Below are 67,545 nucleotides of genomic sequence, written 5' to 3'. Positions count from 1 at the left end.
ACCGAACAGAATCGAGTACATGAAAGTCCAAGAGTTTATTCACTTGAAGCAGGGGACTAGTACGGTGAAGGAATATTCTGTAAGATTCACTCCCTTCTCGTTTTGCACCGGAATAGTGTATACACCGGAGTTAAGGAGAGACAATTTTGTGCAAGGGTTGGATCAGATATTGCTCGAGATGTAATGACAGGAGTCGAGCCCCCTCATACCTACAGTGAAGCTCTAGCACGGCTTTAAGGGCAGAGATCTATGTGAACAGTATATTGCAGAAGGATTGGCTTTGACAGTACCTAGTGAGCCATCCACCACCTTACAGAGGGAAGAGTAGATGTCACAAAGAACAGAGAAGTAGGGCCAAGAAGAATTTCAACCAAGGAAGAATAGGAGAGATCGGCAGTTTAAGCGGCCCAGAACAGAAGGGTTTCCCCCTTGTGCTAAGTGTGGAGGAACCATCCAGGAGAGTGTTTGAGAGATCAGAATGTGGTTACAAGTGCCGACAGCCAGGGCATATGTAGAGATTGTAAAGCTCCCCTTCCACCGACGACCCAGATCCCTAGAGTGTCATGCCAGTGTTTACAGTGGCACAGGGTGAAGCCGAGGCCAGTCCATCACCGTAACTGGTCAGTTGTTATTTCATGCTGTTTCTTTATATGCTTTGATTGACTCTGGAGCCACGCATTCTTTTATTTCTTATGGAATGATAGAGAGATTAAACTTGAAACCTTTTTAAAGTGATTCAGCCCATTAAGATAGAGTTGCCTGATGGAGTTAGTGTGTTGACTCAAGAGATGTTGTTAGGAGAGTCTGTAGTGATCCATGGTCGAGAATTGGTAGTTGACTTATAGTTTTTTCGATATGCCCGATTTTGATGTAATTTTGGGTATGGATTTCCTAGAGGAACGAGTAGAAATTGATTGTCGGAAAAGAAAGCGCGATTTAATCTCGATAATGGAGATAAGTTTAGTTTCGAGAGGGCCATCGATTGAGTATGTTGATTAGTATTGTAAAGGCGAGAAAGATGTTGGAAATGGGTGCTCTGGATACATTGCTCACGTAGTACAGAGTGGTGATGTTCCACAGTTAGAAATTCAGAGGGTGCCATAGTTCGAGAATTTCTGGATGTGTTTCCGGAAGACTTACCGGTTTGCCGCCAGAAAGAAAGGTTGAGTTTAGTATCGAACTTGCACCAGGAATAGCACCTATATCTAAAGCCCCTTATCGAATGGCCCCAGCAGAGCTGCAAGATTAAAGAAACAACTCCAGGAACTTTTAGATAAGGTTTATCCGACCGAGTCATTCTCCCTGGGGAGCCCCAATTTTGTTTGTGAAGAAGAAAGACGGATCACTACGGATGTGTATTGATTATAGAGATTGAATAAGGTGACAGTGAAGAATAGTACCCGCTACCTCGAATAGATGACTTGTTTGATCAGTTGAAGGGAGCACAGTTTCTCCAAGATTGACTTGAGGTCGGGGTACCATCAAGTAATAGTGGCTGAGCAAGATGTGGCTAAGACTGCTTTTCGTACAGGTATGGGCACTATGAGTTCGTAGTGATGCCGTTTGGTTTGACTAATGCCCCAGCCGTCTTATGGACTTGATGAACCGGGTATTTCATGATTGTTTGGATAAATTTATAGTGGTTTTCATAGATGATATCCTGGTTTTATTCTAAGTCGAGGGAAGAGCATGAGGAACATTTGAGAATAGTGTTGCAACGGTTGGAGAAAGGCAGTTGTATGCTAAATTTTCGAAGTGTGAGTTTTGGCTCGATCAAGTGATATTCTGGGCCATACAGTGTCAAGGAAGGGATTTCAGTAGATCCGAGTAAGATTAAAGCAATCCTTGAATGGCAGAGGCCAGGACAGTAAAAGAGGTCCGAATTTCTTAGGCCTGGCCGGTTACTACAGACGATTTGTTGAAGGGTTCGCCCATTGGCTAAACCATTGACACGCTCTTACCAAACAAAGACTCCTTTTATATGGACAGAAACTTGTGAAGACTGTTTTCAAGAGTTAAAGAAGGTTAACAACAGCTCCAATGTTAGTATTGCCTCAGGAGGGTGTAGATTATGACATTTATACGGATGCCTCTTTGCAAGACTTGGTGCTGTGTTGATGCAATTAGGTAGGGTAATAGCATATGCCTCTCGGCAATTGAAAGAGTATGAACGAGTACCTACGCATGACCTAGAGTTGGCGCCGTGGTCTTCGCTTTAAAGATTTGGAGGCATTACTTTATGGTGCCAAGAGTATATCTACACCGATCACAAAGATTTAAAGTACTTCTTTACTCAAAAGGAGTTGAATATGAGACAGAGAAGTGGTTAGAGCTGGTTAAGGATTATGAGTGTGAGATTAAGTATCAACCAGGGAAAGCCAACGTAGTAGCCGATGCCTTGAGCAGGAAAGCTTTTGTCCCTGGCTTACTAGACAGAAAGATTGATAGAAGAGTTGTGTAAGGATAGATTGAAGTGATACCGGGAAGGATTGCCAGATTAGAGGTTCAGTCCACTTTACTGGAGGAAGTCAAGATAAGCAAGTGGCTGTGATGGTGTCAGAGAATAGTTCAACAGGTGCATGGGGCAAGTAACGGAGTTCCATTTGCAGGATGTGTCCTCTATTTCAGGAATCGGTTGTGTATTCTTCAATGATGAGTTGAAGAAGATACTTACGGAGGCTCATGACAACCATACACTGCTCATCCTGGAGCAACCAAGATGTATCAGATGTAAAGAAGGGTTACTGGTGGCCAGGTATGAAGAAAGACATTGCAAGGTTTGTAGCCAAATGTTTGACTTGTCAACAGGTTAAAAGCAGAACACCAACGCCATCAGGGTTGCTTCATCCACTTAGTATTCCAGAATGGAAATGGGAAAGCATTTCGATGGATTTTATCACAGGTCTCCCTAGAGTTCAGAAAGGTATAATGCTATTTGGGTGATTGTGGACAGGTTAACGAAGGCCGCCCATTTCCTTCCGTAAAGGAAAGTACCACCTCAGATCAGTTGGCTCAGATCTACGTGAAAGAGGTAGTCAGATTACACGGTGTGCCCAAGACATATGTCCAGACAGAGATTCGGTGGTTGTTTCAGCTTTTTGGACTAGTCTGCAGAGAAATTTGGGTACCCGTTTGGCATTTAGTACAGCCTATCATCCTCAGACAGATGGTCAAACAGAGACGAATCAGGTGCTTGGACATGTTGAGAGCTTGCTGTATGGATTATAGAATGACATGGCACAATGTTACCTTTAGTGGAGTTTGCCTACAACAACAGTTATCAGTCTACAATAAAGATGGCGCCTTACAGGCTTTGTATGGTAGACGATGTAGGTCTCCACTGCATTGGGATGAGATTGGCGAAAGGATTGAGTTGAGTACAGCTCTTGCGAGATGACGCAGAAAATGATAGAGGATGTAAGACTAATCCGAAATAATGAAGCAAGCCCAGGTAGACAGAAGAGTTATGCCGACTTAAAGAGAAAGAAGTGGAGTCCCAAGTGGGTGATATTTTTTTGAAAGTTTCCCCTTATAACGAGTAATGCGCTTCGGGAACAAAGGGAAGTTAGCACCAGGTATATTGGTCCATTTGAAGTATTGCAACGAATTGGGAAAGTTGCCTACAGGTTAGCACTACCACCTCATATGGACAAGGTGCATGATGTCTTCCATGTCTCAATGCTGCGAAAGTATGTAAGTGATCCCTCCCACATCTTAGTATAGAAGACTCGATCTTGTAGAGAATCTTGTGTATGAGAGCGCCCTGTACAGATTTTAGATCGAAAGATTAAAGAGCTCCGAACAAGAGTATTCCGTTAGTGAAGGTGCTTTGGAGGAATCACAAGTAAGGAAGCCACATGGGGACGAAATAAGACATGCAGGAGAGGTACCGGAATCTGCGTTGAATTTCGGGGACGAAATTTTTTAGGGGGGGAGAATTGTAATATCCCACTTGAGGTACGTATTTAAGATTTGTGTATTAGTTAAAAGTTTATTGTTTCAACTTAAATTGAGTTTGTATGTTGATTTGTTTGATTGTTGCCTTGAAAATGGGTTGAGTTTTGGTGAAGTTGGAAATCCAATCTTCGCCGGGGCGAAAAGAAGCTTCGCCGCGGCGAGGAGGAGAAGTTACACTACGGGTAGGTTCTGCCCTATTTCGCCGAGGCGACGAAAAATGCTTCGCCGCGGCGACGAGCCTAGGACAAAAATTCTTGAGTTTTCTAGAGAATTTTCTTTTGGGACACAATGACCATTCTACCCCTAATTAGTAGGAAAAGTGGGGAGTAAAATGAAGGAAATTTAGTAGAGATTGTGTTTGAATGGGGGTGTAGTTGTAAAGAATCAAGGATATGGATGGAATTTCCAAGGAAGGACAAGGGCAAAATGGGAAATGAAGCTTATATATGAACTAAAAAGAGTAAAGTGTAGAGAAGCCTTTATTCATTTCATTCCACCCGCCTCTTCCATTTGCCCATATTCTCTCAATTTCTCCACCCATTTTTTTCAGAGTTCTAAGGATTTAAGAGGGGTTTTGAGTAGAGATTTCATCAAGCTTTCTAAGGTAAGAATCTCTGCTTTAATGTGAGTTTTCTTTGTATTTATGTGAAGTCTTATTGTGTGTTGCTGTCCTTGTGGTTGTTTTGAGTTGTAGAGAAGAGACAGTCCACAAAAGGAAGGAAAAGTGCTAAAGAAGCCATTTTTGCACAAGGTAAGTAAATCCAACCAACTTGAGTTTTAAACAAGCTTTTTGTGTAGGATGTATGCATCGTCAGTATGTGTATGATAATGAGAAATTGAGTTGAGATGAGTAGTTTTTTTGTAGTTGTTGGTTGATTCCATGTATGAGAAGTGTTTTAATGTGTATTGAGATTGGAATTTGAGATGAAGTTTGAGAGATGTTGTGTGAAGCTTTTGGGAGTGCTTTTCTTGACAGGATTATGAGTATTTGAGGGAGTTTTTCCCCTTTTGGATGGCTAGAAAATGAAGTTTAGTAGTAATTTTCGTAGGGTGTTTATATGCACATGAGATGTTTGAGGAAATGCCTAAGTGAAATCTGCCCTGTCACTGCCGTAACTTTCTAAGTAATTTTTGAGTATTTTACGATTCGAACTGGGCTGAGACCAAAACAGAGAAGATGTAGCCCTGTTTCTAAGCTTTGAAACGAGACCAGAACCGTAGTAATCCGAGGTGTATAGCATAAGTTATGGCCATTTTAGTGTGACTGGTGCAGAATGACTGTTTTGAGGAAATCTTGTAGTTGGCATTCCATTAGTGCATTAGGAGCATGAGATAGCTCTACACCTTTGTTTATACACTTGAGAAGTAGCTTGAGATTTAGTATAGAATGTGAGTATAAGTTCTTTAGAGTTAAGAGAATAGAGTAGGTTGTGCGATGGGAAACCCGTGAGTAATGGGTAGAGTATTCCCGCATGTACGTCGCATTGAGAGCACGGCATGATTATCAGATAGAGAAGTGTGTAGCCCATGAAGTGCATGCGGATGAGGGCTATACCCAGTACCCGAGAGAGAGAGTTATTATACTCACATGGCCAAGGGTTCTGAATCCATGCATACCCGAGTCCGTCGCTAGAGTGAATAGAGGTCACGTACGGGAGTTGAGTCCCGCCGTCCCCCCGGTGAGATGGGGTCGTGATTTATGAAAGTTATGAGAAAAGAGTCTAAGAGGAAGAGAGAGGAAAAGAAAAGACGACCCAAAAGATATTGAACGGGGAGTTGTAAGGAAAACTCAGAGATAGAGTTACGGGGCTAGCATGATTAGAGATTACTTACTGAGCATTGTTTAGTGCTCACCCCGTTGTTTTCCTATGTTTTGCAGGACCTAGGTGAGGACACTGTCGGATGGATGTCGCGTTCGAGAAGGAGTGGCTACACTGTCCCTTATGTTTTTGATGACTTTTGTATATGTCATACATTTGTGTAAAAATGTATATGTTTGAAAGAATATGTATATATGTTTAATAAAAGAAATTTTGGGCCCAATTTCTTTATTTTATTTTTATTTATTTCATTATAATCTTTTGAGTAGTAGTGGCTATTACACACCCTTACAACCGTGATCAGCTCACTCAAGCCATCCCTAGTAATCAGCAAAAAAAAATCAAAATTGACCATCCCATAGTAATGACCCATACTACATCCAAGACCTTTCCAGCTCGGCTTTTCCCCATGGGTCAAGCACTCACCCCTACCAAACAACCGCTCGAAATCAGCTCACCCTCATGGGTCGAGCGGCCCCCAGGTCACACCTTTAACCATCCATGCCGACATAACCACCTGAACCGTTACACTCGGGATGACTCATCCTGAAGGGATGAATGAGGCCCCAAACACAGAAAACATTAGCCACCAAGCTACCCATAGTGACTCGACTTGCGCTACCAGACTGAGTGAGAGAAATACCCATCCCTAAATCGTCAATCCAGACTTGCTATTTATCGCCACTCCCCTTGAACAAATATTAGGAAAAAAGTTGGCCGACGTAGAAGTTATGATAAGATGCATATCCGAAGTCCATACACCAGCCAAGAAAAGCCTTCCTTATAGTTACGCCAACTCACCCTTCGTTGACTCCATAGCCCTAACTGAGTTGCCTCAAAAGATTTCTCAATTCCAAACATGAAACCCTATGACGGTACAATCAACCCAGATGATCACATTGCCTCCTACAAATAGATGACGTTTGCCATTTCCATACCACAGGATCTCAGGGAAGCATGCATGTGCAAGAGCTTTGGTTCTAGCCTATCAAGGCCAATTCTTTAATGGTATACAAATCTCCCTAACAACTACATAGGCTCATTCGTCTAACTCACCGACACGTTCATTGAGCAGTTTGCAAGCAACAAGAAACTTGAGAAGCTGTCAGCCTACCTCTACAGGATCTATCAGAAGAGAGGAAAGTCGTTGCGAGAATAGGTCTGTCGATTCAATAAGGAGAAGATATATATCCCTTCTTACAATCTTAAAACAACAGTGGACTCTTTCAGGAAAAAGTTACTCACATATGGGAAACTTTACAAAGATCTCACCAAATTGGGCTACAATACCATGGAGGACGCTTTGGCCCAAGCAATCATTCAGATAAGATGAGAGGAAGATGAGGCAAATTGTAGAAAGTACATACCCTACGATGATCGCCAACAGAGCTGAAGCGACAGATGCCCAAAAGCTTGCCAATGTGAAACAAACCACCCACCTCCATCACGCAGCCCCAACAGAAGCAATCGGAAATTGTATGACTGCCCTCCAACCTAACCTGCATATAGACCCTCCAGTTCTTCTTCATTAGTGGTCCCTGAGTATAATCTTAATGTTAAGCCGACTTAAGTGGTAGCAATAATGAAAGGGATGGGTCAGATAGTCAAGTGGTCACCCAAGCTTAGACCCAACGTTAAAAGGGACATGACCAAATGGTGCGAGTTCCACCATGATCATAGGCACAATACAACCAACTGTAACGCTTTGAGGTTGGAGGTTACAACCTTATTTAAGAGAGGACATCTTCGGGACCTGTTGATAGACAAGGGCAAGAGCACCATGAAAAACAGGGATGAGAAAAATCGGTCCTCCCCTCCCCCAAATCCAAAGCCAGAAGGTTTTTGCCACATGATATCAAGTGACTCAGAAATCAGTGGAGTAAGTTACTCTTCGGCAAAAAGGCATTGCCCGAGCAAGTCATCACTTTGAAGCCTGCTTTTCCCATCCACCCACACAAAAGCACACCCAACAGGTCATCTAGTTCGAAGATGATGAGCTAGTCACCATGATCGCATCACACCCTAACTGTCACCCTTACGGGGAAGTATGGTACCTTATCGCTTACAACCTCTAACCCATAGTCTTTATAATTTACGCTTCGAAAAATCTGCACAATCGATATAAACTAAATATAAAAAAAAAAAAAAAAAAAAAAAAAAAAAAAAAAAAAACAAAAACAACCAATAGGCTACCAATTTGGGGTTATGGGCTTCGAAGACCGGGGAGAAGGGGTTTTTGGCCTCGAGAGGATTGGGGAAGCAAATGCAAGCCCTACAGAGGCTGTTGTGGTAGGTTCTATGAGGTTGGAGGGTTGAGGATGGCAGGAGGTGGGGAATAGGAGGGCTCGAGGGCTGCCCTGCATATCGAGGGTGGCCATGCACAGCGCGCGCAGCGCCCATCCCAGCCACCACCTCCCACAAAAAGAGAAAAAGACAGAGAAAGAGAGAGAGAGAGAGAGAGAGAGAGAGAATCATGAAGATTAAGGGCTTGATTTGTTTATATACCCCTTTTGTATTCTCTTTGTAAGGCTAGCATTTTTCTTTTCGAATATCAACCATGATTTGTTAAGGAAGCTTTAGGATCGAGTATTTGCTGGAATATGGCAATTCGTCGCTGAAAATGAGAGAGAATCAAAGGTATTCGGCGATCTTTTTTGAGTATTTGGCTCTTAAGCATTTTGAAGGGTGGGGGTCGTTTTTAATTTTTAAAATTTATACAAACTTTATATTATAATATTACATATATATGTTTAAATCTTTCAATGTAATCCATTTTACATATTTATGACTCAGTATGCCAACGTCAGTTTTTTAAATTAAAAATATTTTAAGGTCATTTTTTAATGTAAATTGGGAGGTCGGCGAGTTAAATTTCCTCCGTTTCTCTTTTGTGTCCCCTTTGCAAAACGCACTCGGAGACTCGAAACTGACACGAAGAGACGGGGCAGTGATCAGAAACAAGCCAGGAATGGCTAGCGTGAAAGACATGCCCATCCTCCAAGACGGGCGCCGCCGGGCGGGTTCCCTCCGGTCCGATACGCCCGTCGATCCCCAACACGGGCCCCAGCGCCAGGCCATCTCTTGCTGCTTTCGGCGCTTTTCTTATGGAGGATCATGGTGGGCCAGGCAACAAGATCCGAAGGTAAAGAACTCAGAAATTTTGTTCTACATTGCTTAAAAATCTATTCTTTTGTTATTAGTGCTATATTATTGTTGCTTTTGTTGATCTGTGATATGGGTTTGTTGATTTCTGTTTTTATTAATGGGTCTGCTGCATAGGCTTTGGTTGTTTAGAAATTGGGGCTGGGAGTTAGGATTTTAGGGGTGTTTTTAATTGATGTTGGATAGATTATCTCATCACATGTTTCTCAGTGGCCCACGACCTAATTTAGTGAAGCAGATAATTGACATGAATTATTTTGGAAGACCTCTTCTGGATATTGTAACATTTGAGAAAACAATCAGTATTGAGTTGCTATCAGAATAGAAAGGATAAGCCTGAAATTGAACAACATTGATACCTTCTTATTTTAGCTAAGCAACACTAGGAAAAGAACAAAGTATTGTGCTCCATCCACTAAACCTCAAAAATAGGCCTGAGGCTTCTGGGGAGTAAGGATGTTACATACAGTCTAGAGTATGAGGTTCCTTTAACCAGAATGTCATATTTTATCATGCTTTCATTCACCATGTTTGTCGGAAGTAACTTATCATTCTCATTAGGGTCTATAGTCACACCTGTTATAGTTATAAAGGTATTCAATGTTCAAACTGATAAATTGATTGAACCATGGATTATTTCTCGGTCGAGATTAATGGTGTTGAATTACAGTATCCCCCTTAGGGAAATGCTCTGACGGGTTGAAGTACAGTCCTAGATACTATTCATACCTTGAATAAAAAAGCAAAAGAAAATAAAGGTTTCTTGATGTTGTTTTTGAATCCTCTTTGAACCCATCCTTGCAAGTGCCATGATCCAAGGTGATTTGGCTGAAAAATTGACTGAACTTTTCACATTCTATGCTTTGAACCAAGAATTGGATTTTGAAAATGGTGCCAAATGGTGTTTGATGTTGCTTGGTGGATTGAAGAACTTGCAAATTTTTAATTATGTAATTTTTGAAGTTTGGTTCTAAATTTTGGTTAGAGAGCATTTTAATTTGGTGGAGTTTCTATCTTGTATGTCAAATTAGTTCTTAAGCAAACAGTCAAGGGTGCTGTACAGCTGATTTTCCTGATGAAAATGGCCTTAATTTTCCTATTTTAATTAACAACCTTTTCCTTTTATATATCTTATGGCTTTGCATTCATGTATCCGTTGAGTGTAAGGTGGAGCATTGTTCTGCATTATTGTTGTGACAAGAAAGATGGTGGTTTTACCTTTGAGTCAAGGGCTCTAATGCACCTTCTAGATTTTGTTTCCTTTTCCTACACTCAGAGGGACCAAAAGTAGGAACATGAAGGTTTTGTTTTTCTAGAAATTTTGTGAAACATGTGATAGTGTAGAAACAAAACATGGGACACAGAGTATGTTCAAAACTGTTGGTTTGCCTTTTGGAAATTAAGTGAATACATATCTTTATACATCTGAGAGATGTATATTTGCTGTCAATATTCCAGGGTCATTGACAGCAAATGCACTTTGCTTATACATTTGAGAGATGTGCTCTAATATTATCTCTTCTTAGGTTTCATGTCTTAATATTGCTATATTCGTCAGCTTTTTGTTTTTCTATTCGATTATCCAAGAGTTGTTATGGAGACAGGGATTCGGAATGTTGAAAAGTACTAAGAAATTTGCTGCAATTTTATTCCACTATCAGAACATAGTTGAGTTGGTTAAGCAGCTTGAAAAGTAACCGTACAATATGCTTTTATTTTTGCAGGGCACTTAAGGAAGAAAAGTATGCAGCTCGCAGGGCAATATTGCCCATGCTTCAAGCTGAAGAAGATGAAAGGTAAATTTATGACATTTTCAAATTTCTTGTCTCCCACTTGTGCCTATTACGTTAACTACAAAACGTTTATATATGATTGCTGCTGTGCTTCTTGTTTAGGTTTGTCAAAGAGTGGAAGAAATATCTTGAATATGAAGCTGAAGTAATGAAGGATGTGCCTGGTTGGAAAGTTGGTGAAAGTGTCTACAACTCAGGTAAATGGATGCCCCCAGCAACTGGTGAACTCCGTCCTGAGGTGTGGTAATGATTTTTCAACCAAAGTTTCAGAGCTGGTTTATTATCTCTTCATGCAATTTTCTTGTGTTGCTTGGTGTAGCCCCCTTTTGAACGAAATAAAAATGTGCTGAAAGATTGGTTTACGTGTATTCAAAATAACATTAGTTTCTTCTTTTTACACCCTTGACATGATAATTTCCTCTGTTTCATTTAACTTGAAATCTGATACTCTATAGCAAGACTGTCTGTTCCCATGTTAAATGTTTGGCACGATATAACTGTTTTCAACATCAGCATAGAGGTGAATTCGTGGTTGGGGTATTTGAGTTCTATTCTTGCTGGTGAATTAATAAGATATCAACTTATGGAAGAATTTTTATTGTGACAATATATATTTCCCTTGATAGAACCTATTGGGGTTCATTAAGTTTTGTAAGTGGATAAGGTGACCACCCATTTGTTCCCCACATTCCTATGTGCAAATATTCTTCTTATGGTTTATTTATTTTGAATAGAAAATTTGTTTTTCTTTATGCATTTTTATGTCTCATCCATTGAAGGTTAGATTATTTGTGCAGTATGTTGATAAACATAAAAAGATATGTGATGATACAATTCCTTAATCAGTGAAAGTATATGCTAGATTTGTTAAGAGGCAACTAGAAAATTAGGAGAAATACCTTTTCCTAACCTTGATGATGATAGATTTATTCATGAATGCTAAAAGTACGCAGGGATGGATTGTCATGGTATATGTTTCGAATGATCAACAACTAGTCATATTGTAGAAGAGTTGGAAGTATAGCGAAATCTCCAGAGATATTGTAGAACTTGGGTTCTATCAATATTTTCACACCGACTTAGGGGGAGAAGATGATATTGAAGAGTGATTGCTGTTATTGTTGACCTTTGTAATCTCAGTACTGTTCGTCTGACACAGACTCTAAAACTATTATATAGAGGATGGAGAAGAAAAATGTTATGTTGGTGGGTTATTGTATCTTTTCTTGTGTGGCAATAGAATCCATCCTCATTAACTAGCCCAAGGCAATTTCCAGTATCAAAATACAAGAAACCGACTCTTCATAGGTAAAAACATCCGACTCTTTTTTTCTGAGCCCCATTGCCAGTGGCACCCAACAAAAATGAGTAGTCTCAAGGAAGTGCACACCAAATTAAAAATAAATTAACCTTTCATCCCAAGGGTATACTGTCCAAGATCATCATCGTTCGAATATCAGTGAATTACCAGAGGCTACTTATTGCTCTTAAATCCATATATTGATAATGTGAACCTTCAGTTTTACTCGAGCATTAATTGTTTTATATATATATATATATATATAAACTCATTGGCACTAAGTGTGAGTGAATGCAACACCTTTGGCAATTTCTCCTCTGATCACCCTATTAAAGCGGCCAATCCCACAGATGTGGATATATCTGGTCAAACAAATTACATAATATCATAAATATTGGGGGCAATGTTTTGAAACCCGATCTGGATAGTGACCCAGTCAGGCACCTGGATCCCGAGTCAAGCAGTCGAATCGGTTCGAACAGCTGGGTGAACCGGTTGACGTCATCATGTTGACGTGAGGATGATGACGCCAACATGACAAAACAATCCCTGAAACTTCTATGCTCTTTTCTCCCTTTTGCTTTCTCAGCCTCTCTCTTAACCTTCAAAACTTCATCCACAATCTAAATTTAAATATTCTGCATCTAAGAGTCTAATAATCTACAAAAGCACTTAAAATCTATAGGCCAACGAGATACAAGTGAGAAACAAGTAATCCACTACTAATTAAAAAATTAAAATAATAAGTAACTCACTACTATACCACCAAGTCGAGAGAGGATCGGTGCGGTCTGGGTTTCAAAATAGTAATTAGGGGTATTACTTGGCCCATACATGTTGTATACACATCTGATTGAACAAATTACATAGTATCATAAATAGCTATTGGGGTATTACCCATCCCTCAAGAGAGTTTACAAATAAACAAAGATGGTATCTTTCCCTATACTGAGATATACCCCTGAGATACACCTTGAAACAATGCCGAAGCAAACATAATATCGTTTATAGACAGATTTATATGGCAATAAATTAATTACGATACCCGAGAATCTGGCATGGTTACAAATGAAAGAACATAATTATTAATGTTTTTTTGATTAAAAACAGTAAACGTGTTTAAAGTAAACCCGATAATGGGTGTGATTAAACAGTTTCTTGCTGTGTCAACTTATAATACTAGAGAACAAGTCATTTATAGAGAGATTTATATAGCTATAGAATAATTGTTAGATATCCAAAAATTACATACTTACAAGTGAAAAAAAAAAAAAAACCATAATTTCTATGTATGTAATGCCAAACATTAAATATATTTAAAATAATTAACAATCAATGTAAATCCACGTACATCTGATTGCTCAAAAAATAGTCATAGAAATTCTGAAATTAGGTTTCGTTTACAGGAAACTAATTGATTAACATATTTGCTAGATTTTTTGAAAAATGTTATTCTAAAAATCTATTTTAAGTTGAGTTGAGTTGGATTAAATTGAATATGATAGAATTTTGAAAATGTGTTTGGTATAATATCTGAAAATTATATTAAAGTTAGATAAAATGTTGAATAGTTGTTTGGTACATTTTTTGAAAACATTTTCTGAAAATATTTAGATTATTTTTTAACCCTCTACATTTGTTAATTTAGCTAAACACCTCCCACAATAAAACTTTAAACATTAACTAAAACATCCTCCCAAAATCTGGTCGTCATCAACAGCAATCTAGCCATCGTTAACGGCCATCTAGCCATCGTTAACGACCAGATCTAGCCGATCGTGAGTTGTTCTGTTAGCGGTGGCAACGGCAACGGTTTTGAGTGGATTAATTTTCAGATTGGAAGGAGTAAAATGTAATTGTTTTTAGTTGAACAGAGTTGGAAAAATGTTTTGAGTTGAATATAATAAGATAATAGAAAACAAGTCTCCTCCTCTTTTCATTTTCAATAGAAAAAATCTTATTTTGATTTGGATTAATTTTCAAAATAATGATCCGAATAAGTAAACAAACATATATTTTGTTTTTTTAATCCAAATAGCATAACATAAAAATGATTCAAAAGAATGAAACAAACAGGGGCATAATTTTTGTATGAGGGTTCGATTTTAATAACAACCCAAATTTTAATTGACAAGGCCCCATGAAAATCTAATTAAAATAGTAGAGTAACTTTGCCTTCATTTATAAAATTTTTTATTTATTTCAATTGTTAGCAATTAAAATAGCTTACACATCAAATGGCCAGTAGTACATCTTCACCCATTGATTTTGATCCTTGCTTAAATAGAATCCAGTCTCTTTAACAAGCCAAAAGCAATTCCCAGTGTCACTGCAGACAGCAGCTTCAGTATCCATGGTGAAAACATCGATTCTCTTCTTCTTTGTGCCCCATTGCATGTCGCACCAGAAATAAGTAGGTGGTATAATCATGTGTACACCAAATTTAAACTTGAATTCACCTTTCATCCAAAGGGTATGCTCTCCGAGATCATCGTCATGTGAATAACAATGAATAATAAAAGGCTTTTCATTGCTCTTAAATCCATTGATTATGTGAACCTTGAAATAATGTCGAAAAAACTTGTCAACTTCTTCTGAAGAAGTTGGTGTTTGAGCCATGTGGATTGAAATTGATATTGATAGAACAACAATGAGAAGAAAATTTACCCCAGAGTAACTCATGCTTGAAGAGATTTTTGCAAAATTGGGTGGTTTTCTTGTATAGTATTTTAATGATTCCTTGAGAGATATATATGGGCATGTAATAATTGCTAGTAAATGCTGGTTACAAGTATTAAGAACTTCATAATGTCTATTTGTTAACACTTCTGTGATGAAGATGGACCTTGGACAGATGGCAACAATCCAGGGAGACAACACTGGTGACATGTGTCTCCATTTGCCAGGTCTCTAACAAATTCGCCAGGTCTTTAACAAACTAATATTCTCTGTGGTTCTTTGTTTGCTGTGCTGTCACTCTCCACGTATTGTAAATTGATCAGGAAGCTTCCTAAATTAGTTATGTAAAGGTGTATAAATCACGTGAAGTGTAATATGAACAATCATCTTCCAATATACAAGCTTAATATTCTTGCGTCTCTCTCTGGGTACTCCTTTCTCGTCTCTCACTCTGCTTTCTCTTTTTCTCACTTGGTATCAGAGCAAGTAAGAAGAAGATGGTAGACTCCACTCCTAGTGATTCCAACACCTCTTCTCCACAAACTATAAATGCCACCAACACCACACCTTCAAACACGTTTCAACCTTCCAACTTCAACTTCACTGTACCCACTAAGCTTGATCTCAAAAACTATCTTTCATGGAAGACTTAGGTAATACCTCCGATCAGAGCCAATGATCTTGAGGGCCTGATTGATGGAACTAAACCAAAACCAGCTCCCTTCCTCACACCAAGTCCAGGGACAACAGAAACTATCAACTTACCAAATCCAGATTATCTAATTTGGAAAAGGCAGGACCAGGCCCTCCTCGGCTGGCTGCTTTCCACCATCTCAGATGGTATTTTGAGAAAAATCAACAAGTGCAACACCTCTCAAGAAGTCTGGGACAGCCTCAAAAAATTCTATGAAGCTCAGTCACAAGCTAGAGTCCTTCACCTGAAACTCCAGCTCCAAAACACCACGAAAGGGCAATTGAAAGTAACTGAATTTTTTGATAAAATGAAGGATATTGCAGATGAGTCGAATCTGGCTGGCCACACTATCCTGGAAGAGGAACTCATCTTGCAAATATTAGGTGGACTGGGGATTGAGTTCGAAAGTGTGGTTTCAATTGCCACCTCTCTCAGAACTCTTCCCTCATTGCAAGAGACTTACACCTTGCTTCTCAACCATGAATCCAGATTGGAAAGGATGCACACCAACTTAACATTTGAGGTGCAACAAAATCCTTCCGCTTAGTTTGCCAAAAGCAACAACCCAAGACAATTTTCAACTCAACAAAGTCCTAATTACTACAATAGGAACCAAGCCAACAGAGGAAGAAGCAGGGGCAAATCCAAAAATTCTGGAAATAGGAATGGTTCTGGGACCAGACCAACCTGCCAGCTGTTTCTAAAATATGGCCATTCAGTCGAAGTTTGCTATCACCGATATGATAGAAACTTTGCTCCTCCAAATCCAGCAAACCAGAACCAAGGAGCACCAAATCAAGTTTATGTTGCAGCCTCCAGCCAACCATTTCCACCATCCGAATACTCAAGTGAAAGGGGATGGTACATGGACAGTGGAGCATCAACACACATCACCAACAACTTAAACAACTTAAGCCTAAAAAGTGAATACCAAGGACCAGATAAGGTAACGGTGGGAAATGGCCAAGCTCTCAACATAACCCATTATGGTAAGGGCTTCCTAAACTCTTCTTGCTCTACTCCAATATGACTAAAGAACATTTTAGTTGTCCCTAAAATCACTAAAAATCTCTTGAGTGTATCTTAACTCACCACTGATAATAATCTTTGTGTACTATTTCATGGGAAATATTGTTCCATCAAGGACAAGAAGGAGACAACTCTACTGGAATGAGTGGCTAATGAAGGGCTCCACAAGTTGAACCATCACACTGGAACAAGATTGAAAAACCCTAAGGAAAAAAGGTCCAGTGCTATCTCACTTTTAGCTTTCCAAGAAGTTGATTTTCAACACAATTCCTTCCTAGTTACTGAAAAAGAAACAAACCTTATCTCTGCTCATTGTAAACTTGGAAAGGATCACATTAATGAAATTTTGTCTGATTCAAATTCTTGTGTCAATGACAAAGTCACACTTGACCTACTGCGTAGACGTTTTGGACATCCAAACCTTAATACTCTAAACCATATCCTAAAGTCATGCTCCATCAAAATTCACAACTCCAAGAAGACCTCTCATCTAAATTTCTGCCAAGCATGTGAGCTAGGGAAAATGCATGAAATTCACTACCCGAATTCTCATAAAAAATCAAGTCATCCTCTATAACTAATTCATGCTGACCTATGGGGTCCAACACCTATATTTGCAGCCAATGGAGCTAGGTACTACCTTAGTATCCTAGATGATTACTCAAGATACACATGGCTTTATCCTATCACTCTAAAATCCCAGACCTTAGACGTTTTTAAACAGTTTAAAACCATGGCAGAAAAACAATTCAACAAGCCTATCAAAACCATTCAAACAGATATGGGAGGAGAGTTCATTGCCCTCTCCCATTTTCTCAAAGAAAATGGAATTGTCCATAGATTCTCCTGCCCACATACTCACTATCAAAATGGCAAAATAGAAAGGAAGCATAGGCACCTTGTAGAAACTGGTCTAACCCTCTTAGCCCAAGGTAGCATGCCTTTGGATTATTGGTGAGAAGCTTTCCTCACCTCTGCATACCTCATAAACAGAATGTCTTCTCCAGTCATTGACAATCTATGACCCTATGAAAAACTTACTCAAAGTAGACCCTATTACAGCTTCCTTAGGTGCTTCGGATGTGCTTACTATCCATACCTGAGAGCCTACAATAGACACAAGTTTGATTTCCACACCAGCAAGTGTATCTTCAGTGGCTACAACCCAAACCACAAAGGCTTCATGTGCTTGCATGAAACTGGTAGAGTTTATATTTCTAGAGATGTGATTTTTTATGAACATGACTTTCCTTCAACAAAATCATGAACAAGCTGCCACAAAGTCTGAACAACATTTCAAACACAACCCTTACCACCCAATTCCTAACAACCTACAATAGCATGAATCTCCACCAGTTTGATGGTTCAACAGTGAGCAGTCCACCAAAGGCAACTCCTCAAGTATAAGTTCACCACCTTCTCTGTCTCAAAATTGTGATAATCCATCCAATCAAGCTCAATCCAATCCTCCAGACAATGATCAAACTCCTGTAATCAATGATGAACTAATAGAATCTGATGAAACCACTCAAGGAGAAGCTCCCGAAAACACACACCCCATGGTGACAAGAGCCAAGGCTGGAATTTATAAGCCTAAGGTTTTCCAAGTGACTTCTGACACTGTCCTAACTCCATCATGCACTTAAGATGCTCTAAATCATCCGAAATGGAAAGGAGCCATGAAAGATGAATTCACTGCACTATGTAAAAACCAAACCTGGACCTTGGTACCAAGAAACTCAAACACCAAGACTGTGGGGTGCAAGTGGATTTACAAAATAAAATACAATGCAGATGGAAGTGTGTCAAGATACAAGGCAAGACTAGTGGCCAAGGGATTTCTACAGACTATAGGAGTAGATTACTTTGAGACTTTCAGCCCTATTGTGAAATGTAACACAATCAGATCAGTGTTAAGCTTAACCACAACACTAAATTGGGAAACAAGACAAGTGGACATCAACAATGCCTTCCTCAATGGAGAACTCACCAAGGATATTTTCATGGACCAACCAGAAGGTTTTGAGGATCCAAGACATCCAAACTTCATATGCAAACTCAATAAGGCACTTTATGGACTCAAACAGACCCCTAGAGCCTGGTTCCACAAACTCACAGAAGCTCTTAAAAGCTGGGACTTCAAGGGATCAAAAACTGACTCATCTCTCTTTTACCTACACCGAGGGAAAGACTTAATAATCCTTTTGGTGTATGTGGACAACATCGTCATCACTGGAAGTTCAAGCCATCTGATAAATCAAGTTGTTTAAGAATTGAAAAACAAGTTTGCTTTAAAGGACATGGGAGAGCTATCCTACTTCTTAGGAATTGAAGTAAATAGACAAGGGTCCTCAATGCACTTGTCTCAATGCAAACATATCTAGGACCTTCTTATTAAATCTCATATGGAGCTGAGTAAATCATGTCCTACACCAATGATCACTGGGCACAAATTTACAAGTAACGAAGGAAAGTCTCTGCCAAATCCTTCCTTATATAAGGGCGTAATAGGGTCTCTGCAATATGCAACAATTACAAGACCTGACATTGCATATAGTGTGAACAAGTTGAGTCAATTTATGCAACATCCTTTTGAAGATCATTGACAGGCAGTTAAAAGGATCCTAAGGTATTTAAAAGGAACTTCAGAGTATGGCCTTCTCTACAACCTAGGGGGAAAGTGTGAAATCCAAGCCTACTCTAATGTAGATTAGGCTGGTGACATTGAGGATAGGAAGTTTACAGGAGGCTATTGTATTATGCTAAATGGAAATCTAGTAGCATGGAGCTCAAGGAAACAGAGAGGGGTGTCCAAATCAAGCACTGAAAGTGAGTACAGAGCTCTTGCTCAAGCTGGAGCCGAAATAGCCTGGCTAACTTCTTTGTTCTCAGAATTGAGAATATGGATTCCTTCAACACCAAGAATCTGGTGTGATAATGTTAGTGCCGCAGCTCTCACTTTGAATCCTATCTTACACGGGAAAACCAAACACATTGAGGTGGACATTCATTTTATAAGAGAAATGGTGAGTAATTGAGACGTTGAAGTCAGTTACATTTCATCAAAAGAACAGGTAACAGACATATTCACAAAGCCAAGTCCTAAGAACCACTTTGAATGGATTAGAAACAAACTTAAGGTCCTACACAGAGACCTTAGTTTAAGGGGGAATGTGAAGAAGATGGACCTTGGACAGATGGCAACAATCTAGGGAGACAACACTAGTGACATGTGTCTCCATCTGCCAGGTCTCTAACAAACTAATATTCTCTATGGTCCTTTGTTTGCTGTGTTGTCACTCTCTCACGTATTGTAAATTGATCAAGAAGCTTCCTGAATTAGTTATGTAAAGGTGTATAAATCATGTGAAGTGTAATATGAACAATCATCTTCCAATATACAAGTTTAATATTCTTGCGTCTCTCTCTGGGTACTCTTTTCTCTTCTCTCACTCTGCTTTCTCTTTTTCTCACTACTTCAATTATATTTAGAAAAATTCTCTTAGTGTATGTTATAAGTCTTTCCTTTTATTATTCGTACATTAAATTTTAAAATTATATATTTTAAATGGTTGAATTTCATTCAAAATAGAAAGAAGTGAATATTAGACTGGTGCATAAGATTCAAATTTTTCCCACCTTCTCTCTCAAAATTTCTCTCTTTCATGCACTCTTTCCATTATTTTCACGTCATTTCTATGAAAATTTAAAATTTTGTGCAATTATTATGTTGCGTGTCTTTCTAATTTGAATAAATTTCAGCCAAAAAAAAAAATAAAAATTAATAGCTAAATTTAAAGTTACTATAGTAAAAAGTAAAAATTATTAAGACCCCTTTATTAACTTAATACTCCTTTCACTTTAAAAAAGAATGTCGGGAAAATTAATTAAAATATCATTTTAAGTTTGAAATGAATTAAATAACTATGAAGTTTGAAACTTTTTATTAAATGACTATTCGGTTAAGCGATATAAGTTTATCGCTTAAGTGATATAGACTTATCTCTTAAGCGACATGTGTTAAATTACTTAAGCGATAAAGTTCATGGCTATTTAATTCATTCCAAATTTATGATGGTGTCCCTGATATATAAGAGAAAAATTTATAAGAAATAAATGACATATAGAGAATTGTCAAGTCAAACAATATTAGGTAGAGTAAACGATGTGTTCCCACCCAAAGATTAGCAAAAATCCAAGTTCCCACCCTTAAATTAACACCGTGAATGATTTTTGGATTCTAACACAATATGGAAACTGCTATTATCGAGCTACCTTTACAAATAAGTTAGTAAATTATTTTTTAACCCCAAATAGATTTGGATTTTTCTAGCAGCCGCAAGGGAAGGGAAAATAGGGATAAAAGACTCAGATTCGGTCAAAATGGAGGTAGGCAAGGCTAGGAGATGGATGGGTTTTGTCGGGGAGGAGTGGGGGAAGGTGGTGATGGTGATGTCAAACGGTATTGGAATCCGGCTACATCTGGATTTTTCCAACAGTTGCGAGGAAAGGGAAAATTGCAGATAAAAGGCTCAGATCTGGCCAAAATGGAGGCGAACGAGGTTAGGAGATGGATAGCTTTTGTCAGAGATGAGTGGGGGAGGCTAGTGGTGGTGATGTCAAACGGCATCGGAATCCCACTAGATCTGGGTTTTTCGACAGCTGTAAGAGAGGGAAAAATTGATGATAAAAGGCTTAGATCCGGCCAAAATGGAGGCGGACGAGGCTGAGGGATGGATGGGTTATGTCGAGGGTGAGTGGGGGAAGCTAGTGGTGGTGGCGATGCTATCAAACGACGCCAAAATCGGGCTAGATTTGGATTTTTCCGGCAGCCACAGCGAAGGGGAAAATAGTGAAGAAAAGGCTTAGATCCGGCCAAAATGGAGGCGAACGAGGCTGGGGGATGGATGGATTTTATTGGGGATGAGTGGGAGAAGCTAGTGGTGGTTGCGTGATGTCCAACAAGGACGAAATTCGGCCAGATCTAATTTTTTGTAATTGTCATGAGGGAGAGGAGTGATGAGGGGTGCTTGTGAAAGAAATTTGAGATGTAAAGGGTTATGTTGAAATTTTTATTTTTATTTAAGATTTAATGTAATTCAAATTACCATTTTACCCTTTAAACGTTAAATTAAATGATTTTCTGTTAATTTAAGGGCGGAAATTGGAATAAATGAAACTAGGTGTGGGAACCTGGAATTCGCTAATCTTTGGGTGGGAACATGTCGTTTACTCTATTAGGTATTATTTTATGAGTACTGCTACACTTACAAAGAAATTTTACAAAGATCTTCATACAAAGTAATGTGGCAAAAAATGAATGGAAGAGTGAATTTAATGAGTTTGACTTTTTGTTTCACTATTCCATTTATTTTTTTCCACTTCACTTTGTATGCAAATCTTTGTAAGATTTCTTTGTAAATATAGTATTATTGTTATTTTATTTTAGATCTTAGTGGTATGATTTAATAAAATGATTAATTGGAAAATTATGTAAACTTGTACACATAAAATACAGTTTTTTTTTTTTTTTTTTTTTTTCCGACAAGCAGATAGATATAGTTTAGAAATCAAGAAATGGTAAGTTACATTTATTATTTGATATCTAAAAGATTCAAGTCATTTATTGATGAAAAGTACTTTACACACTAAATAATTACTTACCATTTTTAGGTTTTTACTATGTAACATAAAGGATAGTAATAATGTAATAAAATAAAAAACTGTTACATATTTATCATCTATAGATAGATATTAACATCATAAATAGAGATTAATTGGACATTAATTGTGCACAGACAGTATAACCTCTATAAATTAATATTCGATAAACTAATAACCTCTATTATATAATAATTTCTTGCTGTCCCGAATTGGGCTAGTAGGTTAAATTAATAAAACAATACTTTTATGGAAAACCTTACATAACTTTGTGGTCCCGTTCATATCATAAATAAATAATTTGTTAATTGACAATGTTATTTTATTAAAATATGACTTTATTATTACTTATTTTTTTCTTGAAATTTAAATCTTATGGAATCTCATCTCTAATTTTTCTCATTGCATCTAAAAGTTTTAGGGTTAAATTCTTGAATTGGAATAAAAAATTAGAAAGTATTGTTGATGCTTTGAGTGCTTCCTTGCACGCGCGTAACACACTCGAAAGCTATTGTATCAACCTCAGCTTTGTCAGAATCAGGATTTTCAGTGATGTTAGCAACGATTTCTCCTAAACTTGAAACTGGTGAACTTGCATCATTTTCACTCGGGTAATCCAAGAGGTAATTTGCATCCATTCTATCAGGATAACCCAAATCTTTGATTATTGTCTCAAGTTCATGAATGCCTTCTTCATCTAAGGATTCATTTAAGTTCTCTGAGGCTATTTCTTCCACAGAACGAATTTTGCAATGTCGAAAACAATTTGCTATTGTCTTTGCCTAAACATTTATTGTCCAAGCTGAGACTGCAAGATTGATTGCAGCCAAAACATTTATTTTTTTCTGGATTGGTTTCCTCCAGTTCATAGCCCTCCAAAATTCTACGGTAAAATCGTCTACGATAATGCATCTTGAAAGCTCTTACTATCCCCAGATCACATGGTTGGATTTTTGATGTCATGTTGGGTGGCTAAAAAAAATAGCTCAACATTTTGTAATCTTTCAATATTTTTTGGATGGGGTGGACAATTATCTATCACCAAAAGAATTTTTCTCCTACACATTCTTTTGACAAACCACCGAATATATTCCTCAAAGAGCACCCCAATCATCCACAATCTTTTGTTGGCACGGTATTGACAATTCAAGTTGTTCATGTTTACATTCTTGAAGCAGCGTGGGTTTGCATACTTTCCGATGATCCATAGAGGAAGTTTTTCTGAGCCATCCTCAATACAACAAACAACAATAGTAAGCCTTTCTTTGTCTTGTTTTTTTCCTTCAAGTTGCTTTGTTGCAAGAGAGTGATGAGGTTGTAACCTGTAAAACAATCTTGTTCCATCCATATTGAAAACATCTTTCATGGCGAACTGATCTAATTTTTCCCTTATGGACTCCAATTTCTTCTCCATGTCTTGTGTATCAACTATCAACTGATCCACTTTCCCCAAAACGACAAAATGACTTAATACCACCCTGTCTTAACTTGAACTTCTCAAGCCAACCTTGAGAAAAATTGAATTCTGAAGTCTCTTCAGGGTTTAATATTTTCATAGTCTGATGCAGAAAATATATTATTAAAGTTCTTTAGAAAAAAAGATGATATTATTTTCTTATATTTAGACTTTCATATTCCTAAATTCTTATTTAACTTTAGTAGTTCTAATTAAATTAGATTTCTTGTTTTATAAGTTTTCCATATTAGAATAAGATTTGTTTTAATTATTAGTCTTAATTTTAGTATAAATAAAGGTCATTGTAGCCTTAAAGGTGGTAGTTTTTTTGTGAATTATTATTTTAATGAATTATTGAGAACCTTTTGTAGCTATTTCAATTAATTCAATATTCGAATCTTGATATAATTTGGTGGTAGTTAACACATCATCGTTTCATATGTTCAGTCATCTCTTGATTATTTTAGCAGCATTTGATAGCAGAGCTTTAGGTTTGTTATCGATGACTGAACAAAATCATAGTTGAGGTAGGCGAGGTCGCGGCAAGGGTTGTGGAGTGGCTCCTAGGGAAGACATTGTTGATCGCAACATGACCAGTGAAATGTAGAGATCGACAATCTGAGGAGGCAAGTTCAAGATCTCCAAAAGTGACTTGAGAAGGAAGAAGAGTTTGAAGATATTTTTGGTGATGACGTTGAGGTTAACAATAGTGATCACTTTTAGGGGATGTTTGTCTAAGCTTATAGGCTGGCCAAACCAACTTACAAACCAGCTTATAAGCTCTAAAATTAAGCTGACATATTTATTTATAACTTTTTTGGAAAAAAAAAATAAGTTGGGGGGATGTATATATATATATTTGCAGCTTATAAGCTAGTTTGACCAAGTATATTACCACATTACCCCTATTTAATTTTAAAATTTCATTGTATAATTTATCAATTGACAAAATAATATAGTATCATTTTTAGTCATTTTAATGATAAAATATATTTATAAGCCACATTTTACCAAACGCGTCAACTATTTATCAGTCACTTATAAGTATTTTAACCAAACACATAACTGCTTAAAATTTCAAATATTTATAAGCTCAAATTAGCTTATAAGCACTAGTTGTTTATAGGCTGCTCTTTATAAGCTAATTTTCATAAGCTCAGCCAAACAGACTCTTATTATTTTGATGATCATGGTGAGTTGCCGAAATTTGATGAAGATATTATTGAAGAATCAATGTTTCAAGATTTGGGGCTGCAGAAGACTGTTTAAGAAACAAGTTCCTCTATCGTTAATCGTGTTGCGGACATGCATGATTATTATTAGGGGTGTTCGATTTCAGTTACCCTACACTTTTTGAAGCAACCGGAATCGGAACCGAAACTGATGGTTCCTTGAAATTTGGAACCAGAACCGGAAACGACGGTTCTGGTTCCTAGGTACCCAGAACCAGAACCTGTAACAATGGTTCCAGTTCCTGTTTTGGTAAAATTACAAGGACCCCCCAAAAGTTTTTAAAATGGCAAAAAACCCTTAAAACTTACAAATACCCCCCCACCTGGCACTTGTTAACAAAAATAACATTTAAAATTTAAAATTTAAAATTCAAAATTCAAAATTACAAACTCCATTACTTTGTAAAGATAGATTCTCAAAAGTCAAACCAACTTACTTTAAATGTTATGAAATATAAATATAAATGTATTCACATTACTTTTTCTACAAAAGTTTTTATTAACCCCCCTAATATTTAATTTTATTTTATATTAGTCTCGGTTCCTGGTTTCTGGTTTCGGTTCTAGTTCCTAACTATAGGAACCGGAACCGGAACCGCACAATAACGGTTCCAAAAATTTGGAACCGGAACCTACCCATTGACGATTGGTTCTGGGTAGGAACCGGAACCAAACCCAGGGTACATGCCGGTTCCGGTTCCAACCGGTTCTTTTGAACACTTCTAATTATTATAACAAGATAAGGCTACAAGAGATTTTGCTTTATGATTTTGTTTTCCATTATTGGGCTGGTTGGATGGATATTGTTACAAAAGCAGGAAAATTTAAAGTTCTTCATGCATATTACCTAAAGATGAACTTAAAGAAATTTCGATTAATGCAAGTTGAAGATGAAGATATTCGTACCAGAAATTTGAGAGCGAATTTCCAACTAGTGGAGGAGAACGATGAAGAAAATATATTATTAAAATTCTTTAGGAAAAAATATTATATTATTTCCTTATATTTAGACTTTTCTATTCCTAAATTCTTATTTTATTTTAGTAGTTCTAATTAAATTTTAGATTTCTCGTTTTAGAAGTTTTCCATATTTGAATAAGATTTGTTTTAAATAATTAGGTTTATTGCTTTCCTAACTAGTTAAGGTTAATTCTAATATAAATAAAGATCATCGTAGCCTTTAAGGCGGTAGTTTTTAGTGAATTATTATTTTAATGAATTATTGAGAACTTTTGTGATTATTTCAATTAATCTAGTATCCGAATCTTGATACGATTTGGTGGTGATTATCGTATCACTTATCCAATATTTGAATCTTAACACAACTCAGTGACGGTTTTTTTGTATTACTTGTGCTCCATAGTTTTCAGTCATCTCTGCTGTTGTTTTGGCATCATAGTCTCTTCTGCTGTTGTTTTGGCATCATAGTCTCTTCTGCCTTTTCCAAGATTAGCTCTTCTGTTATATTCACACCATCTTGGTATCGAAGAAACCACTCATAAACAGCCTTCTCCATGTCTGGAAATTTTGATGGGTTGTGTCGCTTAGCTTAGCATGACCACCTTTTTCTAAGTCAACCAAAAGATAATCTGATGAGCGCTTGAATGTATTTGATATTGTACCTTGACTAACTTTCAAGTGAAATTTTTCAGAAACCCATTGTTGCAATTCTTTTCAAGTGCATGTTCTTTACTATACTCGCATAATGCTTTACGGCGTTTACGCATCCCATATTCCCATCTGTCATGGTTGATTTTTAACAATTTTTATATGGGAAGCTATTGTAATTATGAAACATAATAAGACTTTGTATTTGTTCATATAAATATTATTTTTAATCTAATTCGTTGAATACATTTAATACAATAAAAGATATCAAGTACAATACAATGAATACATTTAATTCAATTAAATTATGTATGCATATTTTTATTTTTATTTTTTTGGTTGAATACATTTAATTAAATTAATGCAATTATATACAACGAATATTATTTAACTAAGTACATAAGTACAATGAATTTATTATATACAATGAATATTATTTAATTAAATGCATAAGTACAATGAATTTTTAGTTGATTAAATATATGTTCATCGTAAACATACTCTATAAATTAATAAATTATTAATTTATCGATTAATTAATACCTCTTTTAATTAATAAAATTTATATAGTCCCGATGTTATTAATTTATATAGGTTATACTATATATAACACAAATTTAACAAATCATTTAATTGTGTACTGAAATTAGGGTTTTGTAATTTAATGTGTATGAATTTTTTTAATTGCTTTTCTAGTAATATAATTTCAGATTCAACAACTCTACACCTTCATAAAATTAGGGTTTAATTTCCAGGACATTTGCATCTTATTGTACTGTATATAATATAAAATTTTAAACCTGAGACAACAAAGTGAAAATACCATCAAACAACTGATTAGTCAATAACTTTTATTAAGAAACTTCTTTAATTTATTTGAACAATTAAATACATATCATGGATTCCAGTCATTTCTATGATACCACGTAACATTATTTGCACTTAAATATGATCCATCCTCATTAACAAACCAATAACAATTAGCAGTATCAAAATATAAGTTATATTCATCATCAAGCTAGAAAACTTTCATTCTCTTATAATGAGAGTCCCATTGAAAAAGAACCAAAAAATGAGTAAAGCTAATTAAAGACGAATGAAATTTAAACGAATTATTCATCTAAAGGGTATGTTCTCTAAGATCATCGTCTCTAGAATAGCAGTTAATGATAAGGGGTTTCTTGTTGCTTAAAAATCGATTGATTGTGTGAACCTTGAATTTTAATCTGTTAAGCCTCATGTTTATATCTGCCGAAGGAGCTAGAGTTTGAGCTATGCCCATGGAGATGGAGATTGACAAAACCTGAATAAGAAGAATGTTTGCCTTGGATAAACTCATGATTCAAGTTTATTATAAGACAAAGTAAAGAATATATAATTATTTATAGAGCCATGAATTAATTGCCAGATAGCCAAAAATGCATAAGAAGACAAACCATTGTTATTTTTGTCATCATTCATTTAGTAACATTTAAAACATTTTAAGAAGAAAACATGTTAAATACGCTTAAAATAATAAATAATAAGTATTGTCTTCTAAGTCGTAAGTACTTTAAAACCTCCTACCGTTGTAATCAATTTTCATTAAATACTTCCGTCAATAAACCCGTAGCTTAACTGTTTGCCAATTGCCACATAATGCTTCTTTTAAAAAGGGGCTTAATTTCTGTAGGTCCCTCTCTTTGTATTTCTATACATTTACATCCTGAATGAAATGAGAAAGCTTGTGCCATCTATTGCGCTTCTTATATCGTGCAAATTTACTAATGTTACAGTCAACTATACTCATTTCATAAAATGAGAAAATCAATTATCCACCTTATAGTTTTCAAAAATCAAGGTTTTCGAGTAATTATCAATTTTTTAATCACTTAACCTTAGAAGTTTTAAAAAGTAATCAACCAACCCCCAAAACCCTAACACCATCTAGGGGTGGGCAAAAAATTAGGATAGAATTAGATCCGGCGAGTACCCGGTTCCGGTTTCGGTTAGGGAACCGATTGTCATGAGGTCGGTTTCGGTTTTGAAAAAATTGGAACCGACATTGTACGATTTCAGTTTTGGTTCCACCCCTGCAAGAACTAAAACTGAAACCAAAATCGGGAATCAGGACCATTTTAAAATTTTACGATTCATTGAATAAGAAAAGATTTGAGGGTTTAAAGAGAACGGTGAGAAGGATCAGATGGTAAAGGATTTGGGGATGGGGATCTTAAGAAGAAGAAGAAGAAAAAGAAGATAAGTATACCCTTACATAATTTGTTTAATTACAAAATAAACTTTTATTAAGTGAATAAATAATTTCATAATATATTTATATAGTAAAAAGAAAAACTAAAATGGCAATGGTTGCTAGCACTATTGGTGGTGGTCAACTATTGGTCAACAATAGGTCAATCACCCTTGATTGACAGTCAGCGCATGAAAAAGATGGCGCTCTGGTGTAACTATTGGATGGATATTGTTACAAAAGCAAGAAAATTTAAAGTTCTTCATGCATATTACCCAAAGATGAACTTAAAAAAATTTCGATTAATGCAAGCTGAAGATGAAGATATTCGTACCAGAAATTTGAGAGCCAATTTCCAACTAGTGGAGGAGAATGATGAAGAAAATATATTATTAAAATTCTTTAGGAAAAAATATTATATTATTTCCTTATATTTAGACTTTCCTACTCCTAAATTCTTATTTTATTTTAGTAGTTCTAATAAATTTCTTGTTTTAGAAGTTTTCCATATTTCAATAAGATTTGTTTTAAATAATTAGGTTTATTGCTTTCCTAACTAGTTAGGGTTAATTCTATTATAAATGAAGATCATCGTAGTCTTTAATGCGGTAGTTTTTAGTTAATTATTATTTTAATGAATTATTGAAAACTTTTGTAGTTATTTCAATTAATTTAGTACAAGAATCTTGATATGATTCGGTGGTGATTATCGTATCACTTATCTAGTATTTGAATCTTAATACAACTCAGTGATGGTTTTTTTGTATTACTTGTTCTCCATAGTTTTCAGTCATCTCTGTTGTTGTTTTGGGGTCATAATCTCTTTTGCCTTTTCCAAGATTAGCTCTTCTGTTATATTCACACGATCTTGGTATTGAAGAAACCACTCATAAACAGCCTTCTCCATGTCTGGAAATTTTGATGGTTTGTGTCGCTTAGCATGACCACCTTTTTCTAAGTCAACCAAAAGATAATCTAATGATCGCTTGAATGTATTTGATATTGTACCTTGACTAACTTTCAAGTGAAATTTTTCAGAAACCCATTGTTGCAATTCTTTTCTAGTGCATGTGGGATGCTCTTTACTATACTCGCATAAGAAAAATGCTATAGACATCGACGTTTTGTACCAAATTTTTACACCGAACAATGTGTCTACTGAATCAGACGAGTCACGTATCACGTTAACAGATATTCTGCGAATGAACGGTTGTCTATCAAATATGGACGACTGTTCATTTAAAATGGACTCCCGTCCATATTATATGGATGGCTGTCCATCTAGAATGGACGCTAGTTCATAGTTTAAACTAAACAAATTTAGCCTAAATTGTTATAAGGACAGGCGTCCATCTTTTAATATTAACAAACTTTAAATTTTAAATTTATTTAATGCATTAATTATGAATCCTAATTGAGTTAGTGCCATATTCTTATAACTCTTGTCCAATTACTTTGAATATAGACAAAAATTTAATGAAGATATCGACATTTACTTTTTGGATTGAGACTTAATTTTTTTTAAATTAAACAATGGACAGGCGTCCATCTAAAAGGGACGCATGTCCATTGAATATGGACGTCCATCCATATAATATATGGATGAACGTCCATAATTTTTGTTTTAAGTTTTTTTTTTTAATTTTAAACAATAGACGGACGCCCATTCTAGGTGAACGCTCGTCCATAGTAAATGGACTCTCGTCCATATTATATAAACGAGAATCCATTGTTATTTTCTCATGGACGGGCATCCATTATAGGTGAATGGCCGTCTAATAATCACAGACGCCCATCCAATAATCACAGACGCCCATTATTTTGCTTTTAAAATTTTTTGGACCGGCGTCTATTATTTTTCTTTTAAATTTTTTTGGATGGGCATCCATTTATATGGACGTCCGTCCGTATCATATGAACGGGAGTCCATTAAATATAGGCGGGCGTCCATAAATGTTGGACGGTCGTTCATTCACGAAAGACTCCAGCATGGTCACATCTGACTAGTTGCCATGTCTTTTGGTACAAAATTTCGGTGTAAAATTTCGATGTCCATAGCATTACTCCTCACATAATGCCTTACAATGTTTACGCATCCCATCTGTCATGGTTGATTTTTAATACTTTTTATATGGGAAGCTATTGTAATTATGAAATAAAATAAGACTTTGTATTTGTTTATATAAATATTATTTTTAATATAATTCGTTGAATACATTTAATAAAATAAAAGATATCAAGTACAATGAATACATTTAATTCAATTAAATTATGTACGCATATTTTTTTTTTTTTTTTTTTTGGTTGAATACATTTAATTAAATCAGTGCAATTATATACAACGAATATTATTTAATTAAGTACATAAGTGCAATGAATTTATTATATACAATGAATATTATTTAATTAAATACAAAAGTACAATAAATTTTTAGTTGATTAAATACACTATAAATTAATAAATTATTAATTTATCGATTAATTACTACCTCTTTTAATTAATAGAATTTATATGGTCCCAATATTATTAATTTATATAGGTTATACTATATATAACACAAATTTAACAAATCATTTAATTGTGTACTAAAATTAGGGTTTTGTAATTTAATGTGTATGAATTTTTTTAATTGCTTTTTCTGGTAATATAATTTCAGATTCAACAACTCTAAACCTTCATAAAATTAGGGTTTAATTTCCAGAACATTTGCATTTTATACAACAAAGTGAAAATACCATCAAACAAACAACTGATTAGTCAATAACTTTTATTAAGAAACTTCTTTAATTTTTTTGAACAACTAGGTATATATCATGGATCCCATTCATTTCTATGACACCACGTAACATTATTTGCGCTTAAATAGGATCCATCCTCATTAACAAACCAATAACAATTAGCAGTATCAAAATATAAGTTATATTCATCATCAAGCTAGAAAACTTCCATTCTCTTATAATGAGAGTTCCATTGAAAAAAAACCCAAAAATAAGTAAACCTAATTAAACACAAATGAAATTTAAACGAATTATTCATCCAAAGGGTATGTTCTCTAAGATCATCATCTCTAGAATAGCAGTTAATGATAAAAGGTTTCTTGTTGCTTAAAAATACTTTGATTATGTGAACCTTGAATTTTAATATGATAAGCCTCATGTTTATATCTGCCGAAGGAGCTAGAGTTTGAGCTATGCCCATGGAGATGGAGATTGACAAAACCAGAATAAGAAGAATGTTTGCCTTGGATAAACTCATGATTCAAGTTTATTATCAGACAAAGTAAAGAATATATAATTATTTATAGTCATGAATTAATTGCTAGATAGCCAAAAATGCATAAGAAGACAAACTATTGTTATTTTTGTCATCATTCATTTATTAACATTTTAAGAAGAAAACATGTTAAATACGCTTAAAATAATAAATAATAAGTATTGTCTTCTAAGTCGTAAGTACTTTAAAACCTCCTACCCTTGTAATCAATTTTCTTTAAATACTTCCATCAGTAAACCCGTAGCTTAACTGTATGCCAATTGCCACATAATGCTTCTTTTAAAAAGGGGCTTAATTTTTTGGGACATAATTGTAGGTCCCTCTCTTTGTATTTCTATACATTTACATCGTGAATGAAATGAGAAAGTTTGTGCCATCTATTGCGCTTCTTATATCACCTTATAGTTTTCAAAAGTCAAGGTTTTCGGGTAATTATCAATTTTTTAATCACTTAACCTTAGAAGTTTTAAAAAGTAATCAACCAACCCCCAAAACCCTAACACCATCTAGGGGTGGGCAAAAAATTAGGATAGAATTAGAACCGGCAAGTACCCGGTTTCGGTTTCGGTTAGGGAACCGATTGTCATAAGGTCGGTTTCGGTTTTGAAAAAATTGGAACCGACACTGTGCAGTTTCGGTTTTGGTTCCACCCTTGTAAGAACTAAAACTGAAACCAGAATCGGGAATTGGGACCATTTTAAAATTTTACGATTCATTGAATAAGAAAAGATTTGAGGGTTTGAAGAGAATGGTGAGAAGGATCAGATGGTAATGGATTTGAGGATGGGGATCTTAAGAAGAAGAAGAACAAAAAGAACATAAGTATACCCTTACATAATTTGTTTAATTACAACATAAACTTTTATTCAGTGAATAAATAATTTCATAATTTATTTACATAGTAAAAAGAAAAACTAAAATGGCAATTGTTGCTAGCACGACTGGCGGTGGTCAACTATTGGTCAACAATAGGTCAATCACCGTTGATTGACAGTCAGCGCATGAAAAAGATGGCGCTTTGGTGTAACTAATGGTCCTATTAGGACAAGGAAAAACTGATCTACAGGAATTTGTTTCACCAAATTCCGAGATTCCATTTGGCCACAAAAGGCGACCGAATCTTTCATAGTATTTTGCGGCCAAATGAAGTGTTGGAATCCGGTGAAACCAACTGATCGAAACTTTTCAATCCCATTGGGATTGAAGGTGGCATCAACGAGCTATACCCTTGACTAGTGTTGACCGACGACCAACAATTGTTGACTAGCACCAAACAATCAACTATTTTGAATTTTTTTAAAGAAACTATTATTTAAATATTAATTAATTAAATATAAATTACTCCAATACATTTTTAAATATTTATGAAACACTTATCAAAATACAAAATAGAACTACAAAAATGTTTTAAGATATAAAATGTCTTTTTTTGGTTATCATACATACCAAAGCAATTTCAAAATCTATTTTACATTATGGTTTACCAAACATATCCCCAAATTATTTTCAAAGTTGATTATTTCCAAAGTTGAGTCTAAGCTAATTAAGCTTAAAGCTACAATAATCCAAAACTAACCCCAAGTAAAATCAGGGGACAAGGTGAAGGGGTTTAGAGGGGTTTTATATACGGTGAAGCGAAATCTTTAGTAACGGCGTTGAGGTTCTGTTAGGTTAAGTGGTTAACGACTTTTGAAGCGCCAAAATGTGTAGCAGAATCTGGAATAGAAATATGTATAAGATGGAATAGTTAAAGTTTTAGTATTCAGCCAATTATTTTGATAACATTACTACGTTAGGTACCGTACCATATCAATGATTGATAATGCTTTAATTCAATAGTTGTAAACTGGGTCATAATCTAAAAAGCTTTATGCGTATAAAATTCAATTCTTTTGAGTCTATGCAAATATACAAACTTCCAGTACCAGTGCAATTTATTATTTATACAGAAAGCACAAAAGTAACTACTAAGCCTCTGGCTAAAACTCATTAGTAGCTACTACTTTACCACCATTTACAAATTTACATCAAATTATGCATATAACTTTTGCATCCAAATTAACAGCAGAAAGACATCTATGCAACTGCAAACACGGGTCCAGTGCCACCTTCCTTGTCGGCATCAGGAATGCTGGTGTAGCAGTAGAGGCTGTTGGACATTTCCCAGCTCCAGTCTTGCTTCCGGGAAATAAACATCCGGAGCCACCGGTTTATCCTAACATAGTGCTCCCTAATCTTTCCTTTACCAACAAAACTAGTAATGATTGAATAGCAGCATTCATGACCACCCCACACCTTGTCACCAGGATCTGCTGTTTGGCTCCCATCTGGATGAAAGTAGCGGCGCATGGGGGGGCCAGTGCCCTTCCAGTAGGGGTCAAGATTACGCCAATAATCTGGTGCCACCTGAAAGCATGATAACATTCGTAACATTAATAGATCAGTTTGGCTTTCATGAAGAGATTGGTGATAAGGAGATAAATGAAACTATATGGTGGTACAAACATGCTTGAATTTTGTAATAGAAAACTAGAGAGGAAGGTAGTGACACTAATCAAAACCCTACCTCACTTAGAGCATGTTAAGAAAATTTGTCGAACACGAAACATCATTTACTCTTGTGATAATATGTGAGTGAGTATCTGACTTACAAGCAGAAGTAATCCTATATATTTCCATTGTTGTCCATATTTCAAGCTCATACAAGCTTCAACCTGTTAAATTAACTACTTACTGATACATAAGAGTTTTAATAATGAGCACAATATTAATCGGCAACAAATTTCATTGACTGGGTCATTTCAGACTCCTAAAAACCATAAAAACACATACCTTGTTAAAATGAAACTCCCAAACATGATCACATAGATCTTCCCTCATGATACGAGCCTAAAAAAATTTATTTAAAAAAAAAAAAAAAAAAATTAGTTAGTGTACGAAGTGTGTGCAAACATATTCTATGTGACTGCACGTTTTTTGTGTCTTTGTACACTCTTGTTTGGGTGTGTGTGTGAGAGAAAGAGAGACAGAGAGAGAGGAGAGGAGATTGGAGATTGGAGATTGCTTGACTGCAAAATGGAGAATCAGAGATTGCTCAGTACTCACACGTCTGCCATCCATTACAGATAATGAGTATGCTGCCAATTTTGATAATCCCCGGACTTGTGCCAAGCGAGGTATGTGTGCTTTCCCGCACCATAGTTCCTTACACTGAAAAGAACATGAGAGTTAAGTAAATATTTTTAAACAGCCATTTATAAGTACAACTGTTTGTTGCTTTAATCACTATAACAACTTTACAATAGACAGGAACTTGCTTTAATCACTCAAATGAACTAAAAACAATTATAGTTGTCCTAAAATTAATCCAAAAAATCAAGCAGTGAGAAAAAAGCAACTTGGACCACAGGGCTCTAAAATCCAGCAGAAGCATTCACACTATCCCTTGTGATTCATAGTGCAAAACTACCAAATCATGCTCAAAGAAGCAACATGGCAATTGTCAGTCACAAAATGCAATGAGGCAAATTTACCAGTATCTCACCAAGTATTCAAGTTTAGAAACTATAGACAAGATTTCAGAGCAATCAGAATGGCAAATTGAAAATCTTAAATTAATAAGAAGTCTAAACTCACCAAAAATTTATAGGCCTGCAGTCATCATCAAACCCCCAAGAAGGGCAGCAAGCAGGCTGATAAAGTATCTATGCAATTGAATCAACAAGTAAAGTTATACTTCCCACTAATTTTCACATTTATTTTAATCTCTGTTTCCACTTTTTCCCAAGATGTGAGAGGGTGCTAGAGTTCCACATTGTTCTGTTCTCATCAAGGCACAAGAATCCACCTCAATACCCTTGTAACTTTCACTCCACCTACTCTTTTATACTAGTATTACATTAGGTACACTTTCACAACTTTCTTATTTCATATTTAAAAAATAAATAAAGCCAAGGATTTCAACCAATGCAATGACTCAGTACACGAAAAAGTTAATTCTTCCTTCTCTTAGCACTCTCCAGCATAATGCCAAGTATATTAAAAGACATTCAATTTATTCGAAAAACTTTATATTACAGTGAGAAAACACAAAATAGAAAACAGAATACTTTAAATTACAGTGAGCAAAAACAAAATACAAAACACTATTACAAGCAATTTAAATTCCACTTAGCATAAATTGGACAACAGAGACCATGTCAGTTCACAAGCTAAGGAGGATTCCATTGAGACTAAACCAGCATAGATGAATGTTCTGCGATAGTATGCTATTCTCCCACATCATCCATCATTCAGCTGTTATTAAAAGCAATATTATCTATTCAAAGTCTACTCACATTGCAAAACATAATTCTCTTGGTACTCATCATAAATCAGTAAAATAGTAGTCAAACCAATCTAGAAGATAAGAATGTCGTTTCTGACAATATCAGCACATCTCTAGAAGAAAAAATTTTGTTTGTTGCAATATCAGCAAATCCAAATTTCAAAGTCTGCTGTCACTGTACATCATGCCTTATTTATATCATTTAAACATATCCACTTAGTTGCTACATATATCAAACTTGGGTTATACACTAGTATGTTATTTGTCAACATCTCCACCTCCATATTGACTTCTTACATCATGAAAATGATAATCAGAAAGCAGGCTATTCAGACTATTCACATCCCAAATTTGACTAAAATCCTTATGATATAGGCCCAAGGTGACAAAGACCATATTGGAAATAGTTATTATAACATTTTATAAACATTATTACTTTTCGCTGAAATAAGCTAGCACTTCAGCTAAATATAATGTAATTACTCAAAATGAAACAATGTGTATTGATATTTTTTACATAAAGGGGGGCTAAGTGTTATAGAACCTCCTACATATATAGATGCTTAAGTTAATTATCCATAGTTCTTGATGATTACCCAATCACTTAACATTGATAAACAAAGCTTGTCAACCCCTGTGATGTTCTGCATTAACTCAAAAATATTCCATATATTGCAAACTCTAAGCCACATTTTCTCTGATGAATTTACAGCAATGAAAATTCCAAATCACTGGCTGAAGCAATGGTAGCACGTAAAGTAACTTCACAAGTGATCAACTCCTATGTGAAGTCTTTACACCTGCATTATGCTCAACTTATCAACATCATGTCAACTGTTCCATACTTGGAAATCCAGGCTGCAAAATCTATTCTTTACACAAATCTCATCATCTTTGCATAAAAGATAATCCTTCAAATAAAATTTGACTCTTCTGTCCCTCTTCCAATTTTCTTCAAACATGAAACGGATACATCACAAAATGTAGCGAGTCCTATAAAAAGGAAGAATCATGTCCTTCTTATAAGTTAAGAGAACTCACGTCTTGATATAACACCTAAATGACAGTTTTTACACAATAAAGAATACCTTAATGGATCGAGGGCTTCAAAAACTACCAAAAGAAGGTAAAGGGATATTTTCTTTCATCCAACAACACCATGAAATTTCTTCCAGTAAGCTAAAGGGAAGAAGCAAAAGAGTTGAACCCAAGATCAGAGATAACATTTGCCCACAAATGCAGCAAGATGGAGCTTAACTGTCTCTAGATGCATTTACAACCGAATTAACTATTAACCAATATCTCGTAAAAAACTAGATTACCAACAGTTCCATGATCATAACTAAAATCAATCTCAAACGTGTAGATAAACTGCTAAAGGAAACTGAATTACAGTACAGAGTAATAACAGCAGCATGAAACCAACTAAGATCTTATCAAATCATACAACAAATTCAAATATGAGCCAAACGTTTCTTCTTCATATAGATAAATATTGGCAGCTAAGAAAGTGCTAAAAGAACACATGCATAATGCATTCGACTTAAAATTGTTACAGATTTCACATAATACGCCATATCATATTACTAAGTTTATATCATACCTCCCGCATGAAATAATTTCCCTAAAAGAACAATTTACTACGAATTATAAGTCAAACTCCGAACTAAATGAACTAAATTTACCGAATTACAAAAAAGAAATTATGAAAATTGAAAAATCAATAAGATAAGGATGAATTAAAAGCGAACTATGAAATTAGGTAAAGATAAAGAAAAGGTTAAAAAAACCTTGGAGGTCCAAACGGCGTCGCTGGAAGCAACATCGTACCAGGCACGAGAGACGAGGAGAGATAGTGCCACGCTGCGTGCGTCGAGGTTGTTTAGTATCATCAACATTATGTCTCTACCAAACATCTCCAGTGGATCCTTTACATTCTCAAAACCTTCTTCTTCTTCTTCTTTCTCTCGCTTTCTCCTCTTGTTCCTCTTTCGCTTTCTATTTCTCTTCCTCTTCCTTTTCTTTCCTCTCCTCTCTAAAACCACAATTTCCTTCTCCTCTACGATGTCGTTTTCTTTTTCCATTTCACGGACTTCTTGATCTTCGCTCGGTGACATGCGAGGGGAAGTGAAGGCCACGCGGAGAGAGAGTGCGAGCGAGAGAGGAGAGAGTGAAGTGAGAGCGAGGCACGGCCGCACGGGATCGATGTGTGGCTAGTGGTGACGTTATCGTGCACTCTTTTTTTTTTTTTTTTTTTGGAAGAAAAACACTTTTCCCCTGATACCCCATCCCCTCAAAATTACAAAACCTTACAAAGACCCCCTTGAAATTTACGTATTAGATTTTTAATGAACAAATTGCGTGTAATTAATGCGTAAAAATAATTTAAAATATAAGATATATGGGAAGACCACAAACAAGTGACGTGTTCGTTTGTATTATTTAATATATTAAGTATTTATTAGAATATTATAAATACAAACTTTTTGTTCAATATATTTATATGAGTTTATATAAAAAAAAAAAATCAATGCAATAAATGCTTAAACATATATAGATTATTAGATTAATAATGTACCGATAAAAGAATTATACCACATTAGTTTGTAATCAACCAAGAGTATGTGTACTTAGTTTGTATTAGTGGTGTGGAAATCCGGTTAACCGAACTGGATTGTCCATTTTACTAACCGAACCGATTTTCTGGTTCAAGGGAAATTGCAAATTGAAACTGATCCGGTTTCTCCCTTGAACTGGTTACTAACTGAACCGAATTTTTGATTCGGTTAGTGGTTAACCAGTTTTCAAAAGATGCACAACCGTTCTTTTAGTTATTGAATCAATCACTCCAGCATTCAAAGAATCAAAACATGCACAAGCAGTCAACCACAACCTCATACGAGTGACATAAGATTCTAGATGTGATGAAAGATTGAAAGTAAACTTAAAAAGCATATGCATGTTGAACATAAAATAAAATTAGTAAAGACATAAGTTGTTGGATGCATTAAATCTTACATTGATATTTGGCAGTTCGGCAATGGAGTATGGATGGCGATGGTGAGAATGGTGAACTGGAGTATGGATGGCGACGGCGAGAATGTGAACAGGATATGACGACAATGGAGAACAGGAGAAGCTGACAACGATGACAATGGTAAGAATGGAGAACAATATAGCAGAAGGCGATGAAAACTATGACAACGAGAATGGAGAAAGGGACGACGACGGCAACGACGAGATTAGATTTCAGTTTGAGAATGGAGAAGGAGAAGAGAATGTGAGTAGGTGAGAGTGACAGCGACAATGGAGTTCAGTCGGTAGTGTTTTTTAGGGATTTAGTTTTAGTTTTACTCTTTTAGCTTTAGGTTTTACTTTTTAGACTTTTAGTTTTAGGGTATATTATATGATATTTTTAAAATTTTTAAGGATAACCAGTTCAGAAAACCAGTTTCGGTTAACCGGTTTGAAAAATCGCCTAAATCGGTAACCGATCCGGATAAGCAGTTTGACCAGTTTTCCAAACCAAAACTGGTTTTTCGGACCGGTTTTGCGGTTCAGTTCCGTTTTCGGTCTTTTTTTTGTAGCCCTAGTTTATATATGTAGCATCATTTTCTCTGGTATAGTTGAAAATGAAAATGGCCAAAGAAATTTTGTTATAGTTTTGATGTTTTTTTAATTATTTATTTTTAATTTTCAATAAAGTTTATTATTAAATTAATATAATTGCTTTTAATATATCTATATATTTCTTAACGCGTTTTGACATTTAGAAATACTTATTTAATACAAAAAAAATATTTTTTTATCTCTACTAATCCTTTATATTTTAAGTGCTAAGAGAAATGTACTTAAAAAAAAGAAACATTTTGATTTAAATTGCCAAGTCTCATTTGATCTATCAACATAAACTATACTCTTTATAAATGGTTTAAGGCATTTTTAAGTTCAAATCAAGATGATTTAATTTGAATAATTATTTTTAATTGCTTAAGAGAATATTTTTACCTTTATAGTATAATTATTATGTTATTTTTAGGGAGAACTACTTTTTCCCACCCAAGGTTTGGCGATTCAACACTTGCCCACCCTTCAAGTTTCAAAATGACACTTTCTCACACTTTGTTAGGTTTTGTTATATTTTCAGTTAATAATTGACTAAAAAGACGAATATACCCTTAAATATTTGACTTTATAAATCTTTTATTATGTTTTAGTTAGCTAAAAAGTTAAATATTAAAAAGTCAAAAAAGAAAAAATAGTTAACCCAACTAAAAAGTTATGAATAATGCTATAAAATTGTTTAAAGTTAAATAACTTTAATATTTATTTATTTATAATGTTATCAATAGCCCATAACTATTATTCAATAATCTACTAAATTTATAATATTTTTCATAATATAATATTTTTCATTTTTATTGATTAACATGGAAAATCAATATTACTAATGAATTAAATAAACAAAGGAAAAAGAATAAATTTACACTCGAACTAATAAATAATCCAATAAAAACTTTGACTTACCTAATTTTTTATTTATAATAAACTAATTAACAAATAAACTATTTAAGGGTATTTTTATCTTTTCAGTCAAATATTAACAAAAAACACTAATAAAACCCGATAAAAGGAGACAAAGTGTCATTTTGAAATTTAATGGGTGGGAAAGTTTAGTTTTGCCAAACCTTGGGTGGGAACATGTCGTTCTCCCTTATTTTTATCGTTTGAGAATAATTTTTGGGTTAACTAGTAGGTTGCTTTTCTAACTTAAGGAGGATGTCAATATAGTTTGAAATATTTGGACTTCAAAATAGACCAAAATTAGGGGGATATTATTTTTGTCTTGTTTGTGGACTGATTCGGAGGCTTATGAATTATGTGCAGCGCAAGGAGTGATTGCCACGTAGAAATAGAAAAGGACAAGGGCTTTTAGTCTGTCTAATGAGGAAAAGCCATTTGGAGAGTAGAGTACACATGGCGACAGAATGAAAACTTGGGTGCAGCACGTGCTCTGAGAGTAAAAAAGAAAATAAAAAAATTGAATTGATTCTTAAGCGATCATAATCCAACGGCAGCAATAAATAGTTGAGAAATGATGTGGCCTTGCAGAGTGCAATTCAGCTTTTGCGTTGGCCTTGACGCTAGTCAAACTGCGACTCTGCATATTAGTGTCAGTATTTGTGGCAGACACGATCGCCGTTGGTTTGCCCCTGTCCGGATGTTCCAATATCAAAATATTTAATTTGTGAACGTTAATAGAATTTATAACATCAGCTGGGTTACCATTGCATGATAAAGTATTTTAATCTCTGTTGACTTTAAAATCGATCTCGTCACATGGAAAGTGACAGTTTATCTATGCATATTAAGTGAATGTTAATATATAGACTTTAAAATCGATCTCGTCACACGGAAACGTCCATTGGTTCTAACAATGCCAATCACATTAATTTGGTTGACGTGATTTTCTTCATTACCTATCCTATAAGTTTAAGAGTGTAAATTGAGTAGCCATGTTTATAGTGATTAGTGATATTTATAACGCCCAGGATCTAAAACTATTATAAATAAATATATATATATATATATAAGTCAAGCATAGAAAACTTTAGACTAAAAAATCTTTAATTAAATCAACTAGCTAGTATTTAGCTTTCAGTACTAGATATAATATTTAATTAAGCAAGTTAATATAAAGGAATGGTGGATGAGGTGAACCAGCATGCGGCTCTCATAATATTTTGATCACTCAAAAATGAACATGGGTGCAGTGAAGCTGCATGGACACTGGTCTAGTCCGTTTAATTACCGAATAATTTGGGCACTGAAACTAAAGGGCATACCGTTTGAATATATTGAAGAAGATCTCTACAATAAAAGCCCTTCGCTTTTGCAGTATAATCCCGTTTACAAGAAAATCCCAATTCTTGTTCATGACGGAAAACCAATCTGTGAGTCCTCGATTATCCTCGAATATATCGAAGAGACATGGCCCCAAAACCCATTGCTTCCTGCTGATCCTTATGAGAGAGTCATGGCTCGCTTTTGGCTTAAATTTGCTAATGAACAGGTACGCATATATACATGCTTGTTCTTGACAAATCTATTGATTTTACTGCTCAATCACACTTCACTTTTCAGTACTGTACATATAATCATATTCAGTTAGTTTTCCTTGTCCCCTTGAAATTAATTCATGGTACCGTCTCTGTGTACACACAGGGGTCTGCACCGTGGATCATGTTTAGTAGTAGCGGTGAGAAACAGGAGAAGGCGAAGAAGCAAAGCTTGGAAATGCTGAAAACCCTAGAAGAGATGGCGCTAGGAGACAATAAATTCTTTGGCGGAGAGAAGATCGGCATGGTAGATATAGTGTTTGGTAAATTTGCTCACTGGCTGGGAGTCCTTGAAGAAGGAGGAGGAGAGAAGCTACTTGAAGCTGACAAATTCCCTCGGTTGCATGCATGGGTCCAAAATTTCAAGGAAGTGCCCACAATTAAAGAAAACCTGCCTGATCGTGATGCGTTGCTCAAAAAATTCAATAGTATTAGGGAAGGGATACTGGCCTCTCCATGATCTTCGTTTGAATTTATTTAATCATGTATGAGATAATTAAGAGTGTTTTATATACTGTGCTTTCTGCTATCCATGTGTGTGTTTTGTGCACTGTAATCTTCCATGAAAGACTTGATGATATGCTTTGTAAGAATAATAATGGAGGATAATAAATTTCTCAATTTACATTTTGTTGTCTCATTTAATACATAAATATGTTGTAAATCAATATAATACTAGCCTACCATCGTAGTAATTGTTGTAGAACTTATTTTGTATCAATTCTGAATTCACATTTCTGTCTCCTCAAAGTTTTACAGAGTCTTCCAATTAACTACGATTTTCAGTGTGATGATTTTTGGGTCAAAAATTGCATTAATGGGGACATGTAACCTCACCCATTATATATGCAATTGTCTTTGATGCCCATTGGATAATGTAACTTCCTCATCAGTTACCTATTTATTAAAACTATATTTTAATAAAAAGTGCAGGATCAAATATATAATTTTAATTAAATTAAAATTCTAACAAAATATAGTCAGACAATCTACATAGACCGTGTTTTAACAGGTTTAATCAATTACAGTTGATTTTCGTTGAAGCTGAAGAGGGCTACTTTCTTAACATGTTTCTATGATCAAAGACTTTGGCATGCCTTAGAATTTTATTGACAACACAAGGTTTAGGAGAGGTGAGATCGATTTTTGGTCGATTTGTATCATAGTTTGATTGTTAATCATTAAGGAAATAGTTTGCGTGAATCATGGATTACCTGCAAAATTAAAGAAATAATGGAGGCAATCCAATAGTGCACATAACTAAGGAATAACGATAATTGGGTATCTAATAGTTATCCAGTCTAAAACTTACGAACTTACATTCAAAAGAAAAATAAATCAACACACACACACAAAAAAAAAAAGGACGAAAGAAAGAAAGAAATCTTACTTTAATATTGAAGAAACAAATTTGTCAAATATAAAAAATTATTTGTCACTATATAATAAAAAATCAAAGATATTTCCTTTTACCAAATCAAATAGTCTAATTAATGTGGGTGAACGATAAACCATTATCATATGGAAAGTGACAATTCAATGTCATTTGACTTTAGATTCTGTAACTGTACCCACCTACTCCCTTAATTTTAAATTTTTATTGTTGTATTGATGACTTCACTTATATATATGAATAATTTTATCCCCTATTATTGAACTAAATAAGGGTAGCCTTAACATATCCCCAGTAAACTCATTGGGTTAACAAAACTAATAATCGTTTTAGATTGGATTAGTTTAATTAGAAGACTATAATGAAATCGATGTTTATATCAAATGGAATAACAAAATAAAAAGTAGTGTTCAAACTTGGATGATGAACCACCGCCTATTTTGAATTCCTACACGTTAAATATGTTATGCCACTTTTCCAACAAAATATATACACAATTACATCAATAATCATAAATTAAGGTCATTTCAAACCACCTTTTTGAATTCAAACGTTAATTTTTTATTGGGAGTCGAATTGAGCAGCTAATGCTTACTGCCCAAGCAATATAGGAAAACATAGACTTTATAAAATGAATGGCGAGGTGAACCAGCTCTTACATTGCTCTATCAGTCTCAAATCTCAATATCAAACATGGGAGAAGTGAAACTGCTTGGATCATGGCCTAGTCCATTTTGTTATCGAGTCATTTGGGCACAAAAACTAAAGGGCATATCTTATGAATATGTTGAAGAAGATCTCTCCAACAAGAGCCCTTTGCTTTTGCACTATAACCCAATCCACAAGAAAATCCCAGTTCTTGTTCATGCCGGAAAACCAATCTGTGAGTCCACCATTATCCTCGAATATATCGAAGAGACTTGGCCACAAAATCCATTGCTGCCCACGGATCCTTATGAAAGAGCCATGGCTCGCTTTTGGATCAAATTTGTAGAAGAAAAGGTACACTTTAAGATCCTTATGATTTTAATGTCATCTTTTATATTGAAAATCTTTAATTATATAAACTCTGGCAGGGTCTTGCCATGTGGTTCATGTTTCGCACCAGCGGCGAAGAACAGGAGAAGGCAAAGAAAGACACTTTAAAAATGTTAAAAATTGTAGAAGAAATCGGTCTAAGAGATTTTAAGGAGAAAAAATTCTTTGGTGGAGATAAGATCAGCCTTGTAGACATAGCCTTTGGTGGCATTGCACATTGGTTAGGAGTCATTGAAGACGTAGTTGGGATGAAGCTACTTGAAGCTGAAAAGTTCCCTCGTTTGTACGCATGGATAAAAAATTTCAAGGAAGTTCCAGTTATTAAAGGGAATCTTCCTGATCATGATGAAATGCTCATCAATTTCAAGCTTAGAAGGGCAATGATACTAGCGGCTTCCTGATGTTTGTTTGCAGCTGAAGTTTTCATCACTTCATTTTCTTATTAAGGTTTTAAATCATGTAATAATGTACTCTTTTTTTAAAAAAAAAAAAAATAATAACTAAATCTATGGGTTTGTTTATTATTACGCATGTATGGTCAAGATTTATTTCTATATTTTTACAATTTTTCTTAACTAAAATCTCTAATCATGGAGTTCTTAAAAAAATACTAATAATAAAATAATCTAAATCTTTTAAATGATCTCCTAATTCTTCTGAGTTTTGAAGTATAAGTATGTGATTATTCTAATCATTTTTATTAATTATGAAACAGATGTAACCTAATTATTTTCCTAAGCCAAAACGATTGTTGAGACCATGAGAAAATTTGACCCATTTTATGTGTGCGTGTGACATTATAGATTTATAGCAATGTTTGCCTTTCTTGCACTTCGACAATTTGAGGCCTTGGCTACAGATGGACTGGATGAATATTTCGTGATCGTGATTGATAGTTTAATTTTCTAAATGGATGGAGACTACATTCAACAATTAACGTGTTTCTTAATGGAATATATGGGGGAAAATTAATTAATTTGACCACAATTTGATGGTCCGAGAAAAGATGAATAGTATACTAATCAACTGGTTTAATTTATTACCATAATACTCCTCTTTGTATGAACTTCACATTTCTCCTTCTCTCATCACTCTCATACGCATCATCCTATGCGATATCCACTAACTTGATTGATTCTTCGCATTGTGTAAAATATTTCTGAAATAATTTGAGATATCTCAAATTCCTCTATGTTTTGTGTGTTAAATTAAAACCCATTTATTCTTGTAATTTATCACCTAATATTCTTTTGCATCTCTCTTTAACCCCCTTCAAATTAACTTTACATTTATTATTTCAGTTCCTTTTTTTTTTTTTTTTTCTTTCTCAAGTTCCAAATAAATTTCTAACTTCTCTCTCTCTCTCTCTCTCTCTCTCTCTCTCTCTCTCTCTATATATATATATATATATATAACTACACGACCAAAATATAACTTACCATACAAGCATGTATTTCTTTTAAATATAAGACTCTTCTAATGCACTCTTCTAATGCTTTTTATAAAACTAATTTATTTTTTTTTATGGAAAATACTTGAAAGCTCTTCCTAAATACATATATTAAAATATTTTCTATAAAAATTTTCAATTTTTTTATTCATTAAAAAAAAAAAAAACCGATCAAGTATTTCCCTAAAGAGAACTTAATCTTTCAGTTATGTAAAAATTTACAATCAAAACTTAAAAGGTTATTGAACGAAAATTTTCTATGAATTAATTGTCACCCTTTTTTTTATAGTTTTTTTTAATATTTCAGTATAATATTATTTAAGTTGCCTCCACTCGAATTAAATCCTATCTACTGTTGGACAAACTTTTTCATAGTCATAGTCATAAGATCAATTCAACAATTTAATCGCTACTTTAGTTGAATCTGTTTGGAAGGAATCCATTGGTATGAGCGGCCTAATTAATAATCAATCAGAGTGGGAAACATTATCTGTTAATGTATAAATCACTGTTTTTGACGAATGAAAAATGACTTCATTATCAATATTCTCATCCCTCCATTAATGATATTGATCGTTTCATAACTAAATTTTTGGTGGTGTTGATGCGTGACTTTGACACCAATAAAACGCACGTGTGAAATACTGAGTGGGCCCAGAAGACACATGTGAATGTGAGAATGAGAGTGAATGCAATGGAGAACATCGTTTAAAGTGGTTCGGATGCTAAGGAAGCAAATCATACGTCTATTGATTTTGTATTAATGATAGAGGTCAGGTCATGTTAGCGAACTGACTTACAAATGATTATACAAGAGAGATAATGCTATTTTTCTTTAGAGAGAGTAGCTAATCCCTTAAATGAGAGAAGAGCTCTCAATTTATAATGGGATGGATTAAGATTATCATTACTAAATCTGTGAGCTGGTGGGATTATCCGTGCAAATCCTTCTTTATGTCCCATTGCCCATCTTCTAGAGTGATTTACGTTATTTGATGCAGGGATTGGACACGTGGAATCACTATAGCTTCTGGCTGGTCTGGCGCGCACCCACTTTACTAACAGGAATGTGCTGCTCAGGTCACCACGCGATGTGGCTGCTTCTAACTAGCTGCGGGCCTACCTAAGCTCTGACTTTTTATGCTAACTGAGTCTTGCGTCAGCCCTATATTTTCAGGTATAACAGAAGTCCCTTAGTTTTTAAAGTTTGAGAATCGAACCGTAGAAACTATAAATGCCTTGATCTGATGTGTTTGAAGAGATGTTGGCCGATCCGACCTGATTGCAAAGGAGATCGAGAGGACATCCTCCCACAAGCAACCTAGGATGATCCGCGACCTCAGGAGCAGCGACTTGGTCACGGTTACCTAGTGCTAGTGATGATCCCGACCTGTTCTCACTTAGCAACTTTTTAGGACAAATGGCCATGCTGCTTAGTAGTCGGTCACATCGCTTCGCGATTGACGTGAGATGGGGTCAAACAATCACGTCGTTTTGTGACTGATGAGAAGTCCGAAAAGTCACGTTGCCTCGCGACTGATGAAAAGTTCGGAGTCACGTCGCTTCGCAACTGACGATGAAGAGTGTTTTTAGTAACGATCTCTTCAGATATTATCCTTGCACCTTTTGCAGCGGGTGCATTAAATGAAATGCTCTTTGTTCTGACAGACGTGTCTTATGTGCAATAAGTGTCAGCTACGCGTATTAAATGCAAGTCATACTGAAACGACATTCCCTATCAGAGCATTAAATGCGGCTGTGGGCGCATTAAATGTGGAGGAGGGAAAATGTGTCGTCGCTTGAGCGTTTCAACGAAAAGGGGTGACGATCTGGTTTCTTGAGGCGTGATGGTCACTCTTCCTCGTTGATTCGTGACACGTGATAGCGATCAACGGTCAAATGCGTTTTCAACCCAAACGTCGTTTGATTTTGGGAAACCAAAGCGTCATTTCCTTCACTATAAAAACCCCAAGCTCTCTTCAGGTAAAGCCACTGTATTTTCATTCTCAGAATGCAAGAAATTTTTGCCAGCCTTGATTCTTTGCCTTTCGGAGTGGTGTTCGCTTGATATTTGGGATAGAAGAGCCAATCTTTCTCATTCCTAGAGGTAAAGATGATTCCCTTCTTTTATCTTTAATGTTTTTTGCTTTTGATAGTCACCATGTGATGACTGTCTGTCGGTAGCTCAACGGAGACGAAATAATCTCTATTGGGTTGGAGCCGTTGGTGAAGGCTCTTTACGTATCCTGTTAGGGTTTTTACTGGGTTTAGGGAGGAAAATCTTTCCTCCACGTTATCGTACAAAAATGTACGAAGACTGAATGGTACTATTTTGTTGCTTTTGCAGATTGCGAAAATGGACCCCCCAACGACTAGAGCCGATGAAGGAGCTAGCTCGCCCATAGAGGATGCCCCTACAAGCCCCCCTTGAGAAATTTACTCGACGCTTACCGCCGACGAGCTGCAAAGGGTGGTTAACCAGTTCGCTGTCAGCGTAGAGGTTTTCCGCAATAGGGTGCATACTGCCCGGGATCTGCCACGTGGGATGGTCGTGATCTCAGAAGATATCTCTAAGGGTGGGGGGTTGATCCCTTTCCACCCTTACACCAGGTCGATCCTCGATCACTTCGGGATCGCACCAATGCAGCTCACCCCGAACGCATACATAATCGCCATTGCCATGTATATCGCATGTCGGGAGAATCGATTAGGCGAGCTAACCGTGATTGAGCTCGGTTGCTCATACATATTAAAAAAGAGCAAGGACAAGGATTCCTGGTATTTGTCCAGGCGAAACTAATACAATCGGGGATACATAGCTATCCGAGTAATGTGGGATCATATGATACAAAATTTTTCTTCTTTCGTTATGACGACATCAGCCACTTTCAGGATCCAAGTAGGTTCTCTTTCCTTCTGAACTCACTCGATTTTTGCTCCTCGCTAACGAGCTGTTTTTTTTTTTTTTTTTTTAAAGTTAATAGAACGACCAGTCTGAACCTGCTCGCAGACCCGGACAGAATTGTTTCATTCGGTTTTCTGCCCACGAAAAGTCGAGACGCGAGGTTGCTTGTGACAACTGAGAACTTGCGGAGGTACGACTTCTTCAACGCGGACGCAGACTTAGAACCCCCACCGAGTAAGTTTCTACTGTCCTTTCTAATCTTTCTTTTTGGTAACGAACTGTTTCACTAACGGTGTTCGCATGCAGCGACCATGCCTCCTCGGGTGTCCAAGTCGCCATGATCAAGACAATTCTCTTTTCCCTAGAGGCATACCACCGGGCCAACTGGAGCTGCTCCCAACAGTCCTCCCGTCGGAGGGGCACAGGTGGGTGCTCCAGCCTGACCTGCGGAAGTTCCCCCATCTTCGACTGCTCGTCCGAAGCAGAAAACTACGGCCTAAAGGCTTAAGAAGAGGCGGCAAATTCGGACCGAGGAGTCAGAGTCCGAAGACGAAGGCTTGGGCATTCAGCCCGAGAGGTCGCAACCTTACCAAAGATTTAGCTCGGGAAGGCTACTTAGAGGCACGACTGGCATTTCCATCGGTTAGTTGACGCGACCAGCGGCTGCAGTCCCTGGGAGGAGGTTAGGCAAAGAGCCTACGGGGCAAACTTTACGTGCCAAGGGTGTAGGCACACCCATGCTAGACTCGATGGCCCAGCTCTCGGATCATTTGCAGTCGGTGGTTTTAACGCTGTTGGAATGTGGGCTTGCGGAGAAGTTTGAAAAGTTTGTGGCCTCCAATTCCATCGATCTATTGTCCATATCATTCCAACTCCTAAGCCAGGTAAACGAATTGTCCTCGGCGAGGACCTTTGCTCGTTTTTTAGAAGGGAGTAGACTTTTAACTTTTATTCTTATCGTGTAGGCCTTGCTTTCCCTGCATATGTCCCAACAGAAGGCTCAGCTGGGGTCTGCCGAGGAATTGATCGAGCTACGGGAGGAGAATGCGCGACTTATGCAGGAGCTGGAGGCTGCACGAGCAGATAGAGACTCATCCATCGCTCAGGCAGACTAGCACATGTCTGAAAGGGACGCTACCCGCCGTGCAGTGGACTTTCAGAAGATCGACCTGGACAAACGTGGCGGGGAGGTGAAGGAGCTCCAGCGGACCGTGGCCAGACTTTCTAGAAAGGCTGGTGAGAAGGATCAAGTGCTGCAAAATACCTCCGAACGAGCCTTACGAGCTGAGCAGGAAAGGGCCCATCTGTGGGAGGCTACTGAGAGGTAGTGATTAGAGCTTGAGGCCGAGCTCCATTATACTCGGGACCGCGTTACTGCGCTAACTGCGAAAATGCAGAAACATGAAGCGGATATGGAGAACAGGGCTGCAGATTGGACGATCAGGTCTATCTTTGCCCTTTAGGTGAAGAACCTGAGATGGATCTGTCCGACCTCCCCGATGAGTACCAGGATGAACTGGCTATTCTAGCGCAAGCCGAGGTTGAGGAAATGGCTCGGGGACCTAATTTGGAAGAACATCTTGAGTACGTCCCAGAGGTTGTACCCGAAAAGGAAGCCGGTAACCAGTCTGGGGATGTAGAGGTCGCCCCCCCGAGGCCTAGGGACGAAGATCAGTGATCCGCCCTTGTAGCCTTTGTTCTGCTCGATTATGTACTTACTCTTTTTTATTATAAGTAAATAAAGATCGCTTTTGACAATTCTTTATGAGTACTTGTAATTTTTGTATCCTTCATTACATATGAGATCGCATACTAACCGTTTATAATTACACTGGAATAAGTCTATGCGAACAAAATTGCACATGTAAAGCTATTACAAAAGAATTGAATTACATTCGTTATTTACAAGGGTTATAAAAGCTTTACAAGGAAAAAGTGAGTTCGGAATTACTGATAGTAAGGTCGGATGTGTTCAGCATTCCAAGCTCGCTGTACTCTGGAACCATTTAGCCTTTTTAGGTGGTAAGTCCCTGGTCTTATCACTTTGGCGATGCGGTATGAGCCCTCCCAGTTCGGTCCCAAAACTCCCGCACTTGGTTCTCGAGTACCGAGAAGAACTTCCTTCAATACAAGGTCGCCAACCTGGAAGTCTCTTCTTCTGACCTTAGAATCGAAGAACATTTTCGCGCGTTGCTGATAGGTTGCTATTTTTAGCAAAGCCTTGCTGCGATGTTCTTCAACAAGATCCAGACTTGCTTTCATAAGCGCTTCATTGTCGGCTTCATTGTACAAGTCCCTTCGTAGTGAATCGGTTCCTACCTCCACAAGGATCATCGCTTCGCAACCATGTGCTAGCGAAAAAGGGGTTTCTGAGGTAGAGGTTCTCGAAGTTGTCCTGTATGCTTATAGGACTTCGGGAAGGTCGTCGGCCCAATTCCCCTTGGCTGCGCCAAGTTTGGCCTTCAGAGTGTGCTTGATGGTTTTGTTGACAGCTTCAACTTGACCATTTGCTTGCGGTCTCGCGACTGAGGCGAATTTTTTATGAATACCCAGCTCATCGCAAAACTTCTTGAACTCCTCGTTGTCGAACTGTTTACCATTATCTGAGATGAGGGGGTGAGGAATCTCATAGCGGCACACAATGTTCTTGAAAACGAAGTCCTTGAGCTTTTTGGTCATGATTGCGGCTAGCGGCTCGGCTTCTAGCCATTTGGTGAAGTAATCTACTGCGACCACGACATACTTGACTCCTCCTTTACCGACTGGCATGGGACCAATGAGATCGATTCCCCACATGGAAAATGGCCAGGGGCCGGTCATGGTTATCAGTTGGTGGGAAGGAGCTCACGGTATGTTTGAAAACCGCTGGCACTTGTCACACCTTTTGACAAAGTTGTATGTGTCTTCTTGGATTTGGGGCCAGTAGTACCCTTGACGAACAACTTTGTTGGCGAGAGATCGTGCGGCGATGTGATTACCGCAGATCCCTTCATATATTTCCCTCATGATGTAATCTGCTTCTTCGCCGGTTACACATCGGAGGAGAGGGGCGCTAAACCCTCGTTTGTACAGTTGGTCTCCGATGAAGGTGTAACGAGCAGATCTTGTTTGTAGAATCCTTGCCTCGACCTTGTTGCTAGGTAAGGTCCTGTCCCTGAGGTATTGAATAATGGGGGTTATCCAGGAATCTGATTCTGTTACATTCATGGCCTGTTCGATCGAGCTGATACTGGGGGTCTCGATGATTCGAACAGGAATGCTATCCAGTGCATCTGAGTCCAATGACGAGGCTATCCTTGCCAAGGCATTTACCACAGAGTTGTTATCTCTGGGAATTTGAGTGATCGTGAAGTGCTTGAATGGCTCGAGTGCGGCCTTAGCTTTCTTCAAATAGCGGATCATATTTTCTTCCTTAGCTTCTCTCCCAAAATCTGGTTAATGACTAGCATGGAGTCGCTGTGGATACTGATCGCGGTTGCACCCATTTCTCTGGCCAACCACAGTCCAGCGAGCAGAGCTTCATACTCGGGCTCATTATTGGTTGACTTAAACTCGAACCAGAGAATGCCATGAATGCGAGCCCCTTCAGGACTCAAGAGGAGAAGACCTGCACTGGCCCTCTTTCTGTTTGATGATCCATCGATGTAGAGGCTCCAGATTGATAGATTTTGAGTAGTTTCCTGAATGGCTTCGCTGGGCTATTGCTCCGACTCACTAATCGGAAGGTATGAGAATTCTGATATGAAATCGGCAACAGCCTGCCTTTTGATAGTTGATTTCGGTCTGTACTTTAGATCGAACTGACTTAATTCCATGGCCCATTTAAGTAATTTACCCGACGCCTCCGGCTTCTAGAGGACCTGTCTAAGCGGGTAATTAGTCATTACATGGATCGTATGGGCGTGGAAGTAAGGTCGTAACTTTCTGGAAGCGATTAGCAAGGCATAGGCTAACAGTTCCATTTCTGGATACCACATCTTGGCATCCAACAGACGCTTGCTCACGTAATACACTGGCCATTGGACCCTGTCCTCTTCCCGAACTAAGGCTGCACTGACCGCGAACTGAGAGACGGACATATACAGGAGGAGGATCTCTTGCGGGAGAGGTTTGGATAGAAGAGGTGGCTTCCTGAGGTGTTATTTAATACTTTGGAATGCCTATTCACACTCGGGAGTACACTCGAACATTTTATTAGCCTTTAGAACATTGAAGAATGGCAAACAGCGATCTGTTAACCTCGATATGAAGCGACTTAGCGTCGCTATTCACCCATTAAGGCTCATGACCTGCTTTCTGCTAGTCGAGCTTTTCATGTCGAGGAGAGCTTGGATTTTCTTAGGGTTGATCTCTATTCCCCGTTGGTTAATCATGTATCTTAGGAATTTTCTTGAGGATACTCCGAACGAGCACTTGAAGGGGTTTAGCTTCATTCTGTATTGTCAGAGGATATCGAACATCTCAGCGAGATGCGCTATGTGATCTGAAGCAACATGGGATTTGACCAGCATGTCATTTACATAGACCTCCATTGATTTTCCGATATGATAGGATAACATCCGGTTAACCAGCCACTGGTAGGTTGCGCCAGCGTTCTTGAGGCCAAAGGGCATAACCCTGTAGCAATACAACCCCCGATCTGTAATAAAAGATGTATGTTCTTCGTCCGATGCATACATCGAAATTTGATTATATCTCGAGTACGCGTCCATAAAACTTAACAGCTCATGCCCCGAGGTGGCATCGATGAGCTGGTCGATTCTGGGCAGAGGAAAGCTATCTTTCGGGCATGCTTTGTTGAGGTCGGTGAAGTCGACGCAAGTTCACCATTTGCCGTTAGGCTTCTTTACTAGAACCAGGTTGGCAACCTAGGTCGGGTAAAGCGCTTCTCGGATGGATCCGTTTCGAAGAAGGTTATCCACCTCTAGTTTTAAGGTGGCATATCGCTCCGGATCCATCGCTCTTCTTTTTTGGCGAACCGACTTGGCTTCACTGTCAATGTTCAATGCATGGCAGATGATATCCGGGCTGATCCCGACCATATCTACGTGTAACCAGGCGAACACATCGATATTCTCTCTGAAGAAGTTGGTCAGCTCGGTGGCAAGTTGGGGGTTGAGATTACTCCCAATCCTTAACACTCTGCTCGGCTCGCTCTGGTTGACCGATACTTTGGACAGATCCTCAACTGGCCCGCTGGAAGGGCATTCCTGAATACGAGGATCCATATTATCCTCGGTTAGGCTAAGCTGTGGCTTGATCAGGCTGATCGCCATTGCCTGTCGGGGAATGTCGCGAGAGATACTTTTCCCTTTGCATGCCATCTGTACTGCTTTTACGTAACAGTCACAAGATGCGCGCTGAGATCCACTAACTTCCCCTATCTCGTTGAGGTGGGGAACTTCATCTTCAGATGGTATATCGAAGTGACTGCCTTGAAGTTTCTCAGCAGAGGTCGCCCCAAGATACCATTAAAAGCGGATGGGCAATCCACTACCAAGAATTCAGTTACCTTGGTCACTTCGTCAAAGTCACCCAGCGTGACTGGAAGCAAGATCGTTCCTTTAGGGATCAGGTGGTCCCTTGTAAAACCATATAGGGGGATCGAGGCGGGCTTCTGGTCAGCCTCGTCCAAGTTTATTCTTTCGAAAGCTATTTGGAACAGGATGTTCACAGTACTTCCGTTATCCACTAACATTTTGTGGACGTTATGGTGCCCTATGAGGGGCGTGATTACAAGAGTGTCATCGTGAGGATGATGCAAATGAGTTGCATCCTTTTCGAAGAAGGTAATTTCCTCCTCCTTGCAAATCTTTTGTGGTCGCTGCGTCGTGCTCATCACACTGATAGGGTCGTGATGGGCCGCGCGAGCATATCTCTCCTGGGCACCTCGCGAGTTCCCCGCGAGGTGCGGCCCTCCAAAGATCAAGTTGATACTGCATATGCCTTTGCAATCACGATGCTTCTTTCCCTTTGATTTTTCTCTTGTGCGGGGGTAGAGTCATCAATATATTCCTTAAAATGCCCCTACTTGATGAGGTCTTCGATTGCCTGTTTAAGAGCTCGGCACTCATCGGTGTGATGCTCATTATCCCGATGGAAGCGACAGTATTTCTTACCATTTCTGGCTGACGGGGGATTTTTCATGGGCTCAGGCTCTCCAAGCAGGCTGGCTTCTTTTGATTTGTCAAGAATAGCCGATACAGATGCATTCAAAGGTGCATACTGATTTCTGTCACGATCGCGATGAGGAACAGGAGCATAAGACTTTTTGGACTTATAGCGCGGTTTCTTTCCTTTTCGTTGATCGTCAGCAGCCATCTGCGATCAACTCTCCTACTTTTCTCCCGACCAGGAGTGCTACCCAAAACGCCAGGGTCGCGGCGGTGGAGCACCGCCATGGAATTTTCAATACGGAGGTGCTTCTCCGCAAGGTTATAGAAATGGGTGAGAGAAACATCATCCTCAGCCTGTAACTCTTTCCACAGGTTGGTCTGTGGACGAACTCCCATTATGATGAGAGTCCGAACAGACTCCTCGGGAGTGTGAGCTACCTTATTAAGTTCTCTGTGAAATCGGTCGATGTAAGATTGGAGGGATTCATCCCTCTCTTGCCTTATATTACTGAGGTAGCTCAAAGGCATTGAGAACTTTCAGTTCGCTTGGAAGTGCCTTAGGAACGTCGCGCTCATCTGAGGTCACGAGCTGATCGATCCCGCTGGGAGCGACCTGAACCACCGTTTGGAATGAGAGGTTAGAGTTACTGTCAAACAACGACACTTCGCTAGATTTGAAACCTGGTGAAGCTCCATCAGGTCATTGAATTCATATAAATGATCATGCGGATCAGAATTTCCATCGAACGCCCGCATGTCGGGCATTCTAAATCTTGATGGGAGTGGGGCGGCTAGCACTTCTAGAGAGAAGGGGGACGCATATGCGACCTGCCCTTGCTCATTTTGCTGAGCTCTTAGTTGGTCTAGAGCTCTGCAGCTCCTCAATCTGAGGCAGTGGAGCCATTTGGGGATTGCTTTTGCCCATGCGGGTTCGACCATCGCGATTGCGATTGAGGAAAGTCCGGAGGTCAGATTCCTCTTCGCCTTGGCCAACAGTTCCTGTCGCTCTCGACACACGCTAGCTAGAGTCGTGTGATGGCGATGAATGGTGAGGGAATTGTCACGACCTCTGCGGCGTATGAACTGCCTCGCGAAGTGTGGGAACCTCTCGCACGATGACGATCAAGATCGTTTTTTTGGCGATGATAAGAATCGCCCTGCCCAGCACTTTTATAGGGGTGTGTATGCGACGTGGCGTGGGACGGCTCAGGCTGCGGCCTTTCGTCGAGTCTTAGCGTCACTGGTATTCTATTCGAGGCGTGGTCGGTGTTCGTCGGCCCTTTGGAGCCCTTAGGCCCGTTTTTTGCCACTTGCTTATCTTTCTTCGACGCGCTGCAGTGTTCGCGGCATGGGCTATCGCCCTTTGCCATGCTTTTGTGTGACCTGCAGGCGTTTTTGGCGGTTGCACCGCCCCAACTGATTCGGGTGGCACGCCCTGGTCCAAGAGGTCCAACCTTCGGTTGACCGTCTGGAGGGTATTGTTAAACCTTTCCAGGTAGCTCATGATGGCAGGGTCAAGTTGTGAACTTGACGGGATATCCCTCGTGACATTTTGCGGAACCGAAGCTACCTCAGTAGAGGTGTCCTCCTGGACTTGGGGGATCTCCTCAACACTCTGGTTGGTTCGCTCAGGTTCAAGTCGGCGAGCCATTTGCTGTTGTAAGACCAGTAAGTTAGAGATTCTCCTGATGAAGGACGAATAATAAATCAGGCCCCTCTTTCTAGCGCCAAACTGTTGGTGCGTGATTTTGACACCAACGAAACGCACGTGTGAAATACTAAGCAAGCCTAGAAGACACACATGAATGTGAGAATAAGAGTGAATGCAATGGAGAACAACGTTTAAAGTGGTTCAGATGCTAAGGAAGCAAATCCTACGTCCACTGATTTTGTATTAATGATAGAGGTCAGGTCGCGTTAGCGGACTGACTTACAAATAATTATACAAGAGAGATAATGCTATTTTTCTTTAGAGAGAGTAGCTAATCCCTTAAATGAGAGAAGAGCTCTCAATTTATAGTGGGATGGATTAAGGTTATCATTACTAAATCTGTGAGTTGGTGGGATTATCCGTGCAAATCCTTCTTTATGTCCCATTGCCCACCTTCTAGAGTGATTTACGCGATTTGGTGCAGGGATTGGACACGTGGAATCACTATAGCTTCTGGCTGGTCTAACGCGCACCCACTTTACTGACAGGAGTGTGCTGCTCAGGTCACCACGCGATGTGGCTGCTTCTAACTGGCTGCGGGCCTACCCAAGCTCTGACTTTTTATGCTGACTGAGTCTTGCGTCAGCCCTATATTTTCAGGCATAACAGGTGGCTACAGCTTATAGGTCTCTTCCGGTAATGGTGCAACATTGTCATCTCTCCACTTCATGCATTGTCATCTCTCCACTTCATGCAAATCTTCTATATAATTGCCCCAATTTTTCCACTCTTCTCTGCACACAACATCTCCTTCCAATAATTTTACTGTCTATAACAACAATATATTTCATTCCTTTTGCTTGCTTAATTATCTTAGAAATTAATTACCATTTCGATAACTAATTTTCTTGTGTGCTTCGTCTTTACAGGTTTACAGTAGCTATATGGTGGATAATGAAGACCTTCCTGGTAGTCCTTGTTGCCTTCGTCTTGGTCTTGGAAAATCTGCAAGTTAGTGCAGAAGGGCTCACTCTGAAATCTCTGGAGGAAAAGCGCAAACTGATGGCTGAGCATCAGGTTATGAGTGCGACAAACAGAGGTGAAATAAAGCCCGACTGTATGCATGATAATCATGGGGAAGATGCAATTACTTCAAATGAGGGGGATCATGGTTATGCGCATGCTGAGGATCATCCTGATTATCCTTTTCCTGTTCCATGTCGCCATCATTATCGTATTGTTATTGAACCTCCATCCCACCACCATCGCTGAAACTAAAACTTGCCAGATATGATGATCATGGAGCTTATATCAACACCTAAGTTGTGGCTTTCAAACATAAGAATGGCCAATTAAATATGGCGCCTGCATGTCTACACCAAGTATTACTGTATTAGTAGTATTCAGTATTCTGTAGTTAATGGTATGTAAGTTTTCTCCATCTCAGGGAAGCCTGCTATGTATTTCAAATCTGATGAAATTAATAAAGAAAAAAAAATATTACGTACTTGAACTTTCTATAATCAGGGTGATACTTTAATGCGAGCTGGATCCACATTGGATTGAGTTTAATCATATTGTGAAATTTAAATACAAGTTAATTATTAAATGGTCATAATTGACTTCAAAATATTACTAATCGCTAACACACGAATTTCCTATTTGAAGTGTATGAAATATAATTTGTTTCTATACCATAAAACCATTAATTTTTTTTCCTATATCTTGATGTTCGAAATTTTGGACCTGTAATCCAAAATTAACTCTATGACAGCTACCTTGTTTCATACTTTATTCTATAAAATTCTGGACTACGTAAATATTTGCAAACCCTTTAGTGGGACAATGATCAGGTCCTTTGTTAGATCATATACATAATAATCTAATTAACACAAAACAAATGAATAAAAAATAATTCTGAAATTAACAATCGAATATATATATATATATATTACCTTTTAATTAGTTTTCGTTTTATATATAGATTTCAATGTTACGATTTTACCTTAATCATTAACAATAAAGATTGACTCATAACTTAATCTTATAAATTTTCTCTCACAATCTTGACGTTGTAGCTCGTAATTGGATAGACGGGACCCATTGTTGGATAGACGAAACTCGTTGTGAGCTATCACATTAGGGTTGTAGGAGAAAATTTGTGAGATTGAGTTATAAGTATAGTATTATTCAATCATCAGCAGTAATGAACATATTAATGGAGTTTATATAACATTATCCTATTTTAGGGTCAAACCTAGTCCTATTTTGGTGGTGATTAGATAATAATCCAACAGAATTCCCACTAAATTAGTAGTTTGAAAATGTTTATTTAATCCAAAGTTTTGTATGAAGCGTCAAGTTGTCATAAAATCGTAGATTTATTTTACCTTTTAAAACCAGAAGGGGGCCACCCCAGTCCGGATAATTTTTTAGAAAAAAAAAATTCTAATTTTTTACTTAATTTAACTTCATATTTTTATGCATGTTACTACTCTAATTTTATAAAATAATATCTTTTAATTCCCACAAAAAAAAAATAAAAAATCTCTAATCTATCATACACCTTTGATAAATTTCATCAGGCAGTCTCTTTATTTAACTTGGTTTTACACATCTCTTCTTCTATCTTTATAAAACAACTTTATTTCTCTATCTTTTTTATTAATGAGATTTCCTTATATCAATAAGATTGATAATACGTGTTTTTAAGTACATTTAAAAAGTTTATTAACTCACCTGAAAATGAATTTCTGATTCCGTTCTTGTATAAAACCTATTAATTTGTTATATTAAAGTCATTAATAGTGCTTTGATCTAAGAGAAATTATAAAAAATGACCCAAATCGGGGGAGGGAATTGATAACTACCCTAGGTTGGGAAAATGTCTCAAGGATTAACCCAAACGCAAATTCCCAAATTTTGAAGGACGAAATTGCCTCTCCGTATATAAACACCCAATTGAACACCCTAACCCTTCACTCTCCAAAATCAACCAAAGTTCATCGGATTTGTAGAATCGAAGCCTCCATTCCTAATTGAACAAGGTATGTTAAGGTTTTATTTCGAATTTTTCAATTTAAAGTAAATTTTTTATTTTTTATTTTTATTTTGAGTTGTTGCACGAAAATGGAGTGTTTCGGCTTAAACTTCAATTGGTAAATCGATCAATTTGTTCACTTTCTCAAGTGATTTTGATGTCTAGAAATGGGTTTGTGGGGAAGACAAGAGAGTTCCACGCAAGAGAGTTTCAAAGAAGTAGTGCTATTTGGTTTTATATACGGAGGGACATTAGTGTCATTCAACATTTAAGAGAGTTAAAAAAAATTTTGGGTCGGTTTTTATAATTTCTGTTGGCCTAACAAGTATAGTGAATAATTTATAGGCATTATATGTACAGATATTTTAATTGGAATAAAACAAATATTGTTTTTAAATACCTTTTCTATATCAGATACGAACTTTAAGGATGCAACTAATTAAACGACCGAAATTATCCCAAAAGATATTATTCGATCAATGAATTTAAATTATTATTCATTATTTATTTTAAATTTCGATCTTGTTTATTTACATATTTCCTTGTTTATAAAATCTTTTCACAGAAATTAATAATTCTCATATGATATCTTCATATTTCTATAGTTCTCAAGATTACTAATAAAGTGCATAATCTTCATCGGCTACAGTACTCTTGTGAGTTGTTTCCATGCATCCACCATTTTCCATTGTCCCATGAAATAAAATCATCTCCCTTCCTTAATAATCGGGTTTCCGTCCCAAGCTCTGGAACACTATATTAAGCATATATAAATCTGTGTAAATACCATTCTTCTTAACATAATGCATTGAAGGATCTAGAAAGTAATAAAAAGGATGACGATTACCCTTTAGTATCTATACCACTATCCATGACTGTGGTGATCTTTTCAAATAGCATCATTTGATTTTTATATGGAAAAGGCTACATCCACAATCTCTTCTCACAAACTTTTTCTCACAACCCTGATGTGGTAACTCGCAATTGGTCAACTCGTAATGAGTCTTACTTGATAAATTGCGGTTGATCAATTACGAACTTATATGTCGGAGTTGTGAGAGAAAATTTGTGAGAAGATATTGTGAGTGTAACATTATTCTTTTTATATTAGAGCAACTCATTAGTGCTGATTCTCAAATTTTACTCAAGTTGCTCATTGGATTCACTTTTCCGCCCATATACTTGGTTCATAACTTAAATAAATTTTGATACATCATGGAACCACTACCATTTATATCAATACCGGCCTGGCTACCGGCAACCGATTTGTAACAGCTTGAAACAGTGAGAGTTGGCTGCTTAACAAATTATTAGTGTCGTGTTTGGAACAATTACTTAATTCAATCTTTAAGAAATCATAAAAGAATTTCTATAATTCAAATTAACATATCGAACCCATTGCAAATAATGAGAAATTGCAAACTTTATATAATCATCAATATCACCACTCTACATACATACCATTACAAAATACTAAACATTAGGTACTAATAGGTTTCCATTGACCATATTCTTATATTTGGGCATCTGCCTATATAACATGCTTAGCTTGTTCCAGTTTATTGTAAAGCCACAAACTCTATACGTATTTATATTATTACCTCGATCCATGGATCTGATTTTGGTAATTGGGTTTTCAATCACGGATACAGTCAGGTAGTGATGGATCCAAAATGCCTCCATAATGATGAAGGCTACTTGGGGTTGTTCAGCTGGACGAATAGTATAACGATAATCGGCAGGATTGCCAGGAATCTGGTTAGTTCTAGTATCCTTGTTTACAGTTTAGTAATAAAATTATGGCTGCTATTGTTAAGGGGCATTTGCTAACAAATGCTCCTCCAAAAATAGGCGTATGCCGCTATGAGCGACGAGCACACGGTACTCTTTAGTAAAAGGCGAAAGAATAGTTCGCTATGTGCTCACCGCACGGCTCCGTGACTTTTACACTTCTCAAACATTTCATTCTATAAGTGAGAGGTCACTGCTACTTCCTTTCGTCTTCCGATGTGGGACAAAGTCTTCGAGTTCACTTTTAGTCTTTGCATCAGAATTTTTATTTGCTTATTTCTTAGCCCATTTCTTTCGCCGCATCACTCGTTTGACAAATTAGTGGGCTAAACAAGGCCCATGTTTAGGTTTGGGTTTAAATTAAAGATCTTTTTATGTTTATATTTTAAAATTTAAACTAATAATAATTTTTATTTTAATATTATGTTATACATATTATTTTATATAATATTTATGTAAGAAAACTTGGACTTAGGTGGAGCTTTATTTATATAAAATATTTACCTCTCTTTGAATATTTAGTAAGAAATTAATTAACAATAATGTACAATATTTAGTAAGAATTAATTGACTATAATCCACCATATTCTATACGAGTACTAAACATTTTCAAGCAACTATCAAAATAAGTTCAAAAAGATTGTCAAAATCTCTTAACAGTTGTGAAAACTGTCGAGGAAATGAAAACTATCAAAAAATTATTGATATTCTAGTAGTGTGTGGTGTGACTACAATGATTAAATACGTTATAAGAACTTTAATTCTGAAGATGTTATTGAAATAACGTTATTAACAGTACTGATAATATATATGAAATATATGATCAATTGTAATACGAATGTATATAATTAACCATTTTGACATTAAAATTAGAGGATGAAATTTTAATGTGATATAATTTTTTTCAAATCATATTTTAAAACCCTAAATACATGATTAGGAATTAACAAGGGTAATCACAACGGCAAAAAATAATTACCATCATGGTTAGCCTTATTTTGACCTGTAATTATCTCATTCTCACCCATCAACTTGACCTTTTCCTCCAGAGAGTTCAGATTGAGACTTTTTGCGCTGACTTGCAGACTTACCAAGACCAAGAAGAAGCCAACAAGGAGAACCAGAAACGTCTTCATGATCGACCATCAACTACAGTTATGGAGAATACCAGTTTTGGAATTGGAAGGAGAAGATATGCAGAAGAGCAATAGAAGGATAAGGAGATATATAGGCAATTTGCGTCCCTTGCGGCTTTGTCAATAAGGATTTGATGGAAGATGCAATGGAAGTGGAGTATTCAGAGTGTTGCAGTAGAATTGGATGGAAGATGCAAAAGTATATAATTTTTAAAATGATCACATTTTTAGTTTGTTAGAAAGAATTGATGCCCAAATTGATAGTATAATATACAACTCTATATGCTTGGATTATCCTTTACCAAGTTAGGGATAGGCCTTGCCTTGAGCAATTAATTCGTGTTACCGATCAATGTAAATATAATGGTTTGGATTTTCAATTAATGTCGGATTGAGAATTCCCTCTGTCGCATACATGGATTTAATTTTTCAAGAAAGTGCGTATAATTAAAGAATACTTTCCTGATTGCCCTTGTTGAAGTCTTTCAAGTCTCGCCGACAATAGTATATGTGGCATCTGCTTGAGTGAGTACTCAGCACTCCGCAGTTACCTAAATTTTGTGTTTTCTTCATTTATTTTTTGTACGTTTTGTTTCTTGTTATGGCTAAAAAATTAGGGCTGACATAAGCTTACATCAGTAAGTACCAATCAGAGTTTAGAAAGGCTTTGCGCCGTTCAGGAGCTGTCAAGTCGCTCCAAGATAGAAAGAATATGACTATCATCAACTTAGCAAATTCAGGTTTTGTCTATAAGTGACTAAGGACCATACACATGTCCAAACCTCATATAATTTAAGGATATTTCCTAGGTTATCTGTCAACGGGAGGTAAGGAAGGACTTGCACGACACCTATCCACTTGTATATTTGTAATTATTACCTTGAATTCAGCTACTATAAATAAATGGCTGTCTCTCTCTTTTTCGAGATTCAGATTCTGATTACAATCTTTATTTTCAGAGCAATGATAACTTACGAGAAAGATACTGACTTGATATTCTCTTTGAATACTCAGTTATTGTACCTACACGACCTCTTGTAAATTCTCATATATAAAAGAAACAGTGGACGTAAGAACCGTTTTAAGCATCTGAACCACTTTAAAAATTATCTCTCTCATTTATTATTTAGTTTTTATATTCGATTATACTGATTAACTTTTAAATCAATCATATCACATGTAAATTCTAAGAACAGCTTAGCGTTTTGCACATGTAGGTCGTTGGTGTCAAAATCACGCATCAACATTTCTAAATATGAATTTAAAAAGTAAAAATAATAAGTTTGATTTGTTGTTTTTAAATTTTGAAAATGCATAATTTTTATTATCTAAAAATTAGATATGAAAATGAAAATAGAAAATGTTAATGCTTAGATTTCTGATTGAAGATTAACTAGTGAATAGAAATAAAAAAAGGTCAAGTTATTGTTTCGGTGAGTAAACACCTTCCCATTGAAAACGAAAGAAAAACGATCAAAGCTCAGCTGTCAAATAGGGTTTGTTGATGTGGATTAGCTCGCCTACGCTTAAGTCAGTAGAAGAAAGAGTGGAGGATGCTCTTTGTTGAGTTGGGAAAACAAAAAACAGAGCAAGACCTTTGCCCCAGGAATCAATGTCGTCTCCCTTAATTCCTGGAGAAAAAATATTATAACTAACTAACTAAGGCAATTACTCGCTTTCTCAAAGTAAGAGCCGCATAAATGAGAGAACTTACCTTCGGTGGAGAGACTTCTTTACGTATATACTATTAGGGTCTGTTTGGGAGTTTTAGGGTAGCCGGTATAAGGGTAAACCATCGTAGCGGTTTTGAGGATAAACTACCGTAACGGTTTTGAAGGGTTTTTAGTAGCGGTTTTTAAAACATCCAACCTGTGCTTGGGAGTTTATTTTCTAACGGTTCTAACAATTTTTTTAAATGATAAATTTACATAAATGTCCATAAAATTAAAATACTCTCTTTTTTACTTAATTAACTTTGAAGTTATAAATTTGACTTGCATGTTTTTAGCTACTCAATCTTGTGAAAAAAAGGTGTCATTACAAAGTTGTGGTTTGCTTGAGAGGCGTTGAAAATGGTGCGACTCTTTTCAATTGTATGCTCAAGTTTCTGGATATATATATATATAATTGACTTCTCTCTTTTTGCGTCATTGAAAACGAGTTAATCTCTCGCTTCAAATTTGCATCAGATCTCGTAAACCATGTTTAACCAGACTCCCTATCACAGATAAATTAGCATGCGCAAATACTTGTGAATGATAATGTATTTAATGGGAATGAGAGAATGTGAAACTTGTATTATAAAATATTATTTGAATTATTTATCTTTCAGGCCACATAAATTAACTTTCACTTCCACCACTTCAATAGTTAATCTAAACAAAGACAAGACAGTTTTAATGTTACTCAGCACATGTAAAGATCCTCTCAACAAGTTAATCTTTTAATTTCCCAGTTTATTAACAAGAAGAAGAGTGCACCATTAATGCTAATTGTACCATCTTCTCCCCACTTTTACAGTTATTAGAGGGCTACTGGTCTTGCAGTTGCAGAAGTGGCGGCCAAAATTCTTGGCTCATTATCTCTTGTATTCATAGAGAACAGAAAGAAAGGAAAGGTTGATGCCAAATATAATTAAACTCAAACGAGTTGTGTGCAACAAAGGGATTTGTGTGCAGCAAATTAAAACCATTCACTTACTTCGTGTGCAACAACAAGAGATTTATGTGCTAGAGAGAAGTGAACAACAACTACAGATTTGAGAGATTTGTGTGCTAGAGAGAAGTGAACAGCAACGATAGATTTGTGTGCAGCAAAAGGAGTGAAAAGGGGTTTTTTTGGAATAAAAGTTTTAAACCAGTTAAAACACTCCGATTTGGGGTGTTTTATAAACCCCTCAAAAATACACTATACTGGTTTTGGGGGGTGTTTAAACCAGTCAAAACCAGCCTATTAAAAATCTGGCAAGTGGGGGTTTTTAAACACCTCAAAACCAGTCTAATTAAAAAACCTCCAAAACCAGTGAAAACAAAACTCCCAAGCAGACCCTTAGGGTTTTTCTAATCTTTTGACATCTGAACTTATGAGGTTTTGATATGTGTTCCCTTAATAACCATTTTTAGGGTTTTGTCGTGCATTCTTTCAACTAATTCATGAATCGTATGGACAATCTCTTAATAAAACCCTAACTATGGTTAACTTTTTACCGTACACGTGGGCAATTTAAGAGCTACTATCTGGCCATGGATTTTTAGAAAGGGGACCCTAGGCGAAACAACTTGATCTCCTGTTACCTCGCCTGGCGAGACTCCATGACCTATGGTTTACGATGGGGTGCGAGTAGGTTAGTAGCATTGTGGTCGCTATAGGCAACCATGTTTCAAGCAGTTGCTTGTTCTTAGCATGGATAAGCTCCTCACTAGGCGATCTACAGTCCTTTCCCAAATTCTGGTTACTCAATGACACGTGGGGGCCCATAAGGGAAAGTCGATTTTTGTCCCAGAATTAAAAAAAAAAAGTTTATTGAATATAATACAAAAGACAAATTTATGAGGATAAATTTTAAATTTAATGTGTGAAAAATTAAAAATGTATTGATTTTATTTTTAAGTTGGATCAAATTATACTAAAAATCAAATAAAAATAAATAAATTATTCACTTTTCTAGTTGACACATTAATTAATTTATAGTGTAAAAAATAAATGATGATAGATTTAAGAAAAATCAAAATATTGAATTATTTGTAATAATTTTGACATCTACAATTATGCAATAAACAAGCAAATATCTAAATAAAAAGTCAGAAACCTTATTTATTTTCTTGCCATCATCATCTATCAGTCAATTAATTGGGTGCTACCGATCAGCAACGTAAATGTGAAGGATTGGATTAAAATTAATGTTGGGCTATTGTTTCAAACTAGAGCCCAAAAGAAATTTACATTGGAAAAAGAAACAATACCAGGACCAGCCGACCAGATATACAGAAGGAACCCCTAGCTACTTGATAGAAATATAAATAATTAAGCATCATGCATGACGAAAAACTACATTGGAATACATATAATTAATGAGAATCTGACCTAATTGATGATCTCACCACTCTGTAAAGATGTAATCTTAATCTGCACATGGGATTGGTCAATTTGATCAAAGTTTATTTATTAATCAATAATTATAGTAACATAATATACTTATTTTTTAATCAATAATTATGATTATTATCCAAAAGAATTTTAAAGGCAAAGACAAATTGTAAATGCTTTAATTCAATTTCGTACATACGTGGGACATGATGCATGCATCTCTCTATAAAATTAAAATATGTTTATTTTCAAAATCAAAGGTTTACTTTTTTATTCAAATAATAAAATTCCTATTGAAATAAGAAAAAAAAAATTAACCAAGTTTATAATTCCAAATATTCTTATCTTAAATACAAATACATTGAAGCAAAATGTAAATTTCTCCCATGCCCTATGTCAAGAAAATAAGACAGAGTTGCATGTGTACCAATTAATTAGCACGTGCACCAGCAAATGTAGCTGCTATAATTGAACTGAATCAAATTTAAATATTAAAAGTTATCCGAACAACTCTTAGAAACGAAAACTATGGCTCCGTTTGGTTCAAAATTTTTGGGTTTTGGGAAAAGTTTTTTGAAAAAAGTTAAAAAAAAGTTGA

General features: G+C 36.7%; 4 protein-coding genes, 1 non-coding gene and 2 pseudogenes across 5 annotated transcripts; 3 read left to right on the top strand and 4 right to left on the bottom strand.

Moving 5' to 3' along the window:
* The first annotated feature begins 7,359 nt into the window (after nt 1-7,359).
* On the top strand, nt 7,360-11,387 carry LOC116142275 (annotated as a pseudogene).
* A 2,871-nt stretch (nt 11,388-14,258) lies between these two features.
* LOC116142274 (S-protein homolog 1) lies at nt 14,259-14,651 on the bottom strand. Its single transcript, XM_031427714.1, has one exon. The coding sequence runs from the start codon at nt 14,649-14,651 to the stop codon at nt 14,259-14,261; it is 393 nt and encodes a 130-aa protein (XP_031283574.1).
* A 7,893-nt stretch (nt 14,652-22,544) lies between these two features.
* Nucleotides 22,545-32,591, bottom strand: LOC116142273 (annotated as a pseudogene).
* A 1,164-nt stretch (nt 32,592-33,755) lies between these two features.
* Nucleotides 33,756-38,424, bottom strand: LOC116142220. Its single transcript, XM_031427655.1, has 4 exons — nt 38,013-38,424; nt 35,001-35,105; nt 34,728-34,784; nt 33,756-34,301 (listed from the first exon to the last, which is right to left on the bottom strand). Exons 1-4 carry the CDS (start codon nt 38,337-38,339, stop codon nt 33,972-33,974), a joined length of 819 nt encoding a protein of 272 aa, XP_031283515.1. The 5' UTR covers nt 38,340-38,424; the 3' UTR covers nt 33,756-33,971.
* A 3,538-nt stretch (nt 38,425-41,962) lies between these two features.
* Nucleotides 41,963-42,968, top strand: LOC116142227 (probable glutathione S-transferase). Its single transcript, XM_031427663.1, has 2 exons — nt 41,963-42,295; nt 42,448-42,968. The coding sequence occupies exons 1-2, from the start codon at nt 41,981-41,983 to the stop codon at nt 42,799-42,801; spliced, it is 669 nt and encodes a 222-aa protein (XP_031283523.1). The 5' UTR covers nt 41,963-41,980; the 3' UTR covers nt 42,802-42,968.
* A 1,411-nt stretch (nt 42,969-44,379) lies between these two features.
* Nucleotides 44,380-45,249, top strand: LOC116142226 (probable glutathione S-transferase). The gene is made up of 2 exons (XM_031427662.1): nt 44,380-44,736; nt 44,811-45,249. Exons 1-2 carry the CDS (start codon nt 44,428-44,430, stop codon nt 45,171-45,173), a joined length of 672 nt encoding a protein of 223 aa, XP_031283522.1. The 5' UTR covers nt 44,380-44,427; the 3' UTR covers nt 45,174-45,249.
* A 16,503-nt stretch (nt 45,250-61,752) lies between these two features.
* Nucleotides 61,753-61,869, bottom strand: LOC116142293. Its single transcript, XR_004129977.1, has one exon. It is a non-coding gene; the product is annotated as a U5 spliceosomal RNA (small nuclear RNA).
* Nucleotides 61,870-67,545: the final 5,676 nt, after the last annotated feature.

Source organism: Pistacia vera, unplaced genomic scaffold (genome assembly GCF_008641045.1).
Source record: "Pistacia vera cultivar Batoury unplaced genomic scaffold, PisVer_v2 Contig406, whole genome shotgun sequence".
Taxonomy (NCBI): Eukaryota; Viridiplantae; Streptophyta; class Magnoliopsida; order Sapindales; family Anacardiaceae; genus Pistacia; species Pistacia vera.
The sequence above is the reverse complement of the archived record's forward strand: the minus strand, read 5'-3'. Positions and strand labels throughout refer to the sequence as shown.

Bases quoted from the DNA above. Each gene is read 5' to 3' on its own strand.
- LOC116142227 (XM_031427663.1), top strand. From the start codon at position 41,981: ATGAACATGGGTGCAGTGAAGCTGCATGGACACTGGTCTAGTCCGTTT. The intron at 42,296-42,447 runs GTACGCATATAT...GTGTACACACAG, and splicing joins TTAAATTTGCTAATGAACAG to GGGTCTGCACCGTGGATCAT.
- LOC116142226 (XM_031427662.1), top strand. From the start codon at position 44,428: ATGGGAGAAGTGAAACTGCTTGGATCATGGCCTAGTCCATTTTGTTAT. The intron at 44,737-44,810 runs GTACACTTTAAG...AAACTCTGGCAG, and splicing joins TCAAATTTGTAGAAGAAAAG to GGTCTTGCCATGTGGTTCAT.
- LOC116142274 (XM_031427714.1), bottom strand. From the start codon at position 14,651: ATGGCTCAAACACCAACTTCTTCAGAAGAAGTTGACAAGTTTTTTCGA.
- LOC116142220 (XM_031427655.1), bottom strand. From the start codon at position 38,339: ATGTCACCGAGCGAAGATCAAGAAGTCCGTGAAATGGAAAAAGAAAAC. The intron at 35,106-38,012 runs GTTTTTTTAACC...TGTTCTTTTCAG, and splicing joins ACGCCGTTTGGACCTCCAAG to TGTAAGGAACTATGGTGCGG. The intron at 34,302-34,727 runs GTATGTGTTTTT...TCATGCTTTCAG, and splicing joins GGGAGTTTCATTTTAACAAG to GTGGCACCAGATTATTGGCG.